This window comes from Loxodonta africana, chromosome 7, assembly GCF_030014295.1.
Source record: "Loxodonta africana isolate mLoxAfr1 chromosome 7, mLoxAfr1.hap2, whole genome shotgun sequence".
NCBI classification, from domain to species: domain Eukaryota; kingdom Metazoa; phylum Chordata; class Mammalia; order Proboscidea; family Elephantidae; genus Loxodonta; species Loxodonta africana.
In genome coordinates this window covers 20,655,488-20,727,576 of record NC_087348.1, presented here as the reverse complement: position 1 = coordinate 20,727,576, position 72,089 = coordinate 20,655,488, and the positions used below count along the sequence as shown (strand labels likewise).

The window sequence follows — 72,089 nt, the reverse complement described above, 5'->3', positions numbered from 1 at the left end:
TGTGTCCAATTTAGTCTCATCTATCTGCTTGAACTAAGAAGCACATTCTTCATGAGTATTATTTTATGTTTTATAGTCCAGTCTTTAGGACTAAGATGGGCCTGGCTCAAGCCATGATGTTTTCAATCACCTCATATGCATGCTAAAGCTGGACAATGAATAAGGAAGACTGGAGAAGAATTGATGCCTTTGAATTGTGGTGTTGGCAAAGAATATTGAATATACCATAGACTGCCAAAAGAATGAACAAATCTGTCTTAGAAGAAGTACAACCAGAATGCTCCTTAGAAGTAAGCATGGCAAGACAGTGTCTCACATACTTCGGACATGTTATCCTGAGGGATCAGTCCCTGGAGGACATCATGCTTGGTAAAGTAGACGGTCAGAGAAAAAGAGAAAGACCCTCAGTGAGATGAATTGACACAGTGCCGCGGTAACACATGTGAGGATGTAAGGATGGCATGGGATAGGGCAATGTTTCATTCTGTTGTGCATAGGGTGTCTATGAGTCAAAATCAACTCAATGGCACCTAAGAACAGCAGTCCAGTGTAATCTTTGTCTGAAGAGTTGGCTTCGGTAATTGTATTAGTTCTGGGTTGACAGAGAGTCTTGGGGCCATATCTTTGGGGGTTCCTCTAGTCTCTGTCAAACCATTAAGTCTGGTCTTTTTGCATGAACTTGAGTTCTGCACCACACTTTTCTCCTGCTCTGTCAGGGACTCTCAGTTGTGTTCCCTATCAGGGCAATCATTGGTGCACCCAGGAACCATTTAGATCTTCTTGTCTCAGGCTGTTGGAGTCTCTGGTTTACATAGTGGCTTCTCGCAATCTTGAAACATTCTGTTTCAAGAACTTTGTCCATCACTAAAACAGTCACTCATTTATGATAACAGCCTAGTCCTTGTCATTATGATAACTTAAATCCCTTCATGGTCTCAATTGCATGTATTCAACTCATGCTTCATAGCGTGTTATCTTTCAATTCATCCCTAGATTGTTTTCTCCACCACTGCACTGAAATTGCTCTTGTTAAAACCATCAAGCCTTCATCTTGTCCTGTCAACAAGTATTCGACAAGGTTGATCAACTCCTCCTTGATACCCTTCACTGCCTTGGTTTCCATGACATAACAATTTCTTGGTTTTCCTCCTACCTTAGTGGTCACTCCTTCTCAGTTGCTTTATGATACCTTGTTGTCTTCCTCAATGAGGTGTATGTTCCAAATGGGGTTGGGGAGGCATAGGGCTCAGTCTTTAGACCTCTACTCTTCACTTTATACCATCATTTGTTTGATGAAATCATCGCTTTCATGGCATTATGTACAATGTATACGCTGACAACTCATAAGTATGTATCTCTCTAAATGCCATTCACCCCATTAAAAAATAAAATAAAACAATCATATTATGAAATACAAATAATTACTACATAAAATTTCACACTCAATTATTGTTTAGAGAATAGAAACTTAGATACAGAAGAAAACCTCCTTAACCTGAAAAGCATTATATTTTCTTGGAGAAGTATTGGTAACATCCCATGAAAATCAGAAATAAGAGAAAGATGCTCACAATCACAATTTCTGCTGAATATTCCTATTGAATGTTGAACTGGAAGACATAGCTAGTGCATGAAGATAATAAACAAAGTAGCACTTGAAAACAACTTTCATTACCCACAAAACTTTAAATCTAAATATAAAATGCCAAATAATGTACAAATAAATGTTAGAAATACTGCATCCTATAGAGTCTCTGTGAGTCGGAATCCACCTGATGACAACAAGTTTGGGTTGGTTTTTGGTATAGGATCAATACACAAAATTCAATTTTATTCCTATGTAAGAGGTTTGAAAATAATTTTACATAGACATCATGTACAAGAGTAACAAAAATTATAAGGCACAAAGAAATCAATACAAAAAAATGACAGGTAAAAATTTATTTTACTTTACAGGATCTATTGAAAAGGAAACCCTAGTGGCATAGTGGTAAAGTGCTACTGCTGTTAACCAAAGGGTCGGCAGTTTGAATCTACCAGGTGTTTCTTAGAAACTCTACGGGGCAATTCTACTGTCCTATAGTGTCGCTATGAGTGGGAATCGACCTGATGGCACTGGGTTTGGTTTTTTTGGTTTATACTTAAAAAGATCTAAAAAATGGAGAAGTATGCTGTGTTCACTGAAGAGATAATTCAATATTGCAAAGAGATAATCTCCAAAAATTATCTATGTAGCCAACTCAATTCCAATCAAAAACCTAAAAAGATTTTTTTTTTTCAGGTAAGCTGATTCTAATACTTATGTGAAAAAGTTAAGACTAAGGAATATCTTCCAAAAAAAAAAAAGCAGGAAGTTTATCATTATACACGAAGAATCGCTATAAATCTCTAGTATTAAAGACAGTGTGTTATTGACACCAAGTTGGAAAAACTGGCCAGTGTATTAGAACAGAAATTCTAGAAATAGATCTGCACACATACGTAGCTAGATATATGACAAAAGTTGTATTTCAGACGAGGATTATTTCAATAATTGTTGCTTAATTTATTTAGCCAGATAAAATATTAAATTACATTTTTACCTCACATTCTACAGAAATAATTTCTAAGTCTGCATAGTGGTAATATGTAAGTATATTCCTAATATATTTTTTTCTTATTACGTAGAGGGTACATGTATTTTGCTGAATTTGTCACAAATTATATTAAATATATAATACATCAAGATAAAAGTAAAAAATATTAATACATTAGTATCTCTAAATTAATTTATAAAAAAATTTCATAGTCTAAGAATTACATAGAATAAAGTTCGCATCTAACTGTTCTTTTTTCAAGTGACAATTCTGACATTAGCTTATGTCATTACCAGAAAACTTGTCAGAAAGCAGTATAAAACCTCTGACCCCTTCTGAGCAGGCTAAGGAAATCAATATGAATATCACTTCATTCTTTATATCTGTCCTGGTAATATCAATGGAACTAATTGGCCTGACTAATTTTCTTTCTTGAAGAAAAAATGAGAAAATAATAAGTATTACTACTGATAAAATGATGACTTATGTTCCAAGCACCATACTAGCATATTTTGCATATATTATCCCATTCAATTCCAATAAAAACCCTTTGAAATAGGTATTACTTTATTTCATTTCACATCTGAGGAACTCAAAATGGTTCCTTGAACCTCTAATTTCAAATGTCATTTTCTTAGCTATTAAAAATTACAGTGTTCCAACAAGTGTACAATTATTATCATGAAACTTTATAATTCAAAAAGCACTTTAACTCACTTTGTATGACCTTGTGAGTATTCATTAATTTCTGCATGAATGTTTATAATTACTGGTCATCTTTCATGTTCCAGACACAGTGCTGATTGCTTGAAAGAAAGTGGTGGACAAGATAGAAGCAATAGACTTAGGTAAGCGAGTAATCAGGCTGAGAAAGTATATTACAGCCCAAGCTCAGAGCACAGAAATGGAAGAAGCAGAAAAGGACTCAGATATTGTAGCTCCAAGTCTAGTGATTTTCCTCTGTAATGTGCTACTTTCCTAGGAAAGTCCACTGATTTCTCTTAGATGAATGGACTTCTTGTGGAAAGGTAACTGTTGCAACAAAAAGGTAAAAAATTCTAATATTATTCCCTACCTATTCTGCTTCAGTGATTGGCATGCACTATGGGCTACTGGAAGAAACATATGAATAAACAGGAGATGAACTGAAGTTCTTATTGAGGTACAGATAACAGGTACAAATGAGGTACTGATAACAGGCATTCTAACAAAGAAATGGAGGCATGAGAGGAAAGACAAACAGCCAAGGTATCAATGATCTGTTATGAATAGGAAGAAATTTGAGCCAAGAATCCAGGACAACAACCTGTAGAGTTGATTCCAACTCTTGGTGACCATACTGGACACAGTAGAATGGCCCCATAGGGTTTCCAAGGAGCAGCTGGTAGATTCAAACTGTAGACCTTTTGATTAGCAGTCAAACTCTTAACCACTGCACCACCAGGGCTCTAGAATCTAGGACAGTGCCTAGGAATTGTGACTTAAATAGCAAGAAGAAAACCAAGAGCTCTTTTTGCCGCTCTCAGCCCATAAGCTATTTCTTCAGCCCAAAATCTTGGTTCTAGTATTGACTTAGTCTTTTAAGAGCTTTGCAACCATGAAAAGATCACTACCCTTAGAATAAAATGGTGTCTCACTGGTCATAGGGACATGTCACTTTTAGTGTAAGCCAATGATCATTAATCATTTCAATTCTAGAACTGTGGAACTATGACAAACAGAAACAACTAATAGCTAGATATTGACGATGTAGAAGGACTGCAAGGCTGCTGCTGGGGAGCAAGAAACACCCAGGGTGAATGCTCAAATACAGTCGGCAGCCTTCAAGATAAGTCAGAAATGATTCTACAACTACGTGCGTAGCCTAGAGAGATAGAACCCTCTTCATTAACTTCGTGTTAAAAGGCCCTTCATTCAATTTAGTTCCTTGAGTATGATTAGGATTGACTCCTATCTCAAAGACCTTGGTTGAAAGGCAAAAACAAGAACAATATTGTGGGGGTAAAAATGCATTAGGGTAGCAACTATTGCTTGTGAAAAACTCAGTCCTGGACAGTAACAAGTCAGTGTAAATAACCACAATCTTATAAAATGAGAGAACCAAAAGAGACTTCCAGATCTAGTCCAAACCCCTCAGCGCCAAATAATAAAACTAAGAGACAATGTTCCCATGCGTTTAGAACTCACAAGGAAAGGCCTGTTTAAATACCTTATGGCACAATGATTAAGTGCTGTGGCTGTTAACCAGAAGGTCAGTAGTTCGAATCCATCAGCTTCTCCTTGGAAACCCCATGAGCAGTTCTACTCTTATATGAGTAGCAATTGCAATGGATTTTTTTTTTTCTTTTGGTTACTTCTTAGAGGCGAGAAAATTTGAAAAAAAAATGAATGTATCTACATAGCCCTAAATTATTTCCAGGTTGTTCTTTTCTTATGGAAATTGACAATATTAGGAAAATGGTCACACTACAAGAAATTATTACTGGGGAATTAACAAAACATCTGTTGGAGAAACTTACTATGGAATTCTACCAGGATGTTTCAAATTAAAAAAATAGCAGGAAGTATATTAAAAGTGCAAGACAGATCAAAGCAAACACCCCATTGATTTTTTTTCATGGAAAATGAATTCTACAAATTTTCCTCAAAAGTATTTCAATACATCACTATCTAAAACGTACACAATTTAATGAAGAGAACACAAAAATTACTAGGTTTTGAAAACCAATACACAAACATATTTCCCCCTTTACCTGTGAAAAGATGAGTGTCTTCTTGGGGGTATTGTGATGACCTCAGGGGTCAAATTCTGCCCAGTGCTGGAGGACTTATACCCAAGTTATTGATGTCAGCAGCTATTTCAGGAGAAGCCCAAGTGCATAAAGAAGAAGCGATTAGAAGTGGAATCCCAGTAGAGAATACACTCAAAAGGAGAAATTCTAATTGGTACTACTATACTTTCTTGAATGAGGATATTAGGAAATAAAAAAAAAAAACATATTTCACATTTTACTGGGATTCAAAGCCACTGTCTTCTCTAAGTACTGGGGCAGCATGTTAGCCAGTTCTATATATCGAGCCTAAATTACTCTGAGGATACTCTTAATTTCTCATTAAACTAAATGCAAGTAATTGTTCTCAACACTTCAAGGTCTATATTGTTTGTTATACTTGGTATATACTGAACATACACTAAGTAAAAAATTCAATTCTGCTTAGAATGGAGAATACAAACAAAAAAGATAGCCTTGATATGAAGGGGTTTGCAAATTGATGGGCTCTCTAAAATATGCAAATATATGCATACATAGGTACAAACATTGTAGTGTTGTTGTTGTTATGTGCCTCCAAGTCGATTCAGACTCAGAAAGACCCTATAGGAAAGAGTTGAAGTGCTCCATAGTGTTTTCTAGGCTGTAATCTTTACTGGAGCAGGTTGCCAGGTCTTTTCTTCTGCAGAATGGCTGGTGGATTGGGACCTCCAACGTTTGGATTAGCAGCAGAGAACTTAACCACTGCACAGTTTTCAGAACAAAAACTCAAAGTGCTATGGCAGGTCACAAGAGGGAGAAATAGATGACCTGCTAATGACAAAAACAGTGTCTGACATGGAATTTAATACATAAGTGGTGTTAAACAAATGAAAGATTGATCAACATATTTAATTTATTCTTTGTGTCATGACTCCCATGTTTGGAGAAAGTGGCTAACATGGGGTCCACAATTGAGCCCAGAGAAGATATGCCTCAAATAATTGAGGAAAAGGTGTTTTACACATATGATTTATTATTCACAAAAAACACACCAGATGCATGTTATTATACACATTTTGCAGGTGAATAAAATAATGCTGGGAGGTAATTTTTCTAGGCTCACACAATTTATAAATCAGTCATAGAACTGGGATTCAGACCCAAGGCTGAATAGCTCCAAAATCAATTTCCTTCCCTTCACACCATTCTGTGCTGATGCGAAGCAAATTTTTTTGTTAAGAGCAAAAGAGCTGAGGAGGATGTCTTAACAGGTGACGTGAATCTTGGGATGGCTGGTGAGGACAAAGCAGCCCACAAAACAGTCATTCACTGCACATAAAGAAAGTTTATGAATTTCTGTCCACAGGCAGGGTTTTCCCAGTGAGCTTAAATATATGAAGATCATGAAGAGGGTTTATTCTGTTACACATTTGGTACTTTCTTGACCCCAGTTGGCCAAATTCTCATCAAATATCTTCCTGTCTAAGCAGTAATGGAGTCCCTTCTGTTGCCCAACACCTCAAATCATAACTCATCCATCCCCTTTTTTCTCTCCCAGTCTGCCTAGTTTATATTTCTTGAAAGTTACTTTATTGCACTATGTATTTGGTTTTTGAACTATAACATTATTATGAAGATTGAAATGAAATATCGGTGAAGACAATAAAAGCTAGAAGTTGTTTTCCTATAGTAGTATGTAATTTTGAATGCATCTCAAGGAAGATGCATTGTCACGAAGATTCATTGCTCAGAATTATTTCCCTGAAATTCTTTCATTATGGTTCAGTGTTCACTATTATCTGTGTCCATCCAATGATAAAGGACACAGGGTCACTATAGCACCACTGTGAGTCACATTCGGCTGGATGGCACACAACAACAGTGTGTAATCAACCCTGTCTTGTGCCAGTAAAATTATATTCTTAAAAGCCCGCTAAGAAAAGATTCCCCTCAATGTGATTGCAGCAGGCCATTCATCTGACATACAGAATGGGATAAAGAGCTGATTTTACTAATCCAAAGTGAACATCTACTGTTCTGCCTTGATTACATGTTAGAATGGGATACAGTATTACCACAATGAAAAAAATATATATATATATTTGGTCATAGATAATGCAGATACATAAAGAGGAAGAAATAGACAACTTCATACTCATTCAAGGAAAGTACATTAAGCATCATCTCTGTATCAGGCACTAATTTAAGGTAGTAAAGATAAAAAGATTAAAAAGGCACAGTCTCCTCCTAGAAAAATTGAAGAAACTGATGTACACACATTTAATTACAATACTACGTTATAAATCCAATGATAGAATTTTAAACCCATGGTGAATCTGGATGTGGTAACTACACAGCCAAAATGTATTAGAGAAATCTTGCTGAAGGGGGCAATGCCTCAGCTGAATCAGAAACGATTGGTAAGGGGGACTGTGGAGGTAACCTGGAGCTGGCAGTAGAAAGGCCATTAAATGTTACATAAAATTCCCTCTGCTGCAAAAGGAATCATAATAATAATAAGTCTTGGTTAAGCAAATTACTGATTCTCTCATTTTGTCTAACTTGATGGAATGTCAGCCACATATCAAGTGGCAGCAACTGAAAACAGACACATAAGCACAAAGTTGCAGTCCATTTGCCATGTCAACTCTGGAAATCTGCAGCGTCATGCAAGAAACAAAGGGACCACCTTTCTGACTGCAACTCCTCCTGTTATTTCCCCCTTTTATTAAGCCCCAGGCACATTGTCATTTTTTCTGCTAACCCAACAAGTCAGGTTCATTCCTGAAGCACTGTACTTGTTATCATTTCTGCTGGATATGCTTCCCAAAGATCTGCTTATGTTTGTCTTCTCATCATTTAGGCTTCAATCCAATGTCACCTCCTCCAAAAGACTTTCCCTTTCCATGCAGAATAACACATTAGCATGACCCACACTTCTGACCCTGACATTTTCTTCCACATTGTCTTACTTTACTTCCTCATAACACTTACCAGTACCTAAAATGATTTCATTGTTTGATCCAGTGTCTTGGTATCTGATTCTTCTTCCCTCCAAAATGTAACTCTACTGCTGTATTGTTGTTAGTTGTCATGAACTTGATTCCAATGTATAGCGAAGCCATGTGTATCAGAATAGAAGTGGGCTGCATGGGGTTTTCAAGGCTATGACCTTCTGGAAGCTGAATACCAGGCCTGTTTTCCAAGGTGCCTCTAGGCAGATTTAATGTGACAATCTTTTGGCTAGTAGTCAAGTACTTAACTCTTTGCCCTATACAGGAATCCATAGTTTTATTAGCTCTGTGAAAATCAAATAATTCCATTCATAGAGCATTACTTAACTCACCTGATTGCTAATTATATACACATAAACCCATTGCTGTCGAGTCGATTCCGACTTATATACTCACAGTAACTTTAATATTAACTATCGATTTAACAAAAACTTCAAATGTGACTCTGTTGTAAACATAAGCAGAAAGAAGTAGTGAAGGTGGAGTGGGAATGCAAGAATTGGTAAAAGAATGTCAATACCTTCTTTTTAATAACACCAATTGATGATATCCACAGTTTAAAAACCAATAAACAGAAATACAGCATATAATTAAAAATATACAGGTAAGTATCAGAAAAAAAATAATAACCAGAAGGTGCTACCCACAGGAATTTGGGAGTGGGGAGAAGAGAAATGAGATCCTATGATTTATTTGTTTGTGGGCCTTGTATAGCATTTAATATTTCAAACTATGTAAATGGTTTATATTAATGATTTTAAATCATATTCATAATTTTTTTTAATTAAACATAAACATATATTTAAAAACAGATAAAAAGAGTAGAAGACCACAAACAAAACACCAAAATTTCTTTGAAGGTTTGGGGTATTCACTTTCTATGTCTGTGTTTCTGCACGTTTGGATTTTGTGTAATTAATATTTGTATAAGTCAAAACAGGCTACTTGATGATGTGGAAACAAGAAAAGTCAAGAAAACATTGCAGTTTATAAAAACAAAGAGTATTTCTCATCCATTCTACATTTTCATTGTGAGTTGACCGAGGGCTCTGTTCTATGTCTCCTCCCTCAAGATCCCAAACTCAGTTAGCAGATACCATCTTAAGTCTCGGTGATAGCCACGAAAGAAAGAAAAAAAAAGGTAACAAGAGGGGTTTCTCACAATTAAATGCTCAAATTACAAGTGACACATATGACCTCTAACCCAACTCATTGTCCATAAATAGCCACATGCCCCTACACACTACCAAAGATACTAGAAATGTCATTTCACTAGATGCCTAAAAGTCAAAAAACTGAAAAAAACTAACAAACAAAATGAATGACTCTAACAAGCATGTAAACCTTTGTAATCAACATTTTATTTTATATGTTTATGTTTTAAAATATAAGTAAAAAATGCAGAATTTTACCTTGGTATGCCTGGTTTCCCATTTCACCACAGGTTGTGTCCTAAACCTTGACAAATGGGTCTAGAAAAACCCTTGGGGACAAAAAATAATGAAATGTGTTAAGAAAGTAGTTTTTTTCTCAACAGCTGTTTGGTGAATGCCTCTTTCACATCTTTATTTCTAAGGCTATAAATCATGGGGTTCAACATGGGGATAACCGTGGTATAAAATATAGCCACCATTTTCCCCTGTTCCACAGATTCCTCTGAGGGGGGTCTGAGATACATGAGAAAAAGAGTTGCATAGAATATGGTGACAGCTGTCAGATGGGAGCCAGAGGTAGACAAAGCTTTGTGTCTGCCCTCTGTAGAGCGGATCCTCAGGATGGCAGGAAAAATATAAAGATAGGAAACAAGGATAATGAGGAGTGAAAAGGAAAGGTTACACCCAGCCACAACAAGCATTGATGTCTCTTTGTTGTAAGTGTCAGAACAAGCCAGCTTAATCAGTGGAGGGTCAGCACAGTAGAAGTGGTTAATCTCATTGGGGCCACAGAAGGCCAGGTTGTAGGTCCACATGGTCTCCATCAGGCCAGTGAGAGCTCCATACACATAAGGCACCGTGATGAGGGATGTACAGACACTCTTAGACATTTTGCTGCCATAAAGTAGAGGGTTGCAGATGGCCATGTACCGGTCAAAGGCCATCACAGCCAAGACATAGATCTCCACATGGACCAAGGCAATAAAAAAGTAACACTGCACCAGACAAGCAGAATAGGAAATGGTTTTCTTCTCTGAGAGGAAAATCTCCAGCATCTTTGGAGTCACATTGGTGGAGAAGCACAGATCCACAAAGGATAAGTGGCTCAGGAAAAAGTACATGTGTGTGTGGAGCCGGGCATTGACAGGGATGAGTATAATCACACCCAGATTCTCTGTCACTGTGACCATGTAGGTGGCCAGAAAGAGCAGAAAGGAGAGAATCTCTAATTCCAGGTGACTGGCTAGTCCCAGGAATATTAACTCACTCACTGAAGTGAAGTTACTTCTCAGAATTTTCTTGGACGGGAAATGAGAACTTTGGGCCTGAACAGAAATTTTTAAGTGGTAAATGTTTTCATATTTTCTTTGAATATCGTTTTTTTCTATGCATTTTTTTCTCTTTCCTCTTATATGAATCTATTTTTTCTGTAGGAGACGCTAGAAATGGCGGTTTAATAAAAATCCAAAACTCTTTACCATAGTGTGGATTTCAACCCCTAGCAACCCTATAGGACAGAGTGGAACTACCCCATAGTGTTTTCAAGGAGCTGCCGGTGGCTTTGAACTGCCGACCTTTCGGATAGCAGCCAAATGCTTCACCACTGCACCATTAAAAAAAAAATAAAAATGGAACCAAATTAAAAGTTAGCAAACTCAAACCTGCTGCCGAGTCTCTGTCACTACTCAGATTCAGATATTTTTCTTTTCTAATTGTCCTCTTATCTCTCTTTGCCCCTTAATTTTTTTGAAGTTTCCAGTGTTATATTTCCTATCCATTTCCATATATAATTTATTTTTTCCATTTTACTTTTTAACATGAAACCAATCTTTTTTCTTTTCCCACAATTTTTACCACTGAATGCCAAGAAATAAGAAAACAGACAAATACCCATCACTTACCTAAATGAATTTACCAGAAAACTTGAGCAAAGTAGAGCACGTTGTACCAAAGTACTTTTCCTAATAACAATTATTTCTTTCAGGCCACAACAGATAAAATCCCTTAGATTTTCTTGTATATGCACACTAAGTAATAAATTAAAAGATACACCTTCATTCATTCTCTGTAAGATATCATGAAATCACTTTTTTTAGCTGCTAGTTTGGAAAAAACATAGAAGGAAACAGCATTCCTTGAAAAGCTGAATATTTGAAAACATTTTCTCATGAACAGATACCAATATACATGCAAAACAGCTTTCAAAATCTTCTAATTTTTTTTTTTACAATTAATCCATTAAACTTTGGAGAATCTAATCTTTCAGAGCATCAGACCTGAACTAGAACATAGAGATGATACAGGCCAGCATGTTAATCTCCGGTTGTGAAAACCGAGATTGAACAGCAAAATGATAGTCCGGGGCCAGACACTGGATTTGACAGAGCCTGGGTTAGAAACCGACACCTCCCATGTATCCAGGGTAGTGCTAGCTCTTAGGACCCAGACGTGGTCTTAATGGAGCAGCTCTGAGAAAACAAAAACAAAAAAGCCAAACCCGTTGCCATGGAGTTGATTCTGACTCATAGTGACCACACAAGACAGGGTAGAACTGCCCCAAAGGGTTTCCAAAGAGTAGCTGGTGGATTCGAACTGCCTACCTTTTGGTTAACAGCAGTATCTCTTAAACACTGCACCACGAGGGCTAAAAAAAAAAAACCAACCACACCAGCTTCTTCAGTCTTTGATCTCAAGCTAGGCTTGCTATAGCCAAAGAGTAGGATGTCGCCAATGGAATACGATGAAAAGAGAAGTGTGCAGTTTTTATTCATTTCTTTACAAAGTGCACTTACTCTCCACTTCCTCTGTCTGCCTGCCCATTAGCTGGAGTAAGGGTGTGGTATTGAGCTATGCTAGATCACATGAATGAGATCAACTCTTTAGAGATAGCAGAAAAATAAGAATGAGTAGATCAGAGTTCCTAAAATCTTTGCAGAGATGAACTGATATGCCAGCTCAGAATTTTACATAAATGGGAAATAAACTTCTAATTTAAGTGACTGTTATCTAGTTTTGCCCTCACAAAGACTGAAATCATTATTCAGCTAATACTTACACTATAGGATCAGAGTTCAATGTTACTATAGAGTTGACTGCCCTAAAAATAAGATAAAACTAATTGCAGTGATGATTATTAATTATAATTAAGTTAACCTCTCAGGGTTTATGCCCAAGGGCTATGCTATGACTTACAAATTGTTATGAAATACTCAGCTAATCCATATGTCAGCCTCTTGAAACCTTAAAATTGCCTTGAACCTCCTTTTCACATATTCCATGCCATAAAAACAAATAGAAAAACCAAACCCATTGCCATTGAGTGAAATCAACTCAAAAAAAAAAAAAAAAAAATCAACTCATAGCAACCCTATATATAGGACAGAGTAGAACTGCTCCATAAGTTTTTCAAGGAGTGGCTGGTGCATTTGAACTCCTGACCTTTTGGTTAACAACCCAGCTCTTAATCACTGTGCCTCCAGGGCTCCGTGCCATTAAGAAACACAAAATATTCTCAAATACACAAACACACATGCCACATGGCATGACAACTCTATGGAAGGCAGGTGAAAGACATTTATTGCAAAAAAAGTAAAAATTCCAATTTAGACATTAGACATATTTATTCTTTAAATCCCCCACCTGGACTTCAGCCACAGGGGATTTTTCACTGGGTGTTTTACAACTCTCAATTTCCACCTCGCAGCATCGCCCTCTATTTTCTTCCCTCTTATTTCTCACCTGTCTCAAGAAGTCCACTTTTTCTAATCAATATTATTCAGAGCAGTTCACCTTTTGTTGGCTCATATGTTTAAGCTTAGCTGTAATTCAGCTTTGCCTAGTGAACATACTGAGGTGTTTTGCAAAACTGAAGAGCTTTTCATATAATAGGAGGTATCATTTGTAGAAGGATGATGTATTGGCATCTGTCATGAATTGAATTGTGTCCTCCAAAAATATGTGTCAACTTTGTTAGGCCATGATTCCCGGGATTGTGTGGTTGTCCTACATTTTGTGATTTTCCTCTGTGTTATAAATCATAATCTCTGCCTGTGATTAAAGAGGATTAGGTTGGGATGTAACACCCTTGCTCTGGTCACATCCCTGATTCAAAGTAAAAGGAGTTTCCCTGGGATGTGTTCTGCACCACCTTTTATCTTACAAGAGATATAAGGAAAAGGAAGTAAACAGAGAGTTGGGGACCTCATACCACCAAGAAAGCAGTGCTGGGAGCAGAGCAAGTCCTTTGGATCCAGGGTTCCTGCAGAGAGAAGACCTAGTCCAAGGGAAGATTGACCTTCCTCCAGAGCTCACAAAGAAAGCCTTCCACTGGAGCTGATACCCTGAACTTGGACTTCTAGCCTACTAGATTGTGAGAAAATAAATTTCTCTTTGTTAAAGCCATTCAGTTGTGGTATTTCTATCATAGCAGCACTAGATGACTAAGACAACATCTCTCTATTTGTGTGTGTGTGTGTATTATTTCTCTCTCTCTCTCTGTCTGTATCATTGGGGCCACAGAAGGCTAGGTCTACATATTTGTAGGTTCATATGTATGCGTTCCTTAAATCTTCTTTGGGTGCTTCCTGTGGTGTTTAATATTTTCCCCATAGAATCCTTCACTATTGCAACTCAAGGCTTGAATTTTTTCTTCAGTTCTTTCAGCTTGAGAAATGCCAAACGTGCTCTTCCTTTTTGGTTTTCCATCTCCAGCTTTTTGCACATGTCATTATAATACTTTACTTTGTCTTCTCGAGAGGCCCTTTGAAATTTCTGTTCCGTTCTTTTACTTCATCAATTCTTCCTTTTGCTTTAGCTGCTCGATGCTCAAGAGCAAGTTTCAGAGTCTCCCCTGACATCCATCTTGGTCTTTTCCTTCTTTCCTGTCTTTTCAATGACCTCTTGCTTTCTCCATGGGTGACGTCCTTGATGTCATTCCGCAATTGGTCTGGTCTTCGGTCACTAGTGTTCAATGTGTCAAATGTATCCTTCAGATGGTCTCTAAATTCAGGTGGGATATACTCAAGGTCATATTTTGGCTCTCGTGAACTTGTTCTGATTTTCTTCAGTTTCAGCTTGAACTTGCATATGAGCAATTGATGGTCTGTTCCACATTCGGCCCCTGGCCTTGCTCTGACTGATGAGATTGAGCTTTTCCATTGTCTCTTTCTACAGATGTAGTCAATTTGATTTCTGTGTGTTCCATCTAGTGAGGTCCATGTGTATAGTTGCCATTTACATTGGTGAAAAAGGTATTTGCAATGAAGAAGTCGTTGGTCTTGCAAAATTCTATCATTTGATCTCCGGCATTGTTTCTATCACTGAGGCCATATTTTCCAACTACTGATCCTTCTTCTTTGTTTCCAACTCTCGCATTCTAATCGCCAATAATTATCAATACATTGGGTAAATCTGCTGCAAAGGACCTCTTTAAAATATTAAAGAGCAAAGATGTCACCTTGAAGACTAAGGTGCACCTGACCCAAGCCATGGCATTTTCAATCGCATCATATGCATGTGAAAGCTGGACAACGAAAAAGGAAGAACAAAGAAGAATTGACTCCTTTGAACTGTGGTATTGGTAAAGAATATTGAATATACCTTGGACTTACAAAGAACAAACAAATCTGTCTTAGGAGAAGTACAACCAGAATGCTCCTTAGAGGCAAGGATGGCGAGACTGCGTCTTACATACTTTGGACATGTTGTCAGGAGGGATCAGTCCCTGGAGAAGGACATCATGCTTGGCAGAGTACAGGGTCAGCGGAAAAGAGGAAGACCCTCAACGAGGTGGATTGACACAGTGGCTGCAACAATGAGCTCAAGCATAACAATGATTGTAAGGGTGGCTCAGAACCGGATAGTGTTTCGTTCTGTTGTGCATAGGGTAGCTATGAGTCAGAACCGACTGGACAGCACCAAACAACACAACATGTATGTGTTTATACATAGTTGCTGTTGAGTCGGCTATTACTAGTGTCCACCTTATATGTGTCAGAGTAGAACTGTGTGCCATAGGGTTTTCAATGACTAATTTTTCCAAAGTAGATCACCAGGTCTTTTCTCTGAGACACTCTAGGTGGACTCGAAACTTCAACTTTTCAGTTACCAGCCAAACATGTTAACCATTTGCTTCACCAAGGATTCCATATATACCTATGGAAAAAGTAGATCTCACTACCTTTTCTTTATCTTCTGCTGGAAAACACTGACATATCATGTTTTACCCTTCTGTGTGTTCATTCCCTATCCTGATATTCCTTCTTCCTTAAAAAGGTATGTGCCAATGTGTTTTTGTGCTTTCCAAAATTTTAAAAATGAGTATGTGCTAAATAAAATGTTTCCAATCTCCTTAGCACTGGTATTCATATCACAAAATCAACTCACTGGTTTTGGAACTTGACAAATTTGATTTAAAAAATTACAAAGGTGCTACATATTAGATGTATAACTTCAGGAAATTACTCAACCTTTCTGAGCTTCAGCACTCTTACCTGTAAAATGTTGTGCCAGTGGTTTCTTTGAGGATTAAAATTCTAAACATGTGGGAGACCCATACAACCATCCCAGAATATTTTTGTTTCTTTTTCCCCTCTGTTTAATCTGTATAAGAAATAGAAATTCTAATATGAGCTCTAGTACTTCTCATACAACCAATCAGACTCTTCCCTGTGTGATCATTAAATCATCTCTTAACCCTACTCATTCCTGCCAAATGAGAAATTGGATAACAAGTATTAATAATAACGCCTTTGCTGGCTCTTAACACACACAGAATAAACACCACTACCTATAACATGGAGGAGTCCTGGTGGCACAGTGGTTAACCACTGGCTGATAAACGAAAGGTCGGTGTTCCAAATCCACCAACAGATCTGCAGAAGAAAGGTGCAGTCTGCTTTCATAAAGACGACAGCCTTGGAAACCCTATAGGGCAGTTCTAGCCTATCCTATTAGGTTCCGGTGAGTCGGAATCGATGATAACAACAAAACCTATGAAGAAGTAGAAAAATCAGCATGCCTTCGAAAATATAGTTGAGGGAGATTTGTGGTTTTTTTTTTTATAGAGCGGGTTCCATTTCCCTATGGCATGTCTTAAAAAAAAAGATGAAGCAATCAATGCTGCTAAGTAAAATTTCCCAATTAAAAGACAGAAGAGAGACAAGAACCTTTTAACATGGGAGTTTGGCAATGGCTTCACATCTCTCCTGTGTCTTCTTCCTTCTTGGTGATGACCATAAACACTGCTTGTCATGCATTGCTGGGTATCCTTCTCCTTCACCACCTCTGTTATGTAATGGAATGGACCACATTCTAAAGAAATCTCATCACTCACTCACTTCACTTGGCTGCCAATGCAGCAAAAGCATAACCTTCAACATGGCATCATTATTGTGAGCATGCTCTCATTTGAAAAACTTGTGGAGTATTTTAAGCTCTTTGTATTATATGTTTTACATTGTTTTGATTGGTTTATCAAAAGGCAGAGAGCAAATGAAAGCAATTGGGGAACCAAAATTATGGAAATTATTGAGGTAATGTCTGTAATTCTTTATTTTCCTCGGATACTTTATATCTTGTATGTTTATTGAATTTCTTAGCAGTTTGGCAGTTGCTGTTGTTGGCAGGTGCCGTAGAGTCAATGTCTTCTCATAATGACCCTATGTACAGCGGAAGGAAAAACTGCCCAATCCCTTGCCATCCTCACAACCGTTATGTTTGAGCCCATTGTTGCAGCCACTGTGTCAGTCCAACTCTTTGAGGGTCTTCCTGTCTTACGTTGACCCTCTGTTTACCAGGCATGATGTCCTTCTTCAGGGCCTCATCCTGCATGCCCAAAATATTTGAGACAAAGTCTCACCATCTTTGTTCTGTGGGGCATTCTAACTGTACTTCTTCCAGGACAGATTAGTTTATTCTTCTGGCAGTCCATGGTATATTCAATATCTTTTGTCAGCACCATAAGTCAACAGCATCAATTCTTTGGTCTTCCTTCCTTGTTCATTGTACATCTTTCACATGCATATGAGGTGATTGAAAACACCTTAACTTGGGTCAGGCACACCTTAGTCCTTAAAGTGACATCTTTACTTTTTAACATTTTATTTTTTATTCTGCTTTAGGTGAACTTTTAGAGTTCAAGTCAATTTCTCATACAAAAATTTATAAACTTATTGTTAATTGACACTATTTGCAATGCCTATAATGTGACAACACACTCTCCCTTTCCTCACTAGGTTTCCTGTGTCCACTCAACCAGCTCCTATCCCTTTCTGCCTTCTCTTCCCACCTCAGGACTAGAGCTGCCCATTTAGTTTTGTGTATTGACTTGAACTAAGAAGCACATTCCTCATGAGTATTAGTTTATGACTAAGAAGCACTCTTCAAGAGTGTTATTTTATGTCTGATAGTCCAGACAAATCTTTGAAGAGTTGGCTTAGGGAATTATTTTAGTTCTGGGTTAACAGAGAGTCTGTGGGCCAAGTTTTCTGGGGTTCCTCTAGTCTCAGTCAGACTGTTAAGTATGGCCTTTTTATGTGAATTTGAGTTCTGCACCACACTTTTCTCCTGCTCCGTCAGAGACTCCCTGTTCTGTGCCCTGTCAGGGTGGTCATTGGTGGTAGCCAGGCACCATCTAGTTTGTCTGGTCTCAGGCTGATGGAGTCTCTTGTTTATGTAGCCCTTTGAGAACCCTGGTGCCTTAGTGGTTAAGTGTTATGACTGCTAACCAAAAAGTCGGCAGCTGGAATCCACCAGGTGCTCTTTGGAAACCCTATGGGACAGTTCTACCCTGTCCTATAGGGTCACTATGAGTAGGAATTGACTTGCTGGCAACAGATTTTTTTCTTTTTTTCCCCCTTGGACTAACATTTTCCTTGTGTCTTTGGTGTTCTTAACTCTCCTTTGCTCCAGGTGGGTTGAGACCAATTGATACATCTTCGGTGGCCAATTCCAGGCTTTTAAGACCCCAGACTACACTCACCAAAATGGGATGCAAAACATTTTCTTAATAAACTTTTTTTGCTGATTGACTTAGATGTCCCCCAAAACCATGGTCCTCAGACCCCAGGCCTTGCTACTCTGTCCCTTGAAGTGTTTGATTGTGTTCAGAAAACTTCTTAGCTTTTGGTTTAGTTGAGTTGTGCTGACTTCCCCTATATTGTGTGTTGTTCTTCCCTTCACCTAAGATAATTTTTGTCTACTATCAAGTTAGTGAATTACCCTCTGCCTCACTCCCCACTCTCTTAACCATCAAAGAATGTTTTCTTCGGTGTTTAAACCTTTTCATGAGTTCTTATAATAGTGGCCTCATACAATGTTTGTTCTTTTGGGACTGACTAATTTCACTAAGCATAATGCAGTTCAGATTCATCCATGTTGTGAGGTGTTTCATGGATTCGTCACTGTTCTTTATCTTTGCTTAGTATTCCATTGTGTGTATACACTGTAATTAGTTTATCCATTCATCTGTTGATGAGCACCTAGGGGAGCGCATCCTTTGGACCCAAGCTCCGTGTACAGTGAAGCTCCTAGGACACGGAAAGATTGATGATGAGGACCTTCCCCCGAGCTGACAGAAGGAGAAAGCCTTTCCCTAGAGCTAGTACCATGAATTTGGACTTCTAACCTCATAAACTGTAAGAGAGTAAATTTCTCTTTCTTAAAACCATCAGATGCTGGTGTTATTTCTGTTATAGAAGCACTAGGTAACTACGATACTAAATATTTGTAAAAATTCATTTTCTGTACTTGTAAAGTATGTCTGGAGTACCTTTTCAATTAATTAATTTATTCTTAGTTAACCCTGACTACTTGACTTCAATACATATGGGTCAATCTACTTTTTTTTTTTCTCTCTCATTTTGAGTCTCTCTCTCTTCCTGTTTGTTCTCTTCAATGAATTAAAAAAGTCTTTCGTTTAATGTTCCTCTGTACTGGGCAATAATCTGCTGCCAAACAAATATTTAAGGAGCATAGAAGACAAAATGAACTCAATTTTATTTTGTTAAACACATTCTGGTAATTACTTTGTTCATGGCTTCTTTCACGTCTTTGTTCCTCAGACTGTAGATCATGGGATTCAGCATGGGGATCACCGTGGTATAAAACACAGCTACCGTTTTCCCCTGCTCCACAGACTCCTCAGTGGGACGTCTGAGATACATGAAGATAAGAGTCCCATAAAATATGATGACAGCTGTCAGATGGGACCCACAGGTGGAGAAGGCCTTCCACCTCCCTTCTGCTGAGCGCATCCGTAGAATGGCAATGAGAATGAATAGATAAGAGATGATAACTACAGTCAGAGAATATGTGAAGTTAATGCCCGCAAGTATGAGCATTGTATATTCTTTTACATAGGTCCCAGCACAGGCCATTTTGATGAGAGGTGGGTCTGCACAGTAGAAGTGGTTGATTTCAATTTTCCCACAGAAGTACAAGCCATAAGTCCATAATGTTGCTGCAAGACTAGCCAGAAAACCATATATGTAAGGGAATGAAATCAGTCGAACACAGACAACCCTTGACATTTTGCTGCCATAGAGTAGAGGATTGCCAATGGCCATGTATCTATCAAAGGCCATGACGGCAAGAATAAAAATTTCTATGTGGACAAGGGCAATAAAGAAAAAACACTGTACTAAACAACCAGAATAAGAAATCGTTTTGTCTCTGACAAAAGGTTTTCCAACATTTTAGGGGTGACGTTGGAAGAAAACCAAACGTCAACAAATGACAAATGACTGAGGAAAAAGTACATGGGGCTGTTAAGCTGTGAACTGACTTTAATTAACATGATCATGCCAATATTGCCTACCATGGTGATAATATAGACCATGAGAAAAATAATGAAGAAGAGAATTTTCCATTCCTGAAGACTGGTTAATCCCAAAAGAATAAACTCTGTCACATCAGTGAAATTGAGCATTTTATCACTGTTAAGCAAAGATTTTTTTTTTTTTAAGCAAAAGATTAGTTACAAAGCTCTGTCATTATCTGAAAGGAAATAAAAGAAGAAAAAATCAGGAATTGTTCATTTATTCAGTTATAGCTTAATTCATGTCTCCTTTCATTGTTGTCCTTAGTAAATATCCATGACTGCATTTTGTCATTTTTTTCTGCAAATGTTTTTTCAGCACCTGCCACGTAACAGGCTCTCTGAAGGTCACTAGGATTAATAAATACACAAACTCTGTTTTATAAGAATTATACAAAATATTGTGATTGAAACATGATGGTAGTAATTATTTCAGCATCCTAATTTCCAGGACTACTTTTTGAACATCCCTTATTGCCAATGGTATTTGGTACTTTCATATTTTTTAGATGTTAATGAAAGTTGTAGGCCTCTCCTCAAGGGAACTCAGAAATCCTCTACCTCTTGTCTCTTTTCTTTTCATTTTAAGAATGTTCTCCCTTATTAGAAATGGAAGCCAGTGAATGAAATAATTTATCATCCCTAAATGTCAGATAATCTAACCCCATACCACCACTTATTTAAATTGAAGAAGGACAAACAGTAACTGTTACTACCAAGTATAAAAAGTGTACCATGTATATATATTTATACATGGCTCCCCATGTGTTACAGAACTGCACTCCAAGGGGTTTTCGAGACTGAGTTTTTGGAAGCAGATCACCTAGACTTTTTTTCTGAGGTACCTCTGGGTGGATTCGAACCAATAACTTTTGATTAGCAGTTGAACACTCAAGCATTTACACCACCCAGAGGTTCCCATATTATGCCCATTCTGTGGATATGTGCTCCCCTCCACATCTTATATGTAATCATAATCTGCTAGATATAATTCAAGTATCTCTGATGGCACAGTGGTTAAAGCACTCAGATACAAAACAAAAAGGTCAGTGGTTTGAACCCACCTGCCACTCCATGGAAGAAAGATGTGGCACTCTACTTTCATAAAGATTTACAGTCTCGGACACCCTATGGGGCAGTTCTACTCTGTCCTATATGGTCGCAATGAGTGGGAATTGACTTGAGTGCAGTGGGTTCTGTTGATTTGGTTTAGATATAATCCACTGCTATCTTCCAGAGAGTCAAAAATACATGAGAAAATAAGATTAATATGATTTTTATGCAAGTATTAATGTGAATAAATACTTACAAAATGTATGATATATTCTTACGGAGTTATAAACCAAAAAACCAAACCCATTACCGACCCCATAACACAGAGTAGAACTGACCCATAGGGTTCCCAAGGAGCAGTTGGTGGATTGGAACTGTTGATCTTTTGGTTAGCAGCCGTGGTCTTTAACCACTGCGCAACCAGGGCTCCTGCAGAGTTATAGTGGGCATAAATTGGGGAATGATTGACTATACTTGGGGATCCAGTGGAATTTTGGAAAGTTTCTTAAAATTTTGCAAGTGTGTTCGCATATATAATCTGTATCCTGTAAACCATTTCCTAAAAGAATGTTTCTAAAATTATATTCCTAGGAAAACACTAGCACCTTGAGTAATGTTAATCAAAGTTATAGAGAAACACATACACACACACACACACGTGAGTGTCCCTTAAATAATAATGAGAAATCTCCATGCTCTACCCACCCTCTTAGAGATACACATCTATCCTTGTAAAGTCAAACTATGATAAGTTCTGGGTGAAAGGATTCTGTTATATTGTCTACCCAGAATTTATTTAGCTTTAAAATTTTATACACACACACAGAGCTTTCACCGACATCAAAGAACATTCATGTTTTATAGAACACGGAAAGCAATTATATCCAATAAGAACCTTGAGCTATCTTTTCAGCAAAGTAATGACTTTGTTGGAGATTAAATTTGTGTCAGGCCCTCTAATGGCTAAATGTCATTTCCAGGGCAAATGATCATGCCCAAAATCTTTGTTTCTGTATCCAGGATTAAACTTTGTTGAATCACAATTTTGATGTATCCTATCCATAATAACCGCTGAGTAGTAACCAGGAAAAGGCAGAAAGCAGGCAAGCTTTTGCTACTGTGAAAATAAACTGACTCTCATTCACCAAAGTATTTCCTAATGTTCTACCCACCCCACCTTTAGAAGCAAAAATTTTGCTCATCTTTTTTTTTTTAAATATATAGTAAAGGAAAAGGCTGCTAACCAAAGTGGATTAGGATGATTCTAAATGAATCCAGAATCTTGGATCAATTAATGAAAATCCATGGCTTAACTAGTGGATTCATTAAAATAAATAAATAAAGAAAGAATAATGACAAAGTTGTCTAAATTCAGATGAACTGCCTTAGAATATATTTACATATAGCCCGCAAAACCTATTACAGTTGATGAATTCACCTCTAAACTCCTCTGTTTTACTGTATATGAGATATCAGCCTTCTATTGTAGTTTCATTGTCTTATCCCCACCCAAGCCTTCTTGTTACATTTATAGTACTTATTTTCCCCTTGAAGAGTTTCTCAACGACTGATTTAAAAATGATCTTTTGGATGGAAACACATACAGGTACTATGGACATAAATTAAAACTTGGAGAATACATGTGATCACACTGAATTATAGCTGAACATTTTTTTTTTATCAATCTACTATTACAAAAAAAAGAAAAAAAGCAGCATTTCCTTTAAAGTCTACTAAAGTCCATGTCAATAGCATTTTCTTAGTTATTGTTCAATTGGCCATTCACAGCATGTGTTACTAAATTGACCAAAATTCTTTATCCATCTGTATATCATTTGTGTCACAGAAGATAAATCACTACTTAAAAAATTTTTTTCTAACTCTTTAAGAAATAAAACACGATATATCACAGGGCAAAAAATAGTAGTAGTCTGAAAGTATTTTTTGGTGTGCATTTTATTACACAATTTCTCAAATATGCACAGCAATGCATGTGTGTAACACTTGCACAACCATAAAGATAAAAGAATTCCAAAATTATTTGCACTATAATTGGCAATTTTAAGTGAATATGATGGATGGTGTTTGTCTTAGTTACCTAGTGCTGCTCTAACAGAAATACCACAAGTGGGTGGCTTTGAAGAACAGAAATTCATTTTCTCACAGTTCAACAGCAACGAACAACCCATTGCCATCAATTCAATTCTGACTCATAAAAAAAAAAAAAAAAAAAAAAGACCTAAAATCCAAATTTGGGGTTTGGTTCTAAGGAAAGTGCTTCCATGTCTTTTTCAGCTTCTGGTAGCTGTCAATAATCCTTGGCCTTCTTAAGCTTGTAAATGCATCTGTATAAAGGTATTTCATCTGCCATCTGTCTTCCCCTTCCCACTCTGTGGGTCTTTATGTCTATTCTGTTCTTGTTTAACTCAGAAGTGACTAGGTTTAGGACCCATCCTCCCCTGGTCTGACCTCATTAACATAACAAAAGAGAACCCAGATTTCCAAGCAGGGTCATACTAGTAGGTACAGAGTTTAGGATTTCAACACATAATTTGGGGGGACACACTTCAATCCATAACTCTATTTTTGCTATTGAAAATGAGAGGTAAAAATATTATAGACTGCTACTATGCATGGATATATGACTTGTGATAACTCAATTCTTTCCAACATTTTTTTTCTGTTTATGAACTTCTATGGAACTTTGCCAACATAAACATAAATTTAGTTTTAGCTAATATTTATATATTAAATTTCACTAAAATTCTAAACTGTTTAGACCTCTCTTTTCCCCTCCAAAACTTGTTTTTCATTTGGCATTGAGTAAATGGAAAAAATAAATAAACAAAAACTAATACCAGAGAGGAAGGGAACGTGATAAAATGCCCACTCTCATTGTTGTATTTGGAAATCCTTGGATGGTTCAAACAATGAAGTGCTTGGCTAATATCCAAAAAGTTGGTGGTTCATATTCATCCAGGACCTCCTTGGAAGAAAGGCCTGGTGATCTATTTCCAAATATCAAAGTCATTGAAAACTTTATGGAGCACATTTCTGCCATTAAACATATGGAGTTGCCATGAGTCGGAATTAAATCGATGGCAACTGGTTTGATTTTTGGCTATATTGCATATCTGCTCCCTAGTGTGCCACTATCTGCTTGTATTTGGAAATGCTCCTTGCAGGTCTCAGAGGCAGTGGATATAGGTTTGGAGAATGTGTCCCAAAGGTGCTGGGGAACTATTGTGAGATGCACTGAAGATAAGCCTTAGATGAGAGCAGAAACAAGAAAGGAAGGTCACAGATAAACTGCACAAATGATTCTACTTTATCTAAAAAAAGAAAAAAAAATATTAGGTTTTGGGAAGTGTACATTTTCTAAAAAATAAAATAAATTCTTTAAAATTTGGCAGATTACATATGCAAAAAAATTAAACATATGCTTTAGACATCATGATAGGTGATAGAGGAAATACAGAGATAATGAGAGAATTTACACCAGAAAAGAGATCACAAACATGTCCGTGGACATACCTGATTTCTGATTCAACAGCATATGCCTGTGGCTTCCTGTCTTGTTCACCTTCATTTGATTTTTAAATATCAGCAATAGAGGAATTCTTATTGGAAGGTCAGATTTGACTGTGTGATAGCAGGGATGATTCAGCATAAAAAAGCGCATAAAAGATGGTGCCATTTATGCTGTCCAAAAGTAAAATTTAAGAAAATCTGAGTGATGACTAGTCAGGCCATAGAAGGAAATAGCAAAACCACAGGGAAAATGGAGTGATTAAACCTGATTTTAGGCTTATGAGGTCTAGAAAGAACTCGAAGTCTTGTGAATCCCAGAAGCTTCTAGAGGATAGTCATCATCAACAAAAGGCAAAAATATATTCATAACCTTAGCTTATTTTATCATTCTTCATTTCAAATTACATTACCAACGAATATGGATTTTTTCCAGAACAGGCATGAGGGAATATTAAGTGTTTCCGTTAAAGAATTCTGCTTCTGTTGTCAGACCTTAGTTGACTCCTGGCCGCATGACTTATTCATTCTATGAACTTAGACAAGGTGTTTTATTGTTCTTTTAATTTGTAATTGAATTTGTTTAATTTCTTATTGCCAAAGTACAATCTGACAATAATAATAGTATCAATTTCAATGGATGTTGTGAATATGAAGCAATATTGTACAGTAACATGTCATAAATATTCCAGAAATGTTAATTATTCAGTGCACAATTGGAAATTGTAGCAGCTGTTCATATTTTGTAATAATAAAATAATCAAATCTGTATTGAAAATGTAACTCCACCTCTCTTTTCTCTCCCTCTCTCACTCTCTCCCTCCTTTCTTCTCTGTTAGACTCATTCACACACACACATTAACACACACTCACACAAGCACACACCCATACACGCGCACACACACACACACACGAAACATATGCAATAAAATTGCCCTATGAAGACTAAATGAAAATAAAAATCTAAGATGCAAGCTTCACACAACAGTTCCAGATAGATGTATTTATTTATTTTTTAACTTACCTGAAAATGAAGATAAATACACCCAGTAAGGATGCAAAGATGAAGAGTGAATTCTAAACAGGGATGGGAAGCAACTTAGACCAGTCAAAGGAGAACCAGGAAGGAGCTCACCAGAAAGCCCTCCTAATATGATTCTCTTAGAAAACAAGGAGCAATTTAAGAAATTCCGCCTACATATGACCCTGGGGAAGCACATCTCTAGAGAAATAGTCAACTATTGAGTTATTTGTTTTGTTTTGTTTTATGACAAATTAGTACAAGTTTATTTTTCCCTTAGTTTATGTTATTCTGTATGGATCCCGGGGTCAAATGACAAAATTTGCTCTGAGTTTGCATCATACTAAAGCTGTCTGTGGGATTACTCAGTCTTCATATTCCAGTCCTGTGTTCTGTGCCACTTGGCTTTTCTAGTGAAAGATGAAGCAAGTGGAGAGCCCTATAGTTAAATGTATAGCTTACTAAAGCAGAAAGCAGCTATCTGCTTCAATTCCTTGTTTTATAATTTGGGAAAATAATAATAACTGATAAAAGAAAAATAATGCATTTATTGAATTTCATGCATCTGAGATACTGTGATCATTTAATTTAATTCTTATAACCGTCCCTTCAGGTAACTATTATTATTTCTATCTTCTGAAAAGAAACTGAAAGGTTGGCAGTTCAAATCCACCCAGAGTTGCCTCAGAAGAAAGTCCTGGTGATCTACTTCCAAAAAATCAGCTGTTGAAAACCACGTGATGAACTCTGACACACATGTGGCTGCCCTGAGTTAGAGCTGACTTCAGGGCAACTGGTCTTTGTTTGTTTGGTTTCATTTAGACTTCCATGCAGTTAAAAATTATAGTCTTTGTTAAATGCACAAAAATTAATATATCCAAATACAATCAAAAGCCAATTTTTTTTTCTCTGTGGTGATTTCCACTCTGCAACACTGAAGTGGTATTTAACACCCTCTTTCCCTTAAAGGATCCCTGGAGGCACAGTAGTTAATGGGTCAGCTGCTAACCAAAATTTCAGCAGTTCAAAACTACCACCCGAGCCTCTCCTTGGAAACCCTCTGGGACAGCTCTATCCTGTTCCACAGGGTCACTGTGAGTCAGAATTGACTCGATGGCAGTAGGTTTTTCCTTGAAGAGATCCAAGACTCTGTCTTCCTTTGTAAAGTCTAGTGTAATTGCCAACTCGACTACTTGCATCAGAAATTTTGGACAGGCAGTTATCAAGTGGAAGAGCTGTGTGCTTCGGGAGAATCTAGTTCAAAGTGCAATCATGCTTCACCTTGAATTCCAAGACCCACTCATTTATTTACACAAATTCAGCTACCAGAATGTAGTGCCTCTTAAAACGCTAATCAGAATCACAGCAAGAAAAAGAAGCATTTATCTACTATCACAAATAGGCTGAGACATGACCTTTGATATATATTAAAAATGGTTTGTATTCTCTTTTTTGTCCACTCTGTGCAAGTAACAGCCCTAAAGTGGACAGTGTTTTATTTGTTGCTCTCACTTTATGTAATCACTATGCCTCTGCAATAAGGTGTTTTAAAAAGATGCATCATCCAGAGTTCAGCTAGAAAAACAGAGCCAATAGTAAATACTGTGACAATAATGCGTTTATTCTAAAATTCGTTCTGTTGTACTTGGGGTCACCATGAGTTGAAGGCAACTCAACAGCAACTAATAACAACAACAGGGAACAAGATAAAACAAAAACACTGGTTGCTTGGGCAGAGGGGTGAATTCAAGGGTTGTTGAGAACCAATTTACCATCATCTTTAATGACTGTTATATTTGTGTACAACATGGTCATGTGGAGTCAAATGGACTTAAGCTGGTGAATGCATCAAGTTCAGTTATATCACCCCATGTTAAGAAACCTTTACATCTGATTCCTAACATCCTCATTTGTTGTTGTTGTTGTTAGGTGCCGTCGAGTCAGTTCCGACTCGTGGCAACTGTAGGTACAACAGAACTATGCATCATCAAGACCTATGCTATCCTCACAATCATCGCTATGCTTGAGCCCATCATTTCAGCCACTGAGTCAATCATTCTCTTTGAGGGTCTTCCCCTTTTTTGTTGACCTTCTACTTTACCAAGCATGATGCTCTTCTCCTTCCTCATTACTGGGAACCCTGGTGGCGTAGTGATTAAGTGCTGTGGCTACTAACCAAAGAGTTGGCAGTTCGAATTCGCCAGGTGCTCCTTGGAAACTCTATGGGGCAGTTCTACTCTGTCCTATAGGAGCAACCAATATTGTTTTCTATATATTCATATCCTGACATATCAATTGCAAGACCTGTATTGATTTTAAATGTTTTCCACTAAATATTCCTCTTGACTCACTGCAGCGTGACATTCTGTGTTCTTCAGAACTATTTCTGAGGCACAAACATTGATGTGGAGGGAAGTAATCTTGTGAAAAGGAATTTGGCTAGAATTTCTTGATGGACACGTGTTTTCAGAAGTGAGTTAACTGAACCTTCGAATACTTGATAGGAAGTACACACGCATAGTGCTTGTGTTGTAATTTTTTTCAGTGTCTATTGCATGCCATCCCTACCCCCCCAATTGTTCAGATTCAGTCTTAACCTTCATTATCTCTGCCCCCAAGTTTTTGCACCTGGCACAGCAGTTAAAATGATTGACTTTTAACTAAAAGGTCAGAGCTTCTCCATGGGAGAAAGATGTGACAGTCTGCTTCCGTGGAGATTCTTGGAATCCTATGGGATAGCTAAGAGTGGTAATCTACTCTAAGGCACTGGGTTCTAGGCCACTGAAGGAACCCTATGGTGCAGTGGTTAAAGTGTAGGCTGCTAGCGAAAGGTCAGTGGTTGAAACCCACCAGCCACTCTGTGAGAGAAATGTAATGATTTACAGCCTAGGAAACCTTCTGGGGCAATTCTACTCTGTCCTACACAGTTGCTAGGAGTAGGAATAGACTTGAGAGCAGTGGGTTTGGTTTCTAGGTCACTGACTGCCTAGTTGCTCTTTCAGACTTGTCAGGCTACTGGCACAATTCACAAAACCTAAACAGAGAAAGGAAGTGAACTGTCGTTGGTGTAGAGGGCAATCTGGAGTTATAAATTTAAGTATAGTGGAAGAGGAATAAGGTAGTAAGCTAAAATGGCATGCCCTCCCAATATAAACATGTTGGTTAGTTCATATGACAGCTCATTTGGTCCTAACGGAAATTCTTAAATAAGAGCTTCTGCAAAATACTGATCAAGTTGACTACTATGAAAGAGAGCACATAGACGCATACATATGTACATATATATGTAACAATATATAAAAAAATACACATATGTAATTAGCATAGATAGTTTTTTCTTCATGAAAAATTCAGTCTTATTAAAATATGACTGAATTAAATTAAAATTCAGTCAATTAAAATATGACATTCCCTTTTAGAAGCCCTTATAAAATAAATGATAAAGAAAATGAATAGGACTTGTAGCCTGACAAGGAACATTATAGTTTTGTACCTTCACAATCAACTTCAGCTCATTTTCCCTCTAAATATTTACCATCTTTCAAATCAAAGCTTTTAGACAATATTGCAAAGAACCATAGGATGGGGCCTCAGTTATACAGAAATGATTTTTAATTTTAAAATCAGATATGAAATGCATGATAAAGAACAAATGAGCATGGTAGAAATACTAAAGGAGGGATCAGCTAGTTTCGACTACCACCAAACCCAAAAGGAATAAACAAAAAAGCACAAAGAGTAAAAGAAAGAATAACTACATCTCCGCATCTCCTCAAAATATTCTGAAAGTGACCTGTTGAAACCTACCTAAGAAAATACATTCTATATTCCAGAACACCAACAAGGTTGTGCCTTTATGTTCTCGTAATCACCCTAAAAGCTGAGGTGATTGGTTAAGCCTAATTGGCATCATCATCTGTACTCCCCATTTTGTATTTTTGGCTGTTATTATCAAAAAACCTAGAATTCGTTCATTCATCCCTGTTCACTAAGTACAGGTTATTGACATCGGTTACCTCAGTCAGGCTGTGGAACCTTCACCTACATTCAGTGCCATCTGTCTTCCATTTGTATAAAGAAAAAGTGACTATAGAGATTTTTTCTCTCACTCCCCCCACCCCTCGTAATCACTAAGATCACATTAGTTTCTGTATATTTACCAATTCATTTAATTTCATAAAGGTGGGAAATACAATATTTGTTTTTTTTTGTGATTGACTCAATCCGTTCAATGTAATGTCCTCTAGATTCCTCTACATTGTAATATGTTCGGAGAACACATTTTTGTTTCTCACTGAGTAATACTCTGTTGTATGTACATACCACATTTGACTTATCCATTCATCCCTTGATGGCTACTTAGGTTGTCTTTTTTGCTATTGTAAATGGTTCTGCAATGAACATAGGTGTGCCTATGCCTGTTCATGTCACTTCTCTTAGACCCTTACGGTATACGTTTAAGAGTGAAATTGCTGGGTCTTATAGCAGCTCTAACTCTAGTTTCTTTTTTAATAAAATCAGATTTGTAACTTTTCCGTGAATCAAAGCCTAGATAGACTAGCTCCATCTTTTTTTTTTTTTTTTTGACTCTATAATTGAGCAGAGGTTTTAGCTCTTCAGCAATCCTAACTCCATGGGGCGTCTCTGTTCCAACTGGTCGCCTTGTGCACAGCTCATCACTGGTGTCCCATCTCCCATGCAGGTGATTATCTCTGAGGTTGTAGCTTACCCTTAGTAGAGTTGCTGGCTTCAACACCCACTTACTCCCCCTAATTCTACTCTCAACCCATTTGAAATCTGTGAATTTCCATCATGCTCCTAAAAGTTAAGATATACTTTTAAAAGCATTTAAAAAAAAACCAAAATTATTATATCCTGTATATTTTTTAAATCTGTATTATATCTTGTATATTTATGTGTTTATGAGTCAATAATTTGTATTATATGTAGTGTGCCATGCTGCTGGAAATAAAAGTCTTAGGTCTTTTACAATAAAAATAAATAATGGCAAACCTTTCTGCCGAGTTATATTTTAATTATCATTAACATGATTTTGTATATGTACCAGAATCGAAACCTGTTGCCACTGAGTCTATTCCGATTCATAGCGACCCTATAAGGCAGAGTAGAACTGCCTCACAGGGTTTCCAAGGCTGCACATCTTTACAGAAGCAGACTACAGCATCTTCCTCCTGTGGAGCAGCTGGTGGATGTGAACTGCTGACCTTTTGTTTAGCAGGTGAGCGCTGTGACACCAGAGCTCCCTGTATACGTCCATAAAAACATAATTGAATATGTAACTATATAATTTAAACCATTATTATAAAACTAAAGCAAATTTATAAATTAAACAATCTTACAATGAAAAATTCAAAATAACATTAATGTAATGAAAAAAAGATTAATTTATCCCTTAATTCAATGGATTAATAGAGATGAACTATTTTGTTTAATCACTATGCTTGTTTCTGGAAGGAAATGAGCAAAAGCAAATGTGGGCTTTGTTCTCATGACATATATAAGCTGAGTATGTGAGATACATTAATGTACTAATCAGAAGGCTCATGAATGCAAAGCTGAACCTGTGATGAGTTCCCAAAAATAGCGACACATGGAATTTTAAGATTATATAATAATCATAATCATATCGTATGCCTTAACTCAGAAAATGTTCTCTGATATATAAAGGATGAGGAAAAAACATTCTGGGCAGAGCGAAGAACACACGTGAAACCCAAAAGAATGATAAATAACGTTCCATGTTAAGGGAGTAAAAGAGGCCAGAGAGACTGGAGTACAGATAGCTACTGGCGCAACATTTTGGGAGGTATTGGCGAGACACCCAGAAACCAAGCCACACAGAATGTTGTTGCCTACATTACAACGTTCTGTCTTTATCCTAAGTGAAATACTAAAGAACTTGTTTTGTGGAAATTAAATCACTCCTTACAAAATACAAGTGGTACTGAATATTATGGCCCAGTTTCTATTAGGTGCCAAATAATTCCACAACCCACGGTTCCTGTGTGAGAAGCTCCTAGGATGGGGGAAGATTGATGGCAAGGACCTTCCACTAGAGCCGACAGAGAAAGAAAGGCTTCCCCTGGAGATGATACCCTGAACTTGGACTGCCTGCCCACTAGACTAGGAGTAAATAAATTTTTCTTTGTTAAAGCCATCCACTTGTGGCATTTCCGTTATAGCAACACTAGATGACTAAGACAGCATCTCTCTCTATATTTGTGTGTCTGTGTATATATGTCATTTCTGTGTGTGTGTGTGTGTGTGTGTGTGTGTATCATTGGGACCACCTAGGTCTACATAGTTGTAGATCCCTATGTATATGTACATATACGTAGTTGCTGTTGAATCAGCTATTACTTTTGGCAACCCCATGTGTGTCATAGTAGAGCTGTGCACTAAAATTTTTGTACCAATTTACATTCTCACCAGCAGTATATAAGTGTTTCAACCTCTCCAACATTCATTATTTTGTGTTTTTTGTATTAATGCTAGCCTTGTTGGAGTGAGATGGTATCTCATTGTAGTTTTGACTTGCATTTCTCTAATGGCTAATGGGAAACCATAGTGCCATGGTGGTTAAGTGCTGCGACTGCTAACCAAGATGTCGGCAGTTCGAATCCACCAGGTGCTCCTTGGAAACTCTATGGGGCAGTTCTACTCTGTCTTATAGTGTCGCTATAAGTCGGCAGTGTTTTTTTTTTTTTTTTTTAATGGCTAATGATCCTGAGCATTTCCTCATGTATCTGTTAGCTGCCTGAATGCCTTTATTGGTAAAGTGTCTGTTCAGATGCTTTGTACATTTTTTAATCTTGTAGATTTTAGAGATTAGACCCCGATCAAGTATGTCATAGCCAAAAAATTTTTCCCAGTCTGTAGGTTGTCTTTTTACTCTTTTGCTGATGTCTTTGGATGAACACAAGTGATTAATTTTTAGAAGTGTTCATTTATCTAGTTTATTTTCTGGTGTTTGTGCATTGTCGTGGTTTGTATTCTGTTTATGCTAAATGTTAGGGCTCCTAGTGTTATCCCTATTTTTTTCTTCCATTGTCTTTATTGATTTTGATTTTATATTTATGTCTTTGATCCATTTTAAGTTAGTTTTTGTGCATGGTGTGAGGTATGGGATTTTTTCTTTTTTTGTAGATGGATATCTAGTTATGCCAGCACCATTTATTAAGGAGACTGGCATTTCCTCATTTAACAGACTTTGGGCCTTTGTCAAATACCAGCTGCTCTTAAGTAGATGAATTTACCTCTGGATTCTCAGTTCTGTTCCATTGGTCTATGTATCTGTTGTTGTACCAGTATCAGCCTGTTATGACCACTGTGGAGGTATAATAGGTTCTAAAATCTGATAGTGTGAGGGCTTCCACTTTCTACCTCTGTGATGTTGATGAGGTGGGATTATTGGAATTTATGTTAATGAGATAGGACTCAATCTGCAAAATTAAATTTTGTTTTATGTCAATCTACTCTGAGATATAAAAGAGAGAAAACATCAGAGAAATAGGGGGACACCCTACCACCAAGAATGTGGAAACCGGAGGAGAGCAGGTAATTTGTACCTGAGGTCCCTGCACTGAAAAGCTCCTATGACAGGGGAAAATTGATGACAAGGACCTTCCCCTAGAGCTGACAGAAAGAGAAAGCTGTTGCCTAGAGTTGGTACCATGCATTTGGACTTCTAGCCTCATCGACTGTCAGAGAATAAATGTCTCTTTGTTAAAGCCATCTGCTTGTGGTATTTCTGTTATAGCAGCACTAGATAACTAAGATACTACATATCTGAAAAAGTTCAATTTCTGTATTTGTAAACTATGTCTGGAGCACCTTTTCAACTAATTAATTTGTTTTTAGTTAATCTTCACTATTTAACTTCAACACAAATATGCCAATCTAGTTTTTTTCTTTCCCACTCTCAGTCTTTCTCTCTCTTTTTGTTCTTTTCAGTGCATTGAAAGTGTCTTAAGTTTAATGTTCCTCTGTATTGGGCGATAACCTCCTGCCAAACAAATATCTGTGAAGCATAGAAGACAAAATGAACTCAATTTTATTTCGCTAAACATGTTGTGGTGATTACTTTCTTCACGGCTTCTTTCACGTCTTTGTTCCTCAGACTGTAGATCATGGGATTCAGCATGGGGATCACCGTGGTATAAAACACAGCCATCATTTTCCCCTGCTCCACGGACTCCTCAGTGGGACGTCTGAGATACATGAAGATAAGAGTCCCATAAAATATGATGACAGCTGTCAGATGGGACCCACAGGTGGAGAAGGCCTTCCGCCTCCCTTCCACTGAACGCATCCGTAGAATGGCAATGAGAATGAATAGATAAGAGATGATAATTATAGACAAAGAAAATGTAAAGTTAATGCCAGCAAGTATGATCATTGTATATTCTTTTACATAGGTCCCAGCACAGGCCATTTTGATGAGGGGTGGGTCTGCACAGTAGAAGTGGTTGATTTCAATTTTCCCACAGAAGTACAAGCCATAAGTCCATAATGTTGCTGCAACACTAGTCAGAAAGCCATATATGTAAGGGAATGAAATCAGTCGAACACAGACAACCCTTGACATTTTGCTGCCATAGAGTAGAGGATTGCCAATGGCCATGCATCTATCAAAGGCCATGACAGCAAGAATAAAAATTTCTACATGGGCAAGGGCAATAAAGAAAAAACACTGCACTAAACAACGAGAATAAGAAATTATTTTTGTCTCTGACAAAAGGTTTTCCAACATTTTAGGGGTGACGCTGGAAGAAAACCAAACGTCAACAAATGACAAATGACTGAGGAAAAAGTACATGGGGCTGTTAAGCTGTGGACTGACTTTAATTAACATGATCATGCCAATATTGCCTACCATGGTGATAATATAGACCATGAGAAACACGATGAAGAAGAGAATTTGCCATTCCTGACAACTGGTTAATCCCAAAAGAATAAACTCTGTTACATCGGTGAAATTGAGCATTTTGTTTTTTTTAAGCCTTAGGTTAGTTACAAAGCTCTGTCATTATCTGAAAGGAAATAAAAGGGGGAAAAAAAATCAGGAATTGTTCATTTATTCAGTTATAGCTTAACTCATGTCCCCTTCATTGTCATCCTTATTAAATATCTGACTGTACTTTGCCATTTTTTTTTCAAATCTTTTTTGAACACCTACTATGTAACACGCTCTCTGAAGATCACCGTTTTAATAAATACACAAACTCTATTTCATTAGAATCAAAAATTATTGTGATTGAACATGGTAGTACTAATTATTTCAGCATCCTAATTTCCATGACTACTTCTTAAAAATCCCTTATTGCAATGCTGTTTGTTACTTTCATATTTTTAAGATATTAATGAAAAGTTGTAGACCTCTATTCAAGGGAACTCAGAAATCTCATTTACCTCTTGTCGTTTTTTTCATTTTAAGAATATTATCCCTTATTAAAGATGGAAGGCAAGGAAAGAAATAATTTATCAGCCCTAAATGTCAGATAATCTAACCCCAAACCACCCCTTATTTAAGTTGAAGGATAAACAATAGCCATCACCACCACGTATAAAAAGGTGTGTCATGTATATGCATTTATACGTGGCAACCCCGTATGTTACAGAGTAGAACTGCACTCCATAGTGTTTTCAAGACTGACTTTTTGCAAGCAGGTCACCAAACCTTTTTTCTGAGGTGCCTCTGGGTGAGTTTGAACCAATAACTTTTGATTAATAGTTGAACACTTAAGCATTTGTGCCACCCAGAGGCTCACATATTATGCATGTTCTGTGGATATGGGCTCCCCTCCACATCTTATATAAAATTATAATCTGCTAGTTATAATCCACGGATCCCTGATATCACAATGGTTAAATCACTCAGCTGCAAAACCAAAAGATCAGTGTTTTGAACCCACCTCCTAGTCCGTGGGAGAAAGATGTGGCACTCTGCTTCCATAAAGATTTATAGCCTTGGAAGTTCTGTTCTGTCCTACACGGTTGCTATGAGTGGGAATTGACTTGAGGGGAGTGGGTTTTGTTTGTTTGGTTTAGAAATAATCCACTGCTATCTTCCAGAGAGTCAAAAATAAATGAGAAAAGGAGATTAATGCCATTTTTAATGCAAGTATTTATGTAAATAAATACTTAACAAAATGTGTGATATATTCTTACAGAGTTATAAACCAAAAAACCAGACCTGTTACCGCTGACTTGATTCCAACTCACAGCAACCCTATAGGACAGAGTAGAACTGATCCATAGGGTTTCCAGGGAGCGGTTGGTGGATTGGAACTGCCAAGCTCTTTAGCCACTGCACAACCTGGGCAGAGTTATAAAAAATATATATAAATATTAAAAAAAGTATATAAAAAATATACAGTGGGCATAAATTGGGAAATGATTGACTATACTTGGTGACCCAGAGGAGTTCTGGAAAGTTTCTGTAAAATTTTGTAAATGTGTTCTCAAATATAATCTGTATTCTGTGAATCACTTCCTAGAAGATTGTTTCTAAAATTATATTCCTAGGAAAACACTAGCACCTGGAGTGATGTTAATAGAAGTTATAGAGAAACACACACACACACACACACACAAGTGTTCCTTAATAAGATAATAGTGAGGAATCTCCATGCTCTATCCAGCCTCTTAGAGATACGCATCCACCCTTGTAAAGTCAAATTATGATAAATTCTGTGTGAAAGCATTCTGTTATATTAAGTCTACCCAGCATTTGCTTAATTTGAAAATTTTAAACACACACAGAGATTTCATCACCATCAACGAATATTTATGTTTTATAGAACAGAGACCAATTATATCCAATAAGAACCTTAAGCTATTTTTTCAGCAGGTTAATGACTTAGTTGGAGATGAAATTTGTGTCATGGCCTCTAATGGCTAAATGTCATTTCCAGGACAAATGATCATTCCCAAGACCTTTGTTTCTATAGCCAGGATTAAACTTTTTCAACCACAGTTTTGATGGATCCTGTGCATAATTATCACTGAGCATTAACTAGGAGGAAACCCTGGTGGCGTAATGGTTAAGTGCTATGGCTGCTAACCAAAAGGTCAGCAGTTCGAATCTGCCAGGCGCTCCTTGGAAACTCTACGGGGCAGTTCTACTCTGTCCTGTAGGGTTGCTATCAGTCGGAATCAACTCGACGGTAGTGGGTTTGGTTTTCTTTTTTGTTATTAACCTAGGAAAGGCAGAAAGCATGCAAGCTTTTGCTACAGTGAATATAAACTGACTCTCATTCACCAAATTATTTCATAATCTTCCACCCATCCCACTTTTAAATTTTTTATTTACCTTTTATGGATATATATATGTATATAAAATAAATATGTATATATACGTGTGTATATATATAAAAGGAGAAGGCTGCTAACCAAAATGGATTAGAATGACTCTGCATGAATCCAGATTCTTGGATCAATTAATGAAAATCTATAGATTAACTAGTGGATTGTTTTTAAAAAATTAAAGAATAATGACAAAGTTGCCTAAATTCAGATAAACTGCCCTGAAATACATTTACATACATGCTGGAAAATCTATTGCAGTTTACGAATCACCCCCATGCTCCTCTGTTTTATTGTATAAAATGTATCAGCTTTCCCATGTAGTTTCACTGTCTTATCCCCACCCAAGTGCCAAGCATTCATGTTACATTTATGGGACTCATTTTCCCCTTGAAGAATTTCTCAATGACCAGTTTAAAATGATCATTTGGGTGGAAGCACAGACAGATACTATGGAAATAAATTAAAACTTGGAGAATGCATGTGATCACATTGAATTATAGTTGAACATCAATCTACTATTTAAAAAAAAGTTTCTTGTCCTTGAAAGCTACTAAAGTCTCAGTCAACAGCATTTACTTAGTTATTGTTCAATTGGCCATTCACAGCATGTATATGACTAAATTTACCAGAATTCTTTATCTATCTGTATATTACTCGTGTCACAGAAGATAAATCACTACCTTAAAAAATATATATTTGTAAATCTTTAAGAAATAAAAAGTGATATATCACAGGGCAAAAAATAGTAGTAGTCTGAAAGTATTTTTTGGTGTGTATTTTATCACAGAATTTCTCAATATGCGCAGGAATGTGTGTGTGTAACACTTGCACAACCACAAAAATAAAAGAATTGCAAAATTATTTGCACTATAATTGGCAATTTTAAGTAAATATGATGGATGGTGTTTGTCTTAGTTACCTAGCGCTGCTGTAACAGAAATACCGCAAGCGGTTGACTTTAAAGAACAGAAATGTATTTTCTCACAGTTCAACAACAACAAACAACCCTTTGCCATTGAGTTGATTCTGACTCATAGAGACCTAAAATCCAAATTGAGGGTGTGGTTCTAAGGAAAGCGCTTCCTTGTCTATTTCAGCTTCTGGTAGCTGTCAGCAATCCTTGGCATTCTTAGGCTTGTAAATGCATCTGTATAAAGATGTTTCATCTGCCCTCTGTCTTCTCCTTCCCACTCTGTGGGTCTTTATGTCTATTCTGTTCTTGTTATAACTCAGAAGTGACTAGGTTTAAAACCCATCCGCCTGTGGTCTGATCTTACTAACATAACGAAGGAGAACCCAGATTTCCAGGCAGGGTCATATTTATGGATATAGAGCTAAGGATTTCAACACATAATTTGCGGGGATACAATTCAATCCATAACTCTATTTTTGCTATCAAAAATGTGAGAGTAAATGCCACAGGCTGCTACTTTGCATGCATATATTACTTGTGACAACTTAATTCTTTCCAACATATTTTTCCTTTTTATGAACCTCTGTGGCACTTTTGCTGACATAACATAAATCTAATTTTAAAGCAATTTTCATATATTAAATTTCACTAAAATTATAACTGATTATTTAGACCTCTCTTTCACCTTCCAAATCTTGTTTTTCATTTGGCATTGATTAAATAGAAAAAATAAACAAAAACTAATACCAAAGAGGAAGGGAATGTGATAAAATGCCCACTCTTGTTGTATTTGGGAATCCTTGGATGGTTCGAACAATTAAGCGCTTGGCTAATAATCAAAAAGTTGGTGGTTCAAATTCATCCAGGACCTCCTTGGAAGAAAGGCCTGGCAATCTACTTCCAAAAACCAAAGTTGACGAAAACTTTATGGAGCACAATTCTGCCCTTAAACATATAGAGTTGCCATGAGTAGGAATTGACTCGAAGGCAACTGGTTTGGTTTTTTGCTATATTGCATGTCTGCCCCCTAGTGTGTTACTATCTGCTGGTATGTGGAAATGTTCCTTGCAGGTCTGAGAGGCAGTGGATATATGTTCGGACGATGTGTCCCAAAGTTGCTATGGAAGTATTGTGAAGTACAATGAAGATGGGCAATACATGAAAGCGGAAACAAGAAAGGAAGGTCACAGATAAACTGCACAAATGATTCTACTTCATCCAAAAAAAAAAAAGTATATTAGCTTTTGGAAAGTGTGTATTTTCTAAACAACAACAAAAAATGAGTTTTTTAAAAACTTTGCAGGTTACATAGGCAAAAAATTATATATATGCTTTAGACATCATGGGAAACCCTGGTGGTGTAGCAGTTAAGTGCTATGGCTGCTAACGAAAGGGTCGGCAGTTCGAATCCACCAGGCACTCCTTGGAAACTCTATGCGACAGTTCTACTCTGTCCTATAGGGTTGCTATAAGTCGGAATCAACTTGACGGCCCTGGGTTTTGTTTGGTTTGGAGTTTAGACATCACGATAGGTGATAGAGGAAATACAGAGATAATGAGAGAATTTACGCCAGAAAAGAGATCACAAACATGTCCATGGACATAACCGATTTCTGATTCAACAGCATATGCCTGTGGCTTCCTGTCTTGTTCACCTTCATTGATTTTTAAATATCAGCAATAGAATTCTTATTGGAAAGTCAGATTTGACTGTGTGATAGCAAGGATGATTCAGTATTAAAAAGTACACAAAAGATGGTGCCATTTATGCTGTCCAAAAGTAAAATTTAAGAAAATCTGAGTGATGACTAGCTAGGCCATAGAGGGAAATAGCAAAACCACAGGGAAAATGGAGTGATTAAGCCTGATTTTAGGGTTATGAGGTCTAGAAAGAACTCGAAGTCTTGTGAACCTCAGAAGCTTCTAGAGGTTAGTCATCATCAACAAAAGGCAAAAATATATTCATAACCTTAGCTTGTTTTATCATTCTTCATTTCAAATTACATTACAATGAATATGGATTTTTTCTAGAACAGGCATGAGGCAATATTAAGTGTTTCCGTTAAAGAATTCTGTTTCTGTTGTCAGACCTTAGTTGAATCCTGACTCCATGACTAATTTTATGAACTTAGACAAGATTTTTTATTTTTCTTTTAATTGGTAATTTAAATTGTTTAATTTCCTATTGCATAAGTACAACCTGACAGTAATAATAGTATCAATTTCTCTGGATGTTGTAAATATGAAGCAATATTGCACGTCAACACATAATAAATATTCAAGAAATGAGAATTATTCAGTGCATGATTGGAAATTGTAGCGGCCATTCATATTTTGTAATAATAAAATAATCAAATCTCTATTGAAAATTTACCGCCACCTCTGTTTTCTCTCCCTTATTCTTTCCCTCCTTTCCTCTCTGTTAGAATCATTCACACACAGATACACACACACATGCTCACACAAGCACACACACCCATACAAACCCACACCCACACACACCTACACACACCCACACACTCACACAACCACACACACCCATACAAACCACACCCGCATCTGCACTCACACCCACATCCACAATGTATGGAATAAAATTGGCCTATAAAGACTAAAGGAAAATGAAAACCTAAGATGCAAGCTTCACACAACAGTTCCAGATAGATGTATTTATTTATTTATTTAACTTACTTGAAAAAGAAGATAAATATACCCAGTGAGGGTGGAAGGATGACGAGTGAATTCTAAACAGGGATGGGAAGCATCTTAGACTAGTCAAAGCAGAACCAGGAAGGAGCTCACCAGAAAGCCCTACTGATTTGATTCTCTTAGAAAACAAGGAGCAATTTAAGACATTCCACCTACAAATGACCCTGGGGAAGCACATCTCTAGAGAAATAGTCAACTATTGAGTTATTGTTTTGTTTTGTTTTATGACAGACTAGTACAAGTTTATTTTTCCCTTAGCTTATGTTATTCTGTGTGGGTCCTGGGATCAAATGACAAAATTTGCTCTGAGTTTACATCATACTAAAGCTGTCTGTGGGGTTACTCAGTCTTCATATTCCAGTCCTGTGTTCTGTGCCACTTGGCTTTTCTATTGAAAGACGAAGCAAGAGAAGACTCCTATAGTTAAACGTATAGCACACTAAAGCAGAAAGCACTTATCTGCTTCAATTCCCTGTTTTATAATTGGGGAAAATAATAATAACCAATAAAAGAAAAATAATGCATTTATTGAATTTCATGCATCTGAGACGCTGTGATCATTTAATTTAATTCTTGTAACCGCCCCCTGAGATAACTGTTGTTATTTCTATCTACTGAAAAGAAATCGAAAGGTTGGAGGTTCAAACCTACCCGCAGTTGCCTTGGAAGAAAGGCCTGGTGATTTACTTCCAAAAAATCAGCTGTGGAAAACCCCATGATGAACAGGACCACTCTGACACACAGGGAGTTGTCATGAGTTAGAATTGACTCCAGGGCAACTTTTTGTTTGTTTGTTCGGTTTCGGTTTAGACTTCCACGTAGTAAAACAATACAGTCTTTGTCAAATGTAGAAAAATTAATAGATCTAAATGCAATCAAAAGCCATTTTTTTTTTCATTGTGGTGATTACTGGTCTGCAATATTGAAGTAGTATTTAACATCCTCTTTCCCTCAAAGGAGCCCTGGTGGCACAGTATTTAATGGCTCAGCTGCTAACCAAAATTTCAGCAGTTCAAATCCACCATCTGAGCTCCTCCTTGGAAACCCTATGGGGCAGTTATATCCTGTTCGATAGGGTCACTATGAATCAGAATTGACTAAATGGCAATGGGTTTTTCCTTAAAGAGAACCAAGACTCTGCCTCCCTTTGTAAAGTCTAGTGTAATTACCAACTGGATAATGACTTTAGAAATTTTGGACAGGTGCTATCATGTGGAAGAGCTGTGACTCTAGTTCAAAGTGCAATAATGTTTCACCTTAAATTCTAAGACCCACTCATTTATTTACACAAATTCAGCTACCAGAATGTAGCAGCTCTTGAAAAGCTAATCAGAATCACAGCAAGAAAAACGAGCATTTACCTAATATCACAAATAAGCTGTGACATGGCCTTTGATATATCAAAAATGGTTCGTATTGTCTTTTTTGTCCACCCTGTGCAAGTAACAGTCCTAGAATGGACAGTGTTTTGTTACTCTCACTTTTTGAAATCACTATGCCTCTGCAATAAGTTGTTTTAAAAAGATGTATCATCTACAGTTCAGCTAGAAAAACAGAGCCAATAATAAGTACTATGAAAATAAAGGGTTTATTCTCTATTCATTCTTTTGTACATGGGATCTCCATGAGTTGAAGGCAACTCAACAGCAACTAACAACAACCACAAAGAATAAGATAAATTGAAAACACTGGTTGTTTGGGCAGAGGGATCCAATCAAGGGTTGTTGAGAAATACTTTACTATCATCTTTGATAACTGTCATATTTGCATACAAAATGGTCATGCAGAGTCAAACGGACTTAAGTTGGTGAACTCACCAAGTTCAGTTATATCATTCCATGTTCAGAAATCTTTATATCTGACTCCTGTCATCCTCATTTGTTGATGTTGTTAGGTGCCCTTGACTTGGTTCTGATTCATGGCAACCCTACATACAACAGAATGAAACATTATCAAGACCGATGCTATCCTCACAATTCTTGCTATTCTTGAGCCCATCATTGCAGCCACTGTGTCAGTCTCTCTCTTTGAGAGTCTTCTCCTTTTTTGTTGACCTCCTGCTTTACCAAGCATCATGTTGTTCTCCATCCTCCTTAGAGCAACAAATATTGTCTTTATATATCCATATCCTGATATATCAATTGCAAGATACGTACAGGTTTTTAATCTTTTCCACTAGATGTTCCTCTTGAGTCACTGCAGAGTGACATTCTAACTCTGCTGTTCAGAACTATTTCTGAGGCACGAACATTGATGTGGAGGAAAGTAAGCCTGTGAAAAAGAAAATATTCTGAAAGAAGTTTTTGATGGACATGTGTTTTTGGAAGCCAGTTAATTGAACCTTCGAAGACCTAATGGGAAATACACACACATAGAATTTGTGTTATAATTTTTTAATCTCTTTTGCATACCACCCCTACCCCGCAATCATTCAGATTCAGTCTTAACCTTCGCTACCTCTGCCCTTAAGTTTTTGCACTTGGCACAGCAGTTAAAATGATTGACTGTTACCTAAAAGTCAGCACTTTGAAGCCACCAACTGTTCCATGGGAGAAAGATGTGACAGTCTGCTCCTGTGAAGATTCTTGAAAGCCTATGGGGTCACTATGAGTGGTAATTTATTTGAAGGCAGTGGGTTCTAGGCCACTGAAGGAGCCCTAGTGGTACAGTGGTTAAAGTGTATGCCTCTAACTGAAAGATCAGCAGTTCGAACCCACTAGCCACTCAGTGAGAGAAAGGTAATGATTTACAGCCTTGGAAACCTTCTGGGGCAATTCTACTCTGTCCTACACAGTCGTTATGAGTAGGAATAGACTGTATGGCTATGGGTTTGGTTTCTAGGCCACTGACTATCTAGTTGCTCTTTCAGACTTATCAGGCTACTGGCACAATTCACAAAATCTAAACAGAAAAAGGAAGTGAACTGTTGTTGGTGAAGTAGGCAATTGGGAGTTATAAACTTTAGTAGAGTGGAAGATGAATAAGGTAGCACGCTAAAATGGTGTGCCCTCCCGGTATAAACATGTTGGTTATTTCATATGACAACTCATTTGGTCCTAAAGGGAAATTCTTAAATAGGAGCTCCTGCAAAAATATGATCAAGTTAACTACTCTGAAGGACAGCACACAGATACACACACACACACATACATATGTATGCATAAATATATACACATGCAATTCATAAGCATACATACATAGTTTTCCTTTCTTCGTGAAAAATTCAGTCTTATTAAAATATGATGAAGTTAAATCAAAATTTAGTCAATTAAAATCCAGTCAATTAGATGCCCTTATAAAATTGTTGATAAAGAAAGTGAATAGGACTTGTATCCTGACTAGGAAGGTTATACTTTTGTACATTCACTATCAGCTTCAGCTCATTATGCCTCTAAATAGTTTCTGTCTTTCAGATCAAAGCTTTTAGACAATATTGTAAAGAACCAAAGGATGCGGCATCAGTCATATGGAAATGATTTTTTATTTTTAAATCATATATGAAATGCATGACAAGGAACAAATGAACCTGCTAGAACTACTAAGGGATCAGCTAGTTTCAACTACCAACAGACCCAGAAAGAGTAAACAAAAAAGAACAAAGAGTAACAGAAAGAATGAATACATCTTATATCTCCTCAAAATACTCTGAAAGTGACCTGTGGAAACATACTTAAGAAAATACATTCTAAATTCCAGAACACTGATGAGGTGTTTGCCTTCTCAGAATCACTCTAAAAGCTGAAATATAAATAGGATATTAATTGGACACCATAAGATATTAACAAGCCCATACAAACATGAAGTATATTTAATTAATCAGCATGTATTTGAAAATGCGAGCTCATGTAGAGGACAGTTGCATTAATGAATATAGTTTAAATAGCATTTAAAACAGAATGTACCTAATATATCCCATACTCAGGGATATTGTCTTCAGTCATGAGAATGACTTATTGTAAAATCATATTCCATTTAAGCATGTTGAAATAACATATAATCCATAACCTACTCTAGGTGTAAGAAGAGACAGTACAGTCCCTTTAAAACAGAATTTAAAAGGTTGATTTGTGAAACACCGAAGAGTTGTGAAAAAAAATTCTCTTTTCCAAAATAACTAATTTGATCTTGGTAAGTAAATTATCTGAAAGAAATGGTTAACTTCCATCCCTTCTATTGGACTATGGATCTCATCATACATTGTAAATTTCTGTTTTATTTACTTAAAAATGTTCTACTGATTGCTTTGCTCATAGCCTCCTTCACATCCTTGTTCCTGAGACTGTAGATCATGGGGTTCAACATAGGAATCACTGTGGTATAAAACACAGCCACCATTTTTCCCTGCTCCACAGACTCCTCAGTTGGGCTTCTAAGATACATGAAGAAGAGAGTTCCATAAAATATGGTTACAGCTGTCAGGTGGGACCCACATGTGGAGAAGGCTTTCTTTCTTCCTTCTGCTGAATGCATTTTTAAGATGGCAATCAGGATAAACACATAGGAGACAATAATAATCAATAAGGAATAAGAGAAGTTGAGACCCGCTAAAGTGCGCATGGTGTATTCTTTAATGAAGGTCCCAGCACAGGCCATTTTGATGAGAGCTGGGTCTGCACAGTAGAAGTGGTTGATCTCAATGTTCCCACAGAAGTATAAACCATGAGTCCAGAGTGTTGAGATCAGACTGATAAAGAAGCCATATATATAAGGAAACGAGATCAGTCGGATACAGACAGTCCTTGACATTCTGCTGCCGTATAATAGAGGGTTGCCAATCGCCATGTATCTATCAAAGGCCATCACAGCAAGGATGAAGACTTCTACGTGGACAAAGGCAATGAAGAAGAAACATTGCACTATACAACCGGAGTAGGAAATGGTTTTGGTCTGCGATATCAAGTTTTCCAACATTTTAGGGGTGATGTTAGAGGAGAACCACACATCAGCAAAAGACAAGTGACTGAGGAAAAAGTACATGGGGCTGCTGAGCTGGGGACTGATCCTGATTAATATGACCATGGCAATGTTCCCAACCAGGGTGATAATGTAGACCATTAAGAAAATCACAAAGAAAAGGAGTTGCAATTCAGGATGACTGGTTAATCCCAAAAGAATAAATTCTGTCACATCAGTAAAATTGAGCATTTTCTTAAATCTGGTCCAGATAGAGATGCATTTTATCTAATAAAATAAATACAGATCAGTAAATACACATACCAAATATAGCCATTCTTCCTTTATAGTATCCTTTCCTAACCCATTCCTTTTAAAGCCTCTGCTGTTTTTCTTTTGTTCTCTCCTCTCTTTCTCAGATATCTTTTCTTACCAGTATTTCTTTTCCAATGCATGTATGTATCCACGATATTTTCTACACATGTGTTAAAATATTCTTTGGTACAGAAATGTATTGACAGAACTTCCACAAAGATTTTATAAGTCTGCAAACAAATATTTCTGACAAAGAACTTTTACTCTTGCTATTTCCTGGAAGGGGAAAGGCCTCTTTTCAGTGGCCCCCAATTCTGAGAAGGTGTATACATTTTATTTCTTCATTAGATTTATAGGAATTAGAAGGCCTATACTATATTTGAAATGTAAAGCACAAGGAAAGAAATGCTATTCCATAATCAGAAAGTAAAATGTCATTTCCATTTAGTCACCTTTAAATTTCCAATGTTTATTATAAAGAGAATATAATAAAACTGTGTAGATGGCTTGACATAAATCTAATACTAACAGAATTAAAAAAAAAGGAAAGAAAATCTCTTAAAGCATCGCACTAATTTAACAATTTAAAAAAATAATGATCGAGTCAATCTAAAAAATAGTTTAATCCTTTTCAGGTATTGTCCACATTATAAACAAGCCTAATAGTAATGAACTTGAAACAGGGTGCTCAACCATATCTTGAACAGAACCCTCGCCATTTTTCCTTTCCCTAGCCTGTCTCTGTTTCCAAGTATGATTTTGCTGTTAACTCCCCTAAAAGTTAAATGTTAACTAATGCTTCCCCTTGCTTCCCCTAGGACCTTGGAAAACAAGTGATATTAATCTAAGCCTACCAAACAGGATGACAGATGGCGCCAGCCAACCCCTTGGCTGATGGGATAAGGCAAGAAAAAATCAACAAGTTTCAAATAGGACCAAACAGAAAGAGAATGCACATTCCACAAATTCCTAAGACCTATAGCCCCTTTTCCCTTTAAAACCCTAGCTGGCCTGCAGTTCCCTGAGACAGACGGTTTTAGGAGGAGCTCTTTCCCCTCCGTCTCCAGATACCCGCATATATAATATAGCTCTTGCTGCCCACTTCACCCCGTCTCAAGAATTGGCTGTTTGCCACAGGCTGCTGTAACTAGTGAAATTGCAGGGACAAACTCAAGCAGCACCTCCTTTCTAAGATCTTCTTCTCCATTTGTCCTTGAACCATTAATAAATTCTATGGCAGATTCACTCTTCCATTTCTTTCTCCTTTTAGAAATTATGTTTATTCACATTCATTAGCCCGGGACTGTTGTGATTCAGGTTAATCATTAAAACAATAATAATTACAGTTTGTGGCAGTCAGAAATTGATGTCTTCTCCATTTGTTGAACACCTAATAATTATTTCAGCCTATTGTGCCCTTGAACATAACATCTTTCATAGTTTCTTTTACTTCCCATTTCCCTGGTATCTGTTAGTCAATTGTTCTTAAATTTCCTTATAACTTTGAATAAAATAGTAGTAATAAAATATGAGCAAAGATCTAAATTATTTCTCTGCGAACATTTAAGCTGAAACTCATAATATCTAAAATGTATTAGAAAGCTAAATAAATTTGTTTGAGGACTGGGCAGGAGGCGTTGTTTTCTTATTGTATCAAATTAAGTTGGCTAGCTATTTGGATTCCGGAAATTTCCTAGCACATTCCAATATTGTGATTCAAATATTTAGAGCTATTTTATCAGGTGGAATTTTCTTCTTGTTTGTACTTATTCATGGGCCAAGGGACTACACAACTGAGGGTTCTTCATAAAACTATTTGGTGTTTGCTACCAAAGTACAAGTGAGAAGAATGTCATCATCTTCACTTACCAGCTGGTCTCTGGTGATATTGAGGAGCTGAGAAGAAATAAAGATGAACTACATGGGTATCTTGTTTGTTGCCTCAAAATTACATATTAATGAACTGTGAAATGTTTCATTAAGAATAAAATGAGAAAAGTCTTACATAGTAAATCTGTTCAATTCCCAACTTTAATACTAGATCTGTAAATTTAGACTAGTTATTTAATGTCCTTGTGCCTCAGTTTCCTTACCCATAAATTCAGATAATAAGAATGTCTGTTTTATGGCTTGTTATGAAGATTAATTAAGATAACCCAGTGCCGTCGAGTCAATTCTGACTCATAGCGACCCTATAGGACAGAATATACACATGAAATATTAGAGAAAGGACTCACAGGTGAAAATCTCAAGTTTTGTGCTTTAACCTGACTCTGTTACTATGTTCCTTCATTTGGGTTTCTCTTTCTTTATTTGTATAAACTAGAAGATTGGTTGATTCAGCTGACTTCCCCAGATGTTAACTGCTGCATATGAATCTATTAAAAGAATCAAAAGCATACCTTATCACCTTCCTTTGTGCCCTGAGAAAAACCTGTTAACATTTATCAGTTTTTTCTTAGTAGCTTTTAACTGATCTTCAGCTGACCAGAGAAAAGCCATAAGAGAAACTGTGTCTTTGAGTTTCTGTAAAGAAACCTCCATTCCTCTAACATCTGCTTAGGGTGCCCCTTACTGGCTAAGAAAGCCAAGTACCTGTGTCAAAACTTCTCAGCTTGTCATAGATGAGAGTGTTACATGTAAATAATGCAGATTATGATTGTGTGTTCCTTAGATATGCACAAACATAATAATACCTAGGATGAGGAAAAAAATAAATAAATAACCCCACTATGAATCTCAGTATTTCCTGCAAATTGAAAGATATTCTTTCGCATAAATGGAAATGTAGTTGCACAGAACAAGAGAGTCCCCGACTTAGGATGGGGTTCTCTTTAAATCAATTCTACCCTAAGTCTAATATCTCATTTTTTTTTTAAGTTTTCATTATTATTGCCTTTTATCATCAGTATCTTAATAAATTCTACCCTATTTGTCTTAAGAGGTTGGAAATATTACACATAAACTTACAGATATATATCTAACATTGTATGTAGTACGTATTACGAACAATAAGATATACCAAAAAAAAGATGGTTGTAAGTGCAGTTCCTCATAACTCGAATATATAGTAAGGCAGGGACCACCTGTATTTTAAACAGGAGTACAACTTTTAGTCATTAGTTTTCTCTGGTCCTGTGTTTTGACCAGATTGTTTTACAGTCTCATTTATTTAGGAGACAAGTAGTTATAAGAAGTAGTACTCAAATTACTATAATATGTAGCACTTTTATTTACTATTGAACACACACACACACACTCAAATGCAGGCACACGTATTTATATACATACACGCATAGAATTTGTATAAAAATGGCTCGTTAAATTATTTCATTATCACCTGGAAGGTAAGCACTGTGTTTGTACCCACTTCCTTGAGGTGTACCTAATATGACTGGGATGTTAAATTGCAATTTTTCAAAAGCTATTCTAATGCATTTTTGTATAACAAAAGGATGAAAAAATGCAGAAAATTATCTAAAATCAGTTATTTTTAGATACTAGATCTTAGAAACTTTTCAGAGGCAACACCAATTTACACTGGATCTATAAAAAGACGACCATGTATTTACCTCCATGTCTTGTTATAAAGATGTATAGAGAAGATCTTTCTTCTAAGGTTCATATCTCATCTACAATACCATTTAGTGTGATGGTTTGCTTTAGAATGATATGTGTAACTCATCTCTTGAAAATGGTTTCCTCTTTTTGAAAAAAATGTGGCTCTTGAGAGAGTTAAATAAAAAGATCCAAGTAAAGATAGCAGAACAGTGCCTAGCATACAGGAAACATTAAGAGTCTTAGCTATTATTGCTATTCTTTTCATCATTACTCATATCTTGACACATTAGTAAGAACATTCTCACTAATTCCACCTGCCTATACTTGAAGCACATATGGATGAAGGTCAAAGACTACAGACTTCAGTATGGATTACACCTCAACAAAAGGAAACAAAATTCTCACAGTTGGATCAACAAGCAACATCGTGATAAACGGAGAAAAGATTGAAGTTGTCAAGGATTTCATTTTACTTGGCTCCACAATCAACACCCATGGAAGCAGCAGTCAAGAAATCCAATGACGAATTGCATTGGGCAAATCCGCTTCAAAAGACCTCTTTGAAGTGTTAAAAAGCAAAGATATCACTTTGAGGACTCAGGTATGCCTAACACAGGCTATGGTATTTTCAGTCGCCTCATATGCATGCAAAAGCTGTAAAGAAAATCAGAGAAGAATTGTTGACTTTGAATTACGGTGTTGGTGAAGAATATTGGATATACCATGGACTGCCAAAAGAATGAACAAATCTGTTGGAAGAAGTACAGTCTAAATGCTCCTTAGAAGCCAGAATGGGGAGACTTTGTCTTACGTATTTTGGACATGTCATTAGGAGGTATCAGAGCCTGGAGGAGAACGTCATGCTTAATAAAGTAGAGGGTCAGCGAAAAAGAGGAAGGCCCTCAATGAGATGGGTTGACACAGTGGCTGCAACAATGGGCTCAAGCGTAACAACAATTGTGAGGATGGCACAGGACAGAGCAATGTTTCCTTCTGTTGCACGTATGGTCGCTATGAGTTGGAACCAACCAACATAGTTGTTACCCTCTTTATTGACAGGTTTATTTGTTCCTTCCAAATTTTGTTGCTCAGTTCTAAGTTATTCATTGGTTTTAGATTATATGTGTAAACGTGTACTCGCACCAGCTGCTTAATGTTGTGTGCCATTGAGTCAGTTCCAGCTCAGAGCTACCTTATGGTGCAGGCCGAGGGTTGAACCCACCAGCTATTTTGCAAGAGAAAGATGTGGCAGTCTGCTTCCACAAAGATTAGTTTTGGAAAACCCACGGGCAGCTCTAATGTGTCCTATAGGGTAGTTATGAGCTACTTAACGACTAGAGGTAAAGGCTATTTTTAGCAAATTGGGGGTTAAGACTTTTTTATTTTATTCTGCTATGTGTTTGTTTATTTATTGCTTTTCAGGAAAACCATTTGTTGTCCTCTCACCCATCATTATCTGTTCCCAAATAACTGTATCTTACCTATAAAGATACATATAACTGTATAAAGATACATATAACTCTATCTTACCTATAAAGATATATCCTTTCCCTACCAGTTATCATCTGAGTTTGGTCCTTCTCTCCTCATTCCCTGGAGTTTGCATCTATCTTTGTTTTCCTGTTATGTATGTGACTTCCAATAGTTGTTTTCTGATTGGAATTTACTTGACAGAAATAAAATTGTGATTGGTGAAAGAAGATGTTTCTCATCCTTTCCTAGAATGTTGGCAGTGAAAGTAAAAGTAAAAATGCAGTCAAAGGAGGGACATTATAGATTGTCTCTGCCAAAGTGGCAAAACAAAAGTGTTACTAAATCTAGCTCAGTTTGTAAAAGACAGAAACAGAGGATGTTATAAACTCTATGAACATATCCTCTTTACAAATGTGCTATTTTCTTTGTCTGCTTCCAAATAATTACCCATTTTCTTGGCATCTAGGAAAGAAAACTGTTCTACAATTCTACTCTATCCAAGCACTGCTAACACTTTCATTTTTCAACTTTATTGATTTATTTGACCATTAATAAATCTTACATGTATAAAGAGAGCATGTTTAACTGCTTCTTTTTTCACTTTAGACGCTTGTAGATGAGAAAATATAAGAAAAAGATAAATGGTGTTAGGCTTCAAGCACTTAAGTGCTGAGTGTATCAGTAAGTCAAGGTATATGACCTGAGTCTCCATCTCCAAGAAGGCCTCAAATTTTAGTAGTTGTTCAATGACAATTTGAACATGGGAGCAGAATGAAATCCTCATTCTTGACCACCTAATGAAATCTAGCTCAGCGTATGGTAAGATACATACAGGGTAAACAACCGCCACCTGGGTTTGCCCAGAATTTCCCTCATTTTATCACTGAAAGTTTAGTTCTAGGGAAACCAAAGGTATTGTTTATACTAGAAAGATTACCCCATTTCTGTGAGTTGCATGGGCCTTACAGAGGTCTTCAAAGTGCTTTGAGTGACAGGGTAGAGAATTCTATAAAATTATATGTAGGCCTGTCTCGTTCTTTCAGGCTGCCTCCGTGCTAAACTCCAGTCATTTAGGATATAGAACAAAGAATGGAGAAACAGCTTAGTGGTTTCTAAGCAATATAGGATCATGCACCAGTATACTGAAGAGAGGTGGGCTTCTTTGTCAATAGCTGCATTTGAAAACATATTGTTGGCATTTTAAAGATACTGGTTCTTTATAAAAGTTTAACTCGATGACTCTGCATGTGTATAAGACAGAGAGAAAGAGAGGTAAAGAAAGGAAGAGAGATTGAAAATTACAGCTGTATTAAAGAAAATAAAAACACGATTATTCAGTCACCACTTAATGATACTTGGAGGATGGAGTCTGGTTGTTTGTTTACATAAGACTGTGTGCACCTGTTTCAACCGATGACTTGAAGTCCTTAGACAGGGGCAGCAAACAAAGTCACATTCACAGCTGACTCCCATTGCCAAAGTGAAATCTCTTAAGTCCTACCTCCTAATAACCCTCCACAGAATATTCTCTACCTACTAAGAATAGCAAGGCCAGGCTAGGTGGCTGACGCTTTAGGCTGATTCTATGAGAACACAGAGGCTCTACCCATGCATGAACCTACCTGTGCAAGAAGAAAAACTCTTCTGGGCAACATCTCACCTGTCATCACGAAGGGGTAATTCGGGAGAATTTATAAGGGCTGAATTTCCCACCGTGGGATTTTCTCATTGGCGAATATAGTCAGAATCATGTAGAAGTAATGAAAACACTACATATTGCATCATTTAAAATGGAAAATTAATCTCAAGGGTAAAATAACTCTCAGCAGAATTAGAATTTTTTAAATAAGAGATAGAAAAACTCAATATTTTGCTTTCTTCTTATATTACATTGTTTTTTCTGTATCACAGAGTCTATGCCAAAAAAAAAAAAAACTTTATTAAAAAAAAAGATATTGGTGTCCCATGTGATAACAATTATGTCAGTATTGCTTCAAACTAATTCCTAGGTGAGGGTTGATTTTTGTTGCTGTTTCTGTTGTTGTTTATGTTGTTTTCTTTAGCACTATACAAAAAGACAAAGTGGCATACATTTAGAGGTCACTAGGAAAGGCCTGTTTAAACACTTACTTCATGGCACAGTGCTTAGGTACTAAGGTTGTTAACCAGAAGGTCAGCTGGAATCCACAAGCCTCTCGTCTGAAACCCCATGGAGCAGTTCTACTCAATCCTATAGGGTCACTATGAGAAGGAATTGGCTCGATGACAACGGGTTTGGGTTTGTTTGTTTTGATTACTTCTTATAGGCCAGAAAAATTTGAAAACAATTGATGCAGCTACATAGCCCTAAATTCTTTCCAATTTGTTCTTTTCTTATGATGATAGAGACATTAGGAAAATATTCACTCTATAAAATAATTATTATTGGGAAACTAACAAAGCATCTGTTGGAGAATCTTACCATGGAATTCTACCAGGATATTTCAGACTTACAGGCAGTATCACAAAACTGAAAGACAGATCTAAGCAAACATCACCTGGGTTTTCTTTCTTTAAAATCAATTCTCCAAATCTTTCTCAAAACTGTTTCAATACATCATCATTTAAAAGGTAGACAATTTAATAAAAAGAACACAAAAATTACTAGGTTTTGAAAACTAGTACACAAACATACTTTCCCTTCACCTGTGAAAAGATGGATGTCTTCTTAGAGATCTCTTGATGACCCCAAAGGTCAAATTCTGGCCAGCAAAGGAGGATTTATGCCCAAGTTATTGACATCAGCAGTTATTTCAGGAGAATCCCAAATGTGAAAAGAAGAAGCAATTAGAAGTGGAATCCCAGTAGAGAATACTCTTAAAAGGAGAAATAATAATTGGCACCACTGTACCTTCTTGGATGAGGATATTAGGGGGAAAAAAATGTATTTTGTGTTTCACTGGGGTTCAAACCAACGAATGGTCTGCTTTAAGTCCTGGGCAGTGCTTTAGCCAATTCTGCATACCAAACCTCAAATACTATTAGCTTCTTATGAAACAAAATTCAAGTAATTGATCTCATCATTTCAAGATCTACAATGTTATGGTGAATATATCCAGAATACTTACTAAATAAAAAGCTCAATGCTGCTTAGAATGCAGAATACAAAGGTGAAAAAGATAATCTTTATATGAAGGAGCTTGCAAACTGATGGGATCTCTAAGATATGTAAATATGTACATACATACATTATACATTGTGGTCGTCATTGTTACGTGCCTTCAAGTCCGATTCCAACTCAAAGCAACCCTGTAGGAAAGAGTAGAATTGCCTCATAGGGTTTTCTAGGCTGTAATATTTACTGAAGCAGATTGCCTGGTCTTTTTTCCTGCAAAGCACCTGGTGGATTGGGACTGACACCTTTGGATTCGCGGCCGAAAACTTAACCATTGCTCAGTTTTCAGAACAAAAACTCAAAGTGCTATGGCAGGTCACTGGAGGGAGAGATTGATGACCTGCTAATGACAACAACAATGTCTGACATAGAGTTTAATCCATAAGGATGTGTTAAATAAGTGATGGATTGAGGAACATATTTAATTTATTCTTTATGCCATGACTCCCATGTTTGAGAAAGTGGCTTACACTGGGTCCACAACTGAGCTAAGAGAAGCTAGGTCTCAAAACATAACTGAGGAAAAGGTGTCTTACACATGTGATTTATTATTCACAAAAAACACGCCAGGTAGGTATCATTACATATATTTTGCAGACGAATAAACTGATACTGAGAGGCAATTTTTCTAAACTTACACAGCTGATAAGTAAGCCATAAAACTGGGATTCAGACCCAAGACTGAATAACTCCAAAACCAATTATTTTCCCTCCATACCATTCTGTGCTGATGTGAAGAGAATTTTGTTTATTTGTTTGTTTGTTTTAATAGACAAAAAACCTGAGGAGAATGTCATAACACATGGCTGGATGTTTGGATGGTGAGGACAAAGCAACCCACAAAATTGCCATTCACGCGACATAAAGAAAATTTATGAACTTCTGCCCACAGACAAGGCTTTCCCAGTGAGCCTAAATGTATAAAGATCACAAAAAGGGTTTATTCTTTCCCAGGTGTGGAACTTCCCTGGCCTCAGTAACTACCTATTGGCCAATTCCCATCAAATATCTTCCTTGTCTGAGCAGCTGTGGAGTTCCTTCTGTTTCCCAACACCTCAAACCGTAACTCATTCCTACCTTTTCTCTGCCCCAGGCTGCCTAGTTTACATTTCTGGGAAATTACTTTATTGCAGTATGCATTTGATTTTTCAACTATAACATTATTATGAAGATTGAAATGAAATATCTGTGAAGGTGATAAAAGCCAGAAGTTGTTTTCCAATTGCAGCATATAATCATGAATGAGTCTCAAGGAAGATGCATTGTCACAAAGATTTATTGCTCAGAATTTGTTTTCTGACATTCTTTCATTATGGTTCAGAGTTCGCTTTTATCTGTGTCCATCCGGTGATAAAGGACATAGGGTCACTATAGGGTCCCTATGGGTCGTACTCAACTCAATGGCACACAACAGTGTGCAATTATCCCTGCCTAGTGCCTGTAAAATTATGTTCTTAAATTCTTGCTAAGAAATGACTTGCCTCAATGAGCTTGCAGCAGGCCATTTATCTGATCTATACAAGAGGATAAAGATCTGATTTTATGAAACCAAAGTGAGTATCTATTGTTCTGCTTCGATTACATGTTAGAAGGGGGAGAAAGACTAGCACAGTGAAAAAATACGTATATACATGTATATATAATATATACATGTACATATAATTGACTATAGATAATGCAGAAGCAGAAAGAGGAAGAAATAGACAACTTCATAGTCATTCAACAAAAATGAGTTCAGCATCATCTCTGTATCAGACACTATGTTAAGGTAGTAAAGATAAAAAGATTAAAAGGCACGGTCCCTTCCTAGAAAAACTGAAGTACACACATTTAACTACAATATCATGTTATAAATCCTATGATAGAATTGTAAACCCATTGTGAATCTGGTTGTGGTAACTCCACAGCCTGAATCTATTAGACAAATCTTTCTGAACGGGGCAACGCCTTAGCTGAATCATAAATGATAAGGGTTAAAGGGACTGTGGGGGTAACCTGGAGCTGGCAGTAGAAAGGCCACTAAATGTTACACAAAATTCCCTCTGCTGTTCTGGGTAGGGCAAAAGCTATCATCATCATAATAATAAAATCTTGTTTAAGCAAATTGCTGATTCTCTCATACTAACGTGAGGGAATGTCCGCCACATATCAGGTGGCAGCAACTGAAAATGGACATATAAGCACAACGTTGCAGTCCATTTGCCAAGTCAACTCTGGAAATCTGCAGCATCGTGCAAGAAACAAAGGGGCCACCTTTCTGACTGTACCTCCTCCTAGTATTTCCCCCATTTATTAAGCTCCAGCCACATTGTCTTTTTTTTTTTTTTTTTTTTTTTGATACTCCAACATGTCAAGTTAATACCTGAAGCGCTGTACTTGTTATCATTTCTGCTTGATATGCTTTCCAAAGATCCACTCATGATTGTCTTCTCATTTAGGCTTCAATCCAATGTCACCTCTTCTAAGAGACCTTCCCCTTCCATACAAAATAGCACATTAGCATGCCCCACACTTCTGATCCTGCAATTTTCTTCCCCATTGTCTTACTTTACCTTCTCATAACACTTACTAGGACCTGAAAAGATTTCATTGTTTGTTTTGGTGACTTGCTATCTGATTCCTCTTCTCTCCAAAAAGTAAGCCTATTGCTGTATTGTTGTTAGTTGTCATGAACTGGATTCTAACTTATAGCGATACCATGTGGATAAGGATAGAACTCAGCTGTATGGGGTTTTCAAGGCTATGTCCTTCTGGAAGCTGAACACCAAGCCTGTCTTCAAAGGCTCCTCTGGGCGGGTTCTAACCACCAACATTTTGGCTGGTAGTCAAGTGCTTAACTCTTTGCTCCATACAGGGACCCATAGCTCTATTAACTCTATGAAAGTCAAACAATTACATTCATAGACAATTACTTAACTCATCAGATTACCAATTATATACTCATAGTAACTTTACTATTAACCATGGCTTTAACAAAAAAGACTTCAAATGTGACTCTTGTAAAGATGAGTAGAAGGAAGTAGTTGTGTGAAGTGGGAATGCAAGGCTTGCTAAAAGAATGTCAATACCTTCTTTTAATAATATCAATTGGTAAATCCACAATTTAAAAAATCAATGAAAAGAAATACAGCACATAATTACAAATATGCAGGCTATTATCAGAACAACAACAACAACAAAAATAACAAGAATGTGCTGCCCACAGGAACTTGGGGGTGGGGAGGAGAGAAATAGGAGTTTATATTTATTTGGTTGTGGTCCTTGTATATCATTTAACTTTTAAAACTATGTAAATGATTTATGTAATGATTTTAATTAATAATTATAAATATTTTTAATTAAGCATACACATATCTAAAAACAGATAAAATGACTAGAAGAATACAAACAAAATTTTAAAATTTCTTTGAAGGTTTGGGTGTTCACTTTCTATGTCACGTGTTTCTGCATGTTTGCATCAGCCAGAAGAATCTACTTCATGATGTGGAAACGAGAAACGTCAACAGATCATAGTAGTCTATAAAAACAAAGAGTGTTTCTTATCCGTTCTATATTTTCATTGTGAGTTGACTGAGGGCTCTGTTCTATGTCCCCTCACTCAAGATCCCAAGCTGGGTTAGCATACACCATCTTAAATCTTGGTGGTGGCCATGAAAAAAAAAAAAAGCAGCAACAAGCGGGGTGTCTCACAAACAATTAAATTTTCAGCTGAGAAGTGACACATATGACTTCTAATCCAACTCATTGTCCATAAATAGCCACAAGTCCCCACACAGTCCCAAAATGACCAGAAATATCATTCTACTATATGCCTAACAAAGAACTAAAAAAAAAAAAAAAAAAACTAATTAATATGAATGAGTATAACAAGCAGGTAAAACTTTGCAATCAACATTTTATATATTTATATTATGACAGCTTTAAAATGCAGAGTTCTAACTTGGTATACCTGATTTCCCATTTTATCACCGGTTCTTTCCTAAATCTTGACAAAATGGTCTAGATAAACTTTTGGGAACAAAGAATAATAAGATATGTTAAGAAAGTAGTTTTTTTCTCAACAACCTTTTGGTAAATGCCTCTTTCACAAAATGGTCTAGATAAACTTTTGGGAACAAAGAATAATAAGATATGTTAAGAAAGTAGTTTTTTTCTCAACAACCTTTTGGTAAATGCCTCTTTCACATCTTTATTTCTAAGGCTATAAATCATGGGGTTCAACATGGGGATAACCGTGGTATAAAATACAGCCACCATTTTCCCCTGTTCCACAGATTCCTTTGAGGGGGGTCTGAGATACATGAGAAAAAGAGTTGCATAGAATATGGTGACAGCTGTCAGATGGGCACCACAGGTAGAGAAAGCTTTGTGTCTGCCCTCTGTAGAGCGGATCCTCAGGATGGCATGAAAAATATAAAAATAGGAAACAAGGATAATGAGGAGTGAAAAGGAAAGGTTACACCCAGCCACAACAAGCATTGATGTCTCTTTGTTGTAAGTGTCAGAACAAGCCAGCTTAATCAGTGGAGGGTCAGCACAGTAGAAGTGGTTAATCTCATTGGGTCCACAGAAGGCCAGGTTGTAGGTCCACATGGTCTCCATCAGCCCAGTGAGAGCTCCATACACATAAGGCGCTGTGATGAGGGATGTACAGACACTCTTGGACATTTTGCTGCCATAAAACAGAGGGTTGCAGATGGCCATGTACCGGTCAAAGGCCATCACGGCCAGGATATAGATCTCCACATGGACCAAGGCGATAAAGAAGTAACACTGCACCAGACAAGCAGAATAGGAAATGGTTTTCTTCTCTGAGAGGAAAATCTCCAGCATCTTTGGAGTCACATTGGTGGAGAAGCACAGATCTACAAAGGATAAGTGGCTCAGGAAGAAGTACATGGGTGTGTGGAGCCGGACATTGACCTGGATGAGCATAATCACGCCCAAATTTCCTGCCACTGTGACCATGTAAACGGCTAGAAATAGGGGGAAGAAGAGAATCTGCAATTCCAGGCGATTGGTGAGTCCCAGGAGAATGAACTCACTCACCAAAGTGAAGTTTCTTCTCATTTTTTCCTTGGATGGGAGATGGAAGCTTTATTTATATTTTATTATGATATAATTTTTAAAAAATTACAATAATGACTTCTTACAAAATTCCTTTTCTTCTTAGCATGTTTTTCTCATTTCATTTCTACTGATTTTTTTTCTTGGTAAATTCAATCCAAGTTAAACCAAAAAACAAAAAGCCCTCTGCTTTTGTGTTGATTCCTACTCATAGAGACCCCATAGGACAGAAAATAACTGCCCCATAGAGTTCAATACAAGTTAGGCCTTGAAAACTGCTGGTTTTCAAAACAGCTTTCTTCTGTTTTGTCAAAGATAGTTCTGTGTTCTTCTTGTTTTTTCTTCCCCCATCCCTTTTTACTCCCTTCCATTTTGCTTCGGTCTTTTTTTCTCTTCATCCATTTCTCTCCTTCTCTTCATCTGCCTCTCCCTTTAATTCACCAAAGGTACTTTATGGGCTTATTGTTGTAATTAGGTGCCATTGAGTTGGTTCTGACTCATAGCAACGCTATGTAAAAGAGAACAAAATGTTGCCTGATCCTGGGCCTACCTAGTCCAAAATGTAACTTTCAGGACTGAAGAATTTCCTTATTTCCAATTACTATGAGAGAAGGGGATGAATTGAAAGAAAAGGAGAAGGTATTAAAGATGGATTGATACAGTGGCTGCAACAATGGGCTCAAGCATGACGATTGTGAACATGGAGCAGGACCAGGCAGTGTTTTGTTCTGTGGTACATAGGGTCGCTATGAGTGGGAACCGACTCGAAGGCACCTAACAACAACAATATCAAAGGATAACATTAGCTCCAATGACCTTGTTATTTGTTTTTGTTTTTTTCAATAACTTCCACCCAACCAATTCCCTACTGGAGAAATGTTAGTAATAAATCAGGGCTAGTTTGATGATTTAGAGTCCTGGTGGTGCAGTGGTTAAGAGCTTGACTGCTAACCATGAAGGTTGGCAGTTCAAATCCACCAGCCACTACTTGAAAACCCTATGGGGCAGTTCTATTCTGTCCTGTAGGGTTGCTTTGAGTCAGAATCAGCTCAATGGCAAAGCATTTGTTTGTTTGGTCCAAACTGATTGGAATAGGGACTTACCAGTTTGAGTGTGGAGAATTTCTTTGTTCTTTTTGTATTATTTGGAAGAACTAAAAAATATATATATATTTTGGGAGTTGCTCAATATTTAAATTACCCTACCATTTGCACTCCTTTTTTAGAATCCTTGGGAAAGGTATTTCCTGTTTTATGGAGTAGAACTATAGGGTTACTACGAGTCACAATCAACTGAATGGCAGTGAGTTTGGTTTGGGTATGGAATAGAAAAGTAATGGAAATTCTCTAGTCTTGGCCACACATTTCTGGTTTCCATTATGACCTCTGAGATATCAGTTCCTTGGTTCAGGTAGAAGTATGCTGGGATCACAGCCTTGTCCCTCATTGTCTTAACTCACCAAATGAGTGATTCAAGGTGGACAAAATATTTTTGCCTCAAACTGGTTGCTGCGGGGGCTTAAAGATCAGACTGATCCTGCAAAAGAACACTGATCATGTCTGGTTCCTGGATTCTAGACCTCCATGGTAAGCTATCTGTTCTTTAAGACTTGTCTTCCATCTCTACATTGATTTGGATTGATTAGGATAGCCATAGGTGACTACTGTTGTTTGCAACAAAGAAAAAATGCTAACGATATTGATATTAGCTGAAATGCGTATGTTTATTTTTCTATAAGGAGATCATTTCTACTCACTAAAAATATCCTATGAGAGAAGACTGTTCCGTAACTATGAACAAGTAAACAAAGGTTTAGTTTGTGGTTTATATAACAAGTTAAATCTGGGTTTTCTCTATTTCATCACAGTAGTGATTTTGCCTTGTCCATTCTTACATGCCAATCTTCCATCACTTTTTAGCTTGTTTACTTTTTTAAAAATATAAAATTTATATTGAGAAAAATGCACTGTGTCTTAAACACACAAGCTCGTGTATGTTTACAAATGCATACACCCATGTAACCTACCATGGGACATTTGTAAATGTTAGGATTAAAGCAAACCAAGTGTAATGTTTCCATAAAGCTCCAGTAGTGTTAGCACAAAATCAGTTCATGGACTGTCCTACTCCCTGAATAAATTCCTTATCCTGAATCTCAGTTTTACCACTAATTTAACTTTAACCAGCACTTAACATACGGTGCCTTATATGCCAAATTTCAGTCTAAGTGCCCTACACATATTCAGGTACTTGACTTTCAAACAAACTTTATGGTATTCTGTTCCTTTCGGATTCCAACAATAACATTGTTTCCTCAGTTTTGGTCCAGAAAGAAATGCCGTTATGGATAGCGGAGTGTCCTGGTTAAAAAGGTTATGGTGTCAACCTGTTGAATTCACCACCTAGCTTCAGCCCTTCTAATATGAAAAACTTGGAACATGTTTCTTAATACTTCTGGGCTTAAGTTTCTTCTACTGCAAAATAGAATTAATGAAATTACTGCCCCACAGGGCGATTTTGGAAATTACACATAAATAAATTATGCAATCTGTATAGCACTGTACCTAATGTGTACCAAGCCTTTAATAAACGTTAACTATCATTTATGTTAACTGACGATTTCAGAGCAAATGATTTTAGGTATTTAACAGGCTCTGGGATCCTTAATCACTTTTCTAAGTAACAATAATTTAGTTACTAAATGTCTATATTTTCTTGTAATTGGCATTCTTCTCATCTAGCCATTTAATCATCTCAACCCACCTAATTCTGACAATATATAGCATTGCATAAATAGATAACGTTTTCATGATTATGATACATGCAGAATAAAGAAACCTACCTACAAGTGAAGGCAGAGCTGTCCTTACAGTGCATAATGGCTTCTTGGGTGAATAACTAACGGAGAATTTATGTGTTGATTCCTTTCCCTAAGGCATTTCACAAATGTGTGAAGCTGAAGCAATTACGTTGTGACAAAATTGTTTTTGCTGAATGAGTTCTCTGGAGAAGTAACAATCAGAAAAAAAGCAGATTTAAAATGGGAGCTACCCACTCCGTAGGGCTTTTCTCCTTTATGTTCAGTCTCAATATTTTTCTTCTCCTACACTGAGAGTACCATAGGGTAACCTTGATGTCTGCAATGGACTCACAGATCGCATCACCCTAACTACTGTAAGTGTAGCTTAATCCAGTCTTTGGGTATTGTTTCTTCAACACTATTGTAACACTTTGTATCAAAATTATATTTCCTCCTCCTAGGAAATTATACTTCCTAACTCCTTCACTTTTTTTAGTTTTAACTCCTTCGCAATGTAAACATAACGTATTTATATTGGAATGAATCTTCTACTGTTTGAAGGCTAATATTATTTGTTATTAATTTTAAGCAATAATATTTCTATAGAAAATGTACACAAATCATAAGGGTAAAACTTCATAAATGTTTGCAAAGTTAAAATATTTGTGTAACCAGCCCCTAAATCAAACAGTAGCAAATTAGCAACACTGTAGAAGACCTCCTCATACCATTCTCCAGTCCAACACCTCAAATTAACTACATTCTAACTTGTCACAGTGTAATCAGTTGCCATTCTGTCGACTTTGACTCATGGTGGTGCCATGTCTGAGAGAATAGAACTGTGCTCCATACAGGGTTTTCAAGGGCTAATTTTTTAGAAGTAGATCTGCCAGGGCTTCTTCTGAGGCATTTTTAGATGGGCTCTGGCAGATGCCTCCAACCTGCCCATTAGCAGCCAAGCACAATAACCATTTGCACCAATAAACTACTTAATTTTGTCTCTTTTTGAATTTATGTTGTTGGGAACATACAGTGTCTATATAAATAGAGTATAGGAAAAATCTCACTCTCATTGCTGTATAGAATTCCATTGCATGACTACACCAAAATTTATATATCTTTACTGTTATTGATAGATATTTAGTCTGCTTCCAGATTTGGCTATTACCAAAAAAAAAAAAAAATTATCCTTGAGTAAAAAAAAATTTTTTTTATATATATATCTTTAAGATTCTATTTATGCATTTCTGCTCATTACATACTGACTGGAATTGCTTGTTTACAGGGTGTGTTTATGTTCAACTTACATAAATACTGTCAACTAGTTTTTCCACACTGGTTATACCAATTTACATTCCCTCCAGCATTATATGTGAGATTCAATTGTTCTGTTTTGCCACCCTGGAATTTGTGTATAGGTAACGATATCTCAATGTAATTGTAACTTGCATTCCTTTAGCGACCACTGAAGTTGAACACATTGTTATAGGTTTACTTACTTCTTTGAATATTATTTGTGCATTTGCGGGGCAATGGATATTTATTGTGTGGCCTTTCTCGCCATGGTCTTGTAACTCCCACCCAGGTGATTGGGCGGGACTGAGTGGTCCATTGAAGGGATTGACCAGTTTTTGCCATACTTCTGGGCTTAAGGTGAGCCAACCCAGAGGCAGGAAGAAGAGGATCCCACCATCACCAGAGAAGAACAGCCAGGTGTGGAGAGCCCCTCCTTTGGACCAGGGATCTCTGCTTTGAAAAGCTACTGGACCCAGGAGACAGAGAGCAAGCTAAAACCCTGAAGACAGTGAGAAGTGGTGGCAAGAGATACAAGCCAGAGACCATGCAGTGGGCTTCCTGGCCTACAGAGCAAGAAAGCTCAGTGTCTTGGGGCCACAGTTTATTGGCAGAGAGGGGTGCCTCTGGGCACTTGTTAGCAGGAGCTAAAAGAGTTTTGTAATGCTTGCCTGAGCAGGTCAGAGGCCTAGGGCCAGAGAGAGGTGTGCCTGTGAGCTCAGCTGAAAAGAAGCTATCCTGATAGAAGAACTGTGTCCTGAGCATTCCTGAGCCTGAATTATAGTATATTACTTCCATAATAAACCAGATAATTGTGAGTATTATCTGTGAGTTCTGTGTGGTCATTGCAATGAATTATCGAACCCATCAGAGATGTAGATAGCACCATGGGAGAGATGGTTGGTGTCAGGACTGGTAAAGATGGTGGAGAAAAGAGGCATGTCTGACCTCTGCCTCATAGGAATCAGCTTTGGGGTATTGACCTTAATTTTTCTTCCTCGTTGAGAGAAGGTCAAACACTGCCCCCATGCCATTTTTACAGCAGCGAGTGTTCATAACATTTGCTAAGATATCTGGTTTCTTTATTTACTCAAAGAAGAGTTTATATAAAATATTCTAGGTATGAGTCTTTTGTTAGATATGTGTAGCACTGTTATCTTCTCTCAATCTGTACCTCGTCGTCTTAGTTACTTAGCACTGCTATAACAGAAATGGAAACCCTGGTGGTGTAGTGGTTAAGTGCTACAGCTGCTAACCCAAGGGTTGACAGTTGGAATCCGCCAGGGACTCCTTGGAAACTCTATGGGGCTGTTCTACTCTGTCCTATAGAGTCACTATGAGTTGGAATTGACTCAACGGCACTGGGTTTGGTTTTGGTTTTTTATAACAGAAATACTTCAACTGGATAGTTTTAACAAAGAGAAATTTATTTTCTCACTGTCTGGGAGGCTAGAAATTTGAATTCAGGGCACCAGGTCCAGGGGAAGGCTTTTACTCTCTGTCGGCTCTGGGGAAAAGTCCTTGTCGTCAGTCTCCCCTAGTCAAGGAACTTCTCAGTACAGGGACTGCAGGTCCAAAGGATGTGGTATTCTTCTGGCTCTTGTTTCTTGGTGGTATGAGGTCCCCATGTTTCTCTGCTTGTTAATCCTACCTCATTAATATCATATAGGTAGGATTTATAACACATAGGAAGATCACATCAGATGACAAAATGGTGGACAATCACACAGTACTGAGACTCATGGCCTAGTCGAATTGATAACACATTTTTGGGAGATACAATTCAATCTACAACACATGCCTTTCCATTCTTTTAATACTGCCTTTTGATAATGACTCTTCTTAACTTGAAAACAGTCCAATGCATCATAATTTATGTGTTTGCTTTAAGAGCTATTTGCTATCTCAAGGTTATGGCCATATTCTTTGATACTTCATTCTAGTAGTTTTATTGTGTTATCTCTGACATTAGGTACTTTAATCCAACTGAAGTTGACAGTTGTGCATGGTGTGATTAGTGGGTAATATTGTATTAATTTCACACAGGTGTTATTGATCCAAGGGTGTTTATTGAAAAGATCTTAATCTCCCCATTCATTTCAGTGTCTGTCTGCCACATAACTCTAGTGATCAAATACATGTGTATCTGAGTTCACCTGAAGAATGACGTTCAGTGTTTTGTTTGTTTGTTTACTTATTTCATTATTTTGGGTCTACAGGCAACAAATTCTCTTAAGTTCCTGATTTTCCGAAAGTATTTCTATAAGGCTGTGGTCTTTGATCGTCATCAGTAAGCACTTTAAGTCCTCTTCACTTTCAGCAAGGAAGGTTGTGCCATCTGCATACCACAGGTCATTAATGAGCCTTCCTCTAATTCTGATGCCCCGTTCTTCTTCATATAGTCCAGCTTCTTGAATTATTTGTTCAGCATATAGATTGAAATAAGTATGGTCAAAGAATACAACCCTGACACATACCTTTCCTGACTTTAAACCACCTAGTATTCCCTTGTTCTGTTCTTATGACTGCCTATTGATTTATGTACAGGTTCCTCATGAACACAATTGTTTTGGAATTTCCATTATTTGCAATATTATCCATAATTTGTTATGAACCACACAGTCGAATGCCTTGCATGGTTAATAAAACACAGGTAAACATATTTCTGGTATTCTCTGCTTTCAGCCAGGATCCATCCGGCTCAGCTACTAACTGTAAACTCTAAGGGAGAAAGATGTGGCAGCCTGCTTCCATAAAAAGTACAGCCTTGGAGACCCGAAGGGACAGTTTTACTCTGTCCTTGTAGGGTCATTATGAGTCGGAGTTTGACTCAAAGGTAATGGGTTTCATTTTTGGTTTTAGAAATTATAATATTGGCCTTATAAGACCCATTGCCGTTGAGTGGAAACCCTAGTGGCGTAGTGGTTAAGTGCTACGGCTGCTAACCAAAAGGTCGGCAGCTCAAATCCACCAGGCGCTCTTTGGAAACTCTATGGGGCTGTTCTACGCTGTCCTTATAGGATCTCTATGAGTCGGAATCGACTTGACGGCACTGGGTTAAGTTTTTTTTGGTTTTGCCGTTGAGTCGATTCCGACTGGTGGAGACCCTATAAGGACAGCGTAGAACTGCCCCATAGAGTTTCCAAGAAGCGCCTGGTGGATTCAAACTTCCAACCTTTAGGTTAGCAGCAGCAGTAGCACTTGACCACTACACCACCAGGGTTTTCACTGGCTTCATAAGAAAATGAAAATTAGAAAATATTTAAATAAAACATATCTTTTGGAGATATGCCCTAGACAAACACACTAGGTTGGCAGGTTTTCTTTTGTTTTGTTTTTCTTCCACACCTTAAAGATCATGTTGGTTTATGGTTTCTGTTGTTTCTGTTAAGAAACCAGTACTCATCTTAGTGTTGCTATTTTGGAGGTAAAGTGTCGTTTTTCTCTAGTTGTTTTTAAGTTTTCTGTTGTCTTTGAATTTTTCATGGTCATATGTTTAACTTGTGTGTATGTGTTTGAATTTTCGTATTTTCCTTACATTTTTATGAACCAGAGATTTAACTATGAAAATTCATTGAGGCCTGGGTGGTTGATGATTCATTCCTCTGACAGGTACTTGTGTTTTGTGTCATTCTCTTGAGCCTGCTTCCAACCTAGGTATCCTTTAAATTCACTTTTTGGTTTGCAATTTTATAGTCCATGAAAACATTATAAATTTTAACCCAAATTGACATGAACATTAGCCTACTGTCATTAATTTATAAATGAGAATTTTTATTATTTAATTTTATTTTCGGTGAAAATATACACAGCAAAACCTCTTCCCATTCCAGAATTTCTAGACATAATGATCAGTGATACTGGTTATATTTGTCACATTTTGCCAACATTCCCTTAATTTCTGTTCTAGTTGTTTCACTTCCATTTATTTAAACTTCCTGCCCCCCTAGCTTTCTCATCTATGCTTTAAAATAGCTGTTGACCTTTGGCATTATATGTATATATATAATTATACATGGTTTTGTTTTGTTTTGTTTTGTTTAATGCAGTACTGAAGGGTGACAATTTACCCTTTGGGCTAAACTGTTACTTCGTTTGAAGTCGACTTCAGGAGATAGATTCAACTCAAGGTTTGAAGAGCAACTCAGGTTCACAGTCTTGGGAACTCCTCCAGTCATATTAGGTCCAGTAAGCCTGATTTCTTTTAGAATTTGAAGTTTTGTTTCACATTTTTCTCCCTTTTTATCAGAATTCATCTACTGTGTTACTGATCAGAACATTCTGATCAGCCAGGCACCATATCGTTCTTATCTCATGGAGAAGGAGGCAGTGGTTCAAGTAGACAAGTAGTCCTGTAGCTCAGTTCCCTCTCTGATTCTTGGGTTTCTTTCTTTCTCTTTTGATCCAGATTATTAAATACCAATAGTTGTATCTTAGATGGCTACTTGTAAGTTTCTAAGACCTGGACACTGTCCACCATACTCAGAGGTAGAATATAAACTTTAAGAACTCTATTTTGCCCATTAACTGGATTGTCCCATGAGACTATGGTCCTAAACCCCCAAAGCAAGAGCATTAATCCCATGAGGTGATTGGTTATGTCTAATTAGTATCATCATTTGTACTCCCTGTTTTATATTTTTGGCTGTTATTATTGCAAGAACTAGCATTTGTTCATTCATCCCTTTTCCCTGCATACAGCTTATTGATATCAGTTTCATCAATCATGCTGTGGAAAGTTCTCCCATATTCAGTGCCATCTTTCTCCCATTTCTATAAACAAAAAGTAACTATTAACTAGAGAGTATTTCTATCACTCTCCCCTACCCCAGTAACCAGTAATGAACATAGGTTTCTGCAGATTTACCTATTCATGTAATTTCATAAAAATGAGAGATACAATATTTTTATTTTGTGATTGACTTAGTTCACTCAACATAATGTCCTCCAGATTCATCCATGTTGTAAGATGTGTTGGGGACACATTTTTGTTTATCACTGAGTAATATCCTATTGTATGTATGTACCACGTTTGACTTATCCATTCATCCATTAATGAGCACTTGGGTTGTTTCTGTCTTTTTGCTATTCCGAATAGTTCTGCAATGAACGTAGGTGTGCATGTGTCTGTTCATGTCACTTCTATTAGATCCCTAGGGTATGTATGTAAGAGTGGAATTTCTGGGTCTTATGGCAGCTCTAACTCTAGTTTTTTTAGTAAAATAAGATTTTTAACTTCTCCATGAATCAAAGCCTAGACAGACTACTCCTTTTTTTTTTTTTTTTTCCACTCTGTAATTGAGCAGAGATTTTAGCTCTACAGCAATCCTAACCCCATGAGGCGTCTCTGTTCCAACTGCTCGCCTTGGACACAGCTCATCACTTGTATCCCATCTCCCATGCAGATCATTACCTCTGAGGCTTTAGGTTACCCGTAGGAAAGCTGTTCGTTTCAACACCAACTTACCACCCATAATTCTACTCTCAACCCATTTCAAACTCTGTAGATTTTCATCATTCTCCTGAAAGCTAAGATATATATTTAAAAGTTTTTAAAATCTGTGTTATGCCCTGTACGTTTATGTCTCTATGAGTCAATTATTTTTAATATATATACTGTGCCACATTGCCGGAAATGAAAGTCTTAGATCCTTTAAAATAAAAACAAATGATGACAGACCTTCCTCCCAAGATGTATTTCAATTGTTATTAAAATCATTTTGTATATGTACCAAAACCAAAACCCATTGCCACTGAGTCAATTCCAACTCATAGTGACCCTATGCAACAGAGTAGTACTGCCCCAAACAGTTTCTAAGGCTGTACATCTTTACAGAACAGAATACATCTTTCTCCTGTGGAACAGCTGGTAGGTTTGATCTGTCTGACTTTTGATAGTAGCTGAGCACTTAACCACTGTGCCACCAGGGCTCCTCGTATGTGTCCATAGAAACATAATTCAAAACATAACTATATAATTGAAACTATTATTTTAAAACTAAATCAAACATACATTAAACAACCTTACAATAAAAAAATTCAAAATAACAACATTAATACAATGTTAAAAAATATTAACTTATCCCTCTATTCAACTGATCAATAGTGATTAACTTTTTCTTTTAATCACTGTGCTTATTTCTGGAAGGTACTAGCAAAAGCAGATACAGGCGCTGTTCTCATGAAATATACAAGCTGAGGATGTGAGGGACATTAAGGTACTAATCAAAAGGTTCATGACTGTAAAGTTGCAGCTGTGACGAGTTCCCCAAAACAGTGACACATAGAGTTTTGATATTATATAATAATTATAAACATATTATATGATTTAACTCAGAAAATTTTCTCTGATATATAAGAGATGAGGAAAAACATTCTGAGCAGAGGGAAGAACAAATGTGAAACCCAAGAGAAAGATAAATAATGTTCTGTATTAAGGGAATAAAAAAGGCCAGGGAGACTGGAATGCAGATAGCCACCAGAGCATGTTTTGAGAGGCCTGAGAGAGACACCCAGAGGCCAACCCACACAGAATGTTATTGACTACATTACAATGTAATGTCTTTAACCTAGGTGAAATACTAAGTGACTTGTTTGAGGAAAATAAATCACTTCTTACAAAATATAACTGGTGCTATCATGCTCCAGTTTCTCTTAAGCGGCAAAAAATTATACATGACTTCATGTAATGACACCATTTCTCCATAAAGATGAAAATGTAATTTGGTCTAGTGTCAACATTGAATAGAATGAATGGAAATATAAGGACTTATTCCCTTCCCTATCCACTCAAGACAACCATCCATGTTTGGGCAAATTATTTTTAGATTAAGCCCTAAGAATAATTCATACCAAAACCGAAACAAAACCTGTTGGCATTGAGTTGAATCTGACTCATAGCAATCCTATAGGACAGAGTAGAATTATCCCATAGAGTTTCCAAGGAGGGCCTGGTGGATTTGAACTGCTGACATTTTGATTAGCAGATGTAGCTTGTAACCACTATGGCACCAGGGTTTCCTAAGAATAATTCATAGGCTATATAAAATTAAAAACAAACAAACAAATAAAAAAATCTAGCCAATAGGAGCACTGAAGTTTATTTCAAAGGCAATTTTCTTCTGAATAGTTCTTTAGTTAGCGCCTCTTTCACATCCTTGTTCCTCAGGCTGTAGATCATGGGATTCAACATGGGGATCACTGTGGTATAAAACACAGCCACCATTTTCCCCTGTTCCACAGATTCCTCTGAGGGGGGCCTGAGATACATGAAGAAAAGAGCTGCATAGAATATGGTAACAGCTGTCAGGTGGGAAGCACAGGTAGAGAAAGCTTTGCGCCTACCCTCTGTAGATCGAATCCTCAAAGTGGCTGGAAATATGTAGATGTAAGAAATGAGGATAACAAGGAGAGAATAACTGAAGTTGAAACCAGCCACAACAAACATGGATAGCTCCTTGTTGTAGGTGTCAGAACAAGCCAGCTTAATCAGTGGAGGGTCAGCACAGTAGAAGTGATTAATCTCATTGGGTCCACAGAAGGCCAGGTTGTAGGTCCACATGGTCTCCATCAGCCCAGTGAGAGCTCCATACACATAAGGCACCATGATGAGGGATGTACAGACATTCTTGGACATTTTGCTGCCATAAAGTAGAGGGTTGCAGATGGCCATGTACCAGTCAAAGGCCATCATGGCCAAGACATAGATCTCCACATGGACCAAGGCAATAAAAAAATAACACTGTACCAGACAAGCAGAATAGGAAATGGTTTTCCTCTCTGAGAGAAAAATCTCCAGCATCTTTGGAGTCACATTGGTGGAGAAGCACAGATCCACAAAGGATAAGTGGCTCAGGAAGAAGTACATGGGTGTGTGGAGCCGGACATTGACATGGATGAGTATAATCATGCCCAGATTCCCTGCCACTGTGGCCATGTAAATGACCAGAAATAGCAGGAAGAAGACAATCTGTAATTCCCAATAACTGGTCAGTCCCAGAAGAATAAACTCATTCACTGAAGTAAAGTTACTTCTCATAATTTTCTTGGTTGGGAAGTGAGAACTTTGGACCTGTAGAGAAATTTTTAAAATGGTAAATGTTTTCATATTTTCTTAGAATATTGTTTTGTTTTTCCTCTACGCATTTTTTTCTTTTGTTTTATATGAATCCTATTTTTCACCAGTAGGCATTAGAAATAGAGGTTTAATTAAAACCCGTTGCCATTGAGTCAATTCTGACTCATACCTACCCTATAAGACAGAGTAGAACTGCACCGTAGGGTTTCCAAGGATTGGTTAGTGAATTCCAACTTTAACCTTTTGGTTAGCAGCCAAATGCTTAACCATTGTACCACTTCAGGCCCCTTAATAAAAATGGGACTTAATTAAAAGTTAGCAAACTCATTTAAACCTGCTGCTGAATCTCTGTCAATACTCAGCTTCAGGTCCTTTTTTTTTTTTTTAATTGTTCTCTTATCTGTCTTTGGTCCTTAATTTTTTTTTTTTTATTTAGTTTTCGGCATTATATTTCCTATCCATTTCACATATAATTCATTTGTTTTTTCCATTTCACTTCATAATATGAGATCAACTTTTTTTCTTTTCCCACAAATTTTACCACTAACAATAAATAAGCAAACAGATAAATACCCATCACTTACCTAA

At 37.1% G+C, this 72,089-nt stretch overlaps 5 protein-coding genes and 1 pseudogene across 5 annotated transcripts; all 6 read right to left on the bottom strand.

The window, feature by feature from the left end:
* Positions 1-7,071: 7,071 nt before the first annotated feature.
* LOC100654107 (olfactory receptor 5M8-like) lies at positions 7,072-10,812 on the bottom strand. Its single transcript, XM_023542735.2, has one exon. It carries the CDS (start codon positions 10,685-10,687, stop codon positions 9,854-9,856), a length of 834 nt encoding a protein of 277 aa, XP_023398503.2. The 5' UTR covers positions 10,688-10,812; the 3' UTR covers positions 7,072-9,853.
* Positions 10,813-19,415: 8,603 nt separating this feature from the next.
* Positions 19,416-20,424, bottom strand: LOC100653824 (olfactory receptor 5M3-like; annotated as a pseudogene).
* Positions 20,425-33,989: 13,565 nt separating this feature from the next.
* On the bottom strand, positions 33,990-34,922 carry LOC100669630 (olfactory receptor 5M3-like). Its single transcript, XM_003423126.1, has one exon. The coding sequence runs from the start codon at positions 34,920-34,922 to the stop codon at positions 33,990-33,992; it is 933 nt and encodes a 310-aa protein (XP_003423174.1).
* A 10,158-nt stretch (positions 34,923-45,080) lies between these two features.
* LOC100669347 (olfactory receptor 5M3-like) lies at positions 45,081-46,013 on the bottom strand. The gene has a single exon (XM_003423125.3). The coding sequence runs from the start codon at positions 46,011-46,013 to the stop codon at positions 45,081-45,083; it is 933 nt and encodes a 310-aa protein (XP_003423173.2).
* A 12,385-nt stretch (positions 46,014-58,398) lies between these two features.
* LOC100669069 (olfactory receptor 5M8-like) lies at positions 58,399-59,495 on the bottom strand. Its single transcript, XM_003423124.3, has one exon. It carries the CDS (start codon positions 59,332-59,334, stop codon positions 58,399-58,401), a length of 936 nt encoding a protein of 311 aa, XP_003423172.2. The 5' UTR covers positions 59,335-59,495.
* A 10,448-nt stretch (positions 59,496-69,943) lies between these two features.
* Positions 69,944-71,462, bottom strand: LOC135231802 (olfactory receptor 5M8-like). Its single transcript, XM_064288988.1, has one exon. The coding sequence runs from the start codon at positions 71,460-71,462 to the stop codon at positions 70,524-70,526; it is 939 nt and encodes a 312-aa protein (XP_064145058.1). The 3' UTR covers positions 69,944-70,523.
* Between the last annotated feature and the right edge of the window lie 627 nt (positions 71,463-72,089).

What these genes read in the sequence shown, in the direction of transcription:
- LOC100654107 (XM_023542735.2), bottom strand. Translation starts at nt 10,687, where the DNA reads ATGGTCACAGTGACAGAGAATCTGGGTGTGATTATACTCATCCCTGTC.
- LOC100669630 (XM_003423126.1), bottom strand. Translation starts at nt 34,922, where the DNA reads ATGCTCAATTTCACCGATGTAACAGAGTTTATTCTTTTGGGATTAACC.
- LOC100669347 (XM_003423125.3), bottom strand. Translation starts at nt 46,013, where the DNA reads ATGCTCAATTTTACTGATGTGACAGAATTTATTCTTTTGGGATTAACC.
- LOC100669069 (XM_003423124.3), bottom strand. Translation starts at nt 59,334, where the DNA reads ATGAGAAGAAACTTCACTTTGGTGAGTGAGTTCATTCTCCTGGGACTC.
- LOC135231802 (XM_064288988.1), bottom strand. Translation starts at nt 71,462, where the DNA reads ATGAGAAGTAACTTTACTTCAGTGAATGAGTTTATTCTTCTGGGACTG.